This window comes from Dipodomys spectabilis, unplaced genomic scaffold (genome assembly GCF_019054845.1).
Source record: "Dipodomys spectabilis isolate Male_0828 unplaced genomic scaffold, ASM1905484v1 ptg000477l, whole genome shotgun sequence".
In the NCBI taxonomy this organism is placed as follows: Eukaryota; Metazoa; Chordata; class Mammalia; order Rodentia; family Heteromyidae; genus Dipodomys; species Dipodomys spectabilis.
Genome location: NW_024871154.1, coordinates 110,198 through 180,338, shown reverse-complemented (window position 1 = coordinate 180,338; position 70,141 = coordinate 110,198). Strand labels below are relative to the sequence as shown.

Below are 70,141 nucleotides of genomic sequence, written 5' to 3'. Positions count from 1 at the left end.
ACAAGTTTGGGGAGTTCTCCTCAACTCTCTGACTACCCACAACCTTCAGCTGTTCCTTCTGCTTCTCATCTCTCCCAACCATACAACCACTGACGGCCAAGATCCCACACAAAGATCCCTACAGAATTTTGCTCTGAATGAGCAATGGCAAAGAACAACTAGGACACATGCTGAGTATAGAATGATGCAGTCCTCGGGCTGTGGTTCAGCACTTCAATTTCTTGGAGATGAGCCATGATATCCAGGGACCCCTGGTAGAGATCAATCATTTCCCTGCATGAAGGCACCACACTGAGAAAAGAAATTAACCCCATTGAACTCAGAGATGCGAACAGATCTGTGTTATAGTTCTGTGACTGTGACAAAACACCTGAGAGAATCAACTTAAAGAAGAAAGATTTATTTTACTCCGTAGTTCCAGAAGTCTCAGCCCAAGGTTCATGGACTCTATCTTGTTTGGCCTGTGGTGAGGGAGAGCATCATGGTAGGGAGCTTGTGGCAGAACAGAGATGTTCACCTCATGGTGGCCAGGAAGGTGAGAGACAGAGACAGAGAGGAAGTGAGAGAGGGGAGATTGAGATGGGGGAGGGGGAGAGAGAGGTACTGAGAGAGAGGGAGGTGAAAGGCAGAGAGAGGAGGAGAGGACTTGAGAGAGGAGAAGAAGAGAAACTTGTAACAAGATGGCCCGGCGCTGGTGGCTCACGCCTGTAATCCTAGCTACTCAGGAGGCTGAGATCTGAGGATCGCGGTTCAAAGCCAGCCCGGGCAAGAGAGACCGTGAGACTCCTATCTCCAATAAACTACCACAAAACGGGAAGTGGCGCTGTAGCTCAAGTGGTAGAGTGCTCACCTTGAGCTGAAGAGCTGAGGGACAGCGCCCAGGCCCAGAGTTCAAGCCCCACGACCGACCAAAAAAAAGATGCACTCCCCAAGATGTAGCCCCCTCCTTTCAACAGATTATAGACTCATGAATGGATGAGTGCATTGGTGAGGTCAGAGATCTCATGACCCAGTCACCTCCACAAGTCCCACCTCTGAACACTACTGCATTAGAAAGGCAGTCCTCCTCATTTGAGCCTTTGGGGAATATTACAGACCCATAACATAAGATAAGCTGACTTCCTCCAGTTCTTCTTCGAAGTCAATGGCTATCAAAGAGTACTGACGGTGTGCCTGGCATTGTGCTAAGTTTAACCCACCTTGCCTTAGTTAATACTCACAAGTATCAAGAGGACACAAACACTACTTGATTATTAGCTTTTGTGTGAGCCTTGGGATGGAATATGTCATACCTGAGGTCACAAAGCTCAGAGGCAACAAGACCAGAACTTAAATCCAAGTCTGGCTTCTCCTACAGCCTGTGCTCTAAACTGTACCCCTAAAAGCTATACCTGCAGCCTAGATATCATAGCCACCTGGAATAGGCATCTCATCTAAACAAAACCAGCTCCCACCTCTGCAAATCAGCTGTGAGACAGATCTGCCATGCCATAGCCTCCTTTTAACCAGGTCACCCTATACCACCCACACCATACCCAGGATGAAATCCAGGGCTAGTACTGAAATCACCAATTCCATAACATATCCTGCAAGATGGAGCTTCTCAGCTTTCTAACTCCATGAGCTCCAAATGCACTCCACTTGTCCATCAGCCTTCCCAGACAAAGGCCCTGCCAACAAGTGAACAAAAGCTTCATTCACGATGACCCTCCTTTGCCCCCACCCTGCATTGCTTCCCTCCTTAGCTGCCCTCCTGAGAATCCCAAGCAGTTTGAGAGGCAGTCTGAGGGCTTGTCCCATTATCCATCAGCCTTCTCACCCTCCAGGCCATTCTGGAAGGGAGAGCTTGCATGCCCAGCAGCTACTGAAGTCTCGTAGCTAGGTAGCACAACTTGTCCAGCCCTCTTGAGCAGTCTCCAGCCGCCAACTAACCTAGGTATTCCCAAGGGCTGGACCTCCTTCACTCTGGTGTCAACCATGGCCTCCTGAAAGTTGGCATATTGCCCTCAGCAGAAAACAATAACATATTATGGTCTGCAAGACCTCAGACATAACATGGCTCTATTGTTCTGAGTCTGAAAAATGATCTCACACTAATCCTGAGAACTGAGGTTAGCCCCGGTCCCTTGGTGAAACAGGTTCTCCTTTGCTCAGGAACACACAGTGGCTCACACATAGTCTTATGCTCAACTCATTATGCCTCTGTATCTCCCTTCATTCACATCCACCTTACCATTTTTTTCCAGGCAAAATAATGACCCCCAAAGATGTCCCGTTCGAATCCTTGGAACCTCTGAATGCATTTATTAGGCTACATAGCAAAGGGAAATTGGGGCAGTGGGTAGAATTTGGGTTCTAATCAGACAGCTTTAACATAGGGAAATTATCCTGGATTATCTGGGGATCCAAGCATCCTTGAATGTGGAGACGGGAAACAGAAGAACTTAGGTTCTTTATACAGTTGCTGGGAAAAGAGGCTGGACTAAGGCATGCTGGTGACCTATAGAAGCTGGAAGGGACCAGGAAGCAGGAGCTGCCCACAGGAGCACAGATCAGCCAGGAACTTGATCTTAGCTGGTGAGATGGTTACTTGTGAAAGAGCAAAATAAGTGCAATACATGTCTTATCACATGTGACATAATAAAATTGCTCAGTTTTTCTGAGTCTGTGTAATTGGGTCGCATAGCAACAATGAACCATCCCTAGATACACCATCCAGACACTTCCAAAGAACTCTGGTCTGTACTGTACATACTCAGGCCGCTCTTCCCCAACTTCAAGGTCTCTTTCCCTGCCTCTGCTTCTCAGGCCTCCCTGCCCCTCCTCTTCCTGAATTCTGCTCCTTGTCTACCCTCTGCCAAAATCCAGTTTGTATCAACACAGCTCAGAACTCATTTTGTTCCACCAGGCCTTTAACTAGGTCCAGGGAGCCCCAGAAAGCAGGCTACCTTCTCCATTTGTGGTATAGCTACTTCCCCAGATGCATGATCTGATTCCTCCAGAGTCATATCCACTTGTCTAGACTGAAAGCCTTCAGTCTACCTGTCTCTCCTGATCTCCCCTCCAGACCCACACTCTATGTTCCTTGCCCCTAGTTCTGAGCAGCAACTGATGGACAGACTCACTGCTTACAATGGCTAAGGGCAGGAGAAACTCCAGCTATAAGTAGACCTTTCCTCTATTACCTTTGGATGGGAATAGAGTCAGCCAGCTCAGGTACCCTCTACCTGGAAGTCTTGCCTTTTGTGATGAGCCCAACCAGCTTGGTGGAGGGTGCCCCGCCTTGCCAGTCTATTTCTAGAGTTCTGAAGGAATTAGATTTTTGGCAGCTCAGTCGTCTCATCCCCTCCCCAACTGACTTTTCCCATGGCTGCCTCTACTTTCTATTCTCCCTCCATTGCCTACTGCTATAGTTTTCACCCTGATGAGAGCATGAAAGGTCTGTGTGTGGGGAAGGGTCCAGCTGGAGCTTGGGTCTGTCCAGGAATATGACACCATAACTGGTATCTACCTCTCTGAGGACACTGCCCTGGTAGACAGGTGTAGACATTCTGAGGACACTGCCCTGGTAAACAGGTGTAGATATTCTCATACTGGAGGGGAAGCAGTAAAAACCAGTCCTCCCTTTCTCAAGAAAAGAATAGGCTCCATCCCTCCCAAGGCTATGTGGCCTTCTCCATGGCAGGGAACAGGGGGCACCTTATATGTTCGCCTCCTTGAGGAGAAGCAGGACATGCCTAACAGGGTTACATCACTATGACCTCAGCAGGAGCACACACTCCAGACAGTCAATGACCTCCAAATAGCTTTGATCTGCCCAGGCATTCTGCCCTCCATGAAAAGGGTTCAACCTTCATGGGAAGAAAGTTCCCATGAGGCCTCTCTCCACTGCCCCCAAGGGGAAACAAGACTGGCTGAGTTACTAATCTACTACCATTGGGAGACAGCCCATGATGGAATGGAAGACACAGAGTAGGTGATTCCTCTAGTCTCCTGATGACACCAATCTAATGCAGATTTCAAACACCCAACATTGGATCAGATCACTGGATTGGGCTCTACCTGGTGAATCAGTTGGGCAGTCCCTATAAAGGCCTGAAGCGCTTGTTTCCATCAGGGACCTCAGTCTTGAGACAGGCAGCAGGCTGGCCGCCCTTGATCCTCAGTCTCAAGTCCAGTGTGACATTGTTTCCTATGTGCAATAGTCCCAGGATGGCCAAGGTAGGGTTTGCATCACAAAGCCTCCTTAGCGCTAAGGGAAGAAATACTTTCTAGCAGGCTTCCCATAGTCTCTATCTCCTGGTTTCATTCATCCGGGCCCCCAGATGCAGGGACTTCAGAAGTGACTTGGTAAGCATCTCCTATTAGGCACATGACTGGCCCTGAGAGACAAAGGCCAGCCAGCCACTTAACCACAGACCTCTGACAGCTGGACATAGCTGCTGAACTCTTGCTGGAAATAGTTACTGTACTTTTTTGGGGTGCTAGATCCCCTGCTCCTAGTTCTTGCTAGACAGCAGCCTGAGTGCTTCATTATGAGCTAAATCCTACCCTCCTCCCACGTCCACCTCTCCACCATTGCTCTGCTCTGTGGAGCTATGCAGAAAAAGATCATTTTCTCTACCTTTTGACAAATAATATTTGAGGACATTTCATGGCCCTGTCCTAGCCCTGACTCCTTGGGAGAACCGTGTAGTTGTGTTTCCCAGCTACCTGCACTGTGGCTACTTCTTCATCCACCCATCCTTCTCTAAGCCCCTGAATGCTGACTGTAACCCTCTCAGCCAATCTGAACTGGGTCTAGGATTACTAGCCTCTCCATCCAGAGTCTCTCTTCCCCCTCTCATATTTATATGACTCCTTGAATCTTTACAAAATAGCAGTCACTATAGTACTACCATCGGGAGGTAGTTCATAGCCACCAGCCACGTGGACTGCTACTTAGTTGTGTTTTTTTTTTCCTAGTATAATTACTTTGTTAGGAAGCTTTGTTAACTACTGAATTAGATTTCTCCTAATGTTCATCAGAAAACTACTGTGAGCATGGCCTCAAGGGGTGCGCCATCCTCCTCCAAAAGCACTTCCTCATCACTTCCCCACTCTCCTCTCTCCTCCTGAGCCTTTTACCCTCATCTCCTTCCTGAGGCAGCTCTGGTCTCCCCCTTTAAAGAGCTCTGGGGAGCAAGATAGAACCTCCTTCTGCTTCCTAGCTCTTATTCATTCTGTATTCTAGGAGGCTGGGACTTTCTCACCTGGGAGCTCAGCTCTCTACTTCACCCAAGCAATGATACCCCCCCTGCCACCCCGCTCCCTGCCCCTGTGGCACTTAGGAGAGGAATGGGATGTAAAGGTCAAGGGCCAGGTTGCTTTACTGTCAAGCCCCAGTCTCAGATGCCTGGCTGTGAATAGACAGGCAGCTACACCTGACCCACGGTCAGGGAGGTGGCCAATGAGTTGCTGTAATTACATGAATGAGTGTCTGGAAACCACAAATGAGCACTTAGAAAGTGGAATTATAGTCCTGACAGGGTGAGAGGGTGAGTGAGCATAGCAACGGGCAGCTTTTGGCCAGGCAGACAAAACAGCTGTGGGAGGTTTGGCCCAGGTATGCGTGAGGGGAGTGGGGAGGGAGGTGACTGGAAACTCCAGCTCCACACTAACCTAGAGTTGGGGGAACACCCTCACTGACCTCTGGCAAGATCCAGGAGAAATTTCTGGAAGCTTTCTACCTCAAAACCTCTACCCCTCCCCATATCCTGGACACCTGCTTGGCCTTGACCTTCTTTGGAATTCTGCTCCATCCACCGGGCTAAGTCTAGCCTCACCTCCACCTCCAACTGCTGCCTTACTCTTGGTTTTGGTCCCCAACTCCTCTGAATACCCTGAGAACTGTCTTTGCTCAAGAACTTGGTGTTATATTCAGGTATCAGACATGAGGCCTGGAAGGAGACAGGAAGATCAGTCCCCCCCACCCCCCCCCCCATCCGCCCTCACCTTCAGCTCTGCACAATTGGAAGTCAAATCATGGACTGCCACTGAGCATGCCCCCTGGTTTCTCTGGCCCATATTTCCTTATTTATATGAAATAGGGGTGCCAGTAAGATGTCAAGAGGTTTTAATCATGAACCTGGCTCAGGGCTGGACACAGAGGAGCCCGCATAGGCCATAGCTATTACCATTGTTCCTGCCTTCCAAGTTTATTTATTTCCTATTTCCTCGAAGAGCTCAGCATCACTTCTTTCCTGTGTGTTCTTACTGTCTTTTCATACTCTGATCTCAGCTGATGATAGGTGCCTGGTACTCATCTGTTCTGTGCTATTTCCCCAGGACATCCTTTCAAGTGCCCTGGACTCAAGCATTTTCACATAAGAAGAAAGACTTCAGGTTTGTCTTCATCAATGATTATCTTAGACCCAAACATCTAGAAATAAGTTGCTCTCTGGAATAATAACATGGCTGGGTAAGTTTAAACAGGAAGGTATAAATTGCACATACTCTTTTTCTATATCAAGTTACATGGACTTGATTTTTCCTATTGCTTGCTAGGTGGTCTCGGGTCAGCTAGGAAACCACTCTGGAAACAAATGGTAAACTGAGGCGCTGGCTCGGTAAATCTCTCAGATCACCTGTGTAAAGGCTCTGGTATTTAGCTTCTTGGATTCCTGCTTCGCAGTCCTACCAGCAGTCTCTCTCATCTTCCTAAAATGTTCTGTGCATTTTAGATTCTTGCTTTGGCTTCACCATCACTGACACTGGAATTACCTTTGTCCACCTTTTTGCCCTTTGAGAAGGCCACTCGTTAAACCCAGTTCATCCCAAGAGGCTACCCCTCTTGCTCATTGTTTTGGAAAATCCATCTTGGAGACTGCAAGGAAGACTGGAGCTTCAAATGCCTTAGGAAAAGAGCCATGTCTGGAACCCGAACACCTTACCTTTGCCACTTGGGGTATATATTTCTCAGGGCCACCATCATGGCTTGCAAGTGTTATTGTAATTCAGTGCCAGGGTCTTCCTCAGCTCACAAAGCTTCTGGGAACCACAACCATATTTTTTTTCTCTAGTCTCCTTTCCTGAACCAACCCATCAATATAATTCCAAGTGGAACTTCCATAAAGTTTCAGAAATGGGCTGAAATATACCAGTTGGAGGATCAAGATAAAGAAGGTAGGAAACAAGTACCTTCTCCATGAGAAAATCAAGTAAGGACCAGAGCCCACGTGAACCACCAAATTACCCAGAGTTTCCTGGGGACTTCTCACTGTATCTAATAATAGGAATACTAGTAATTATGTAATGACTGCTAACATTTATCAGGCTCTAACTATTGGCTTTTATGTCTGGATCACAACAATGCTAGGAAGAAGTCATTATTATTGTTGTTGTTATTTTATTACTATTGTTACCATCCACACTTTTGTGCGCGTGTGCGCACACACACACACACACACACACACCAGTACTGGGGCTTGAACTCAGAGCCAAGTGGTTTGTTTTTTGTTTTTTTTCTCAAGACTGGTGTTTTGTCACTTGAGCCACAGCTCCACTTCTGGCTTCTTGATAGTTACTTAGAGATAAGAGTCTCATGGACTTGAATCACACTCCTCAGATCTCTTCCTCCTAAGTAGCTAGGATTACAAGTATGAGCCCATGCCTAGCTTTGCCTGTAATTTTGCCAAGGAGGAAATAGGCATAGGCAGGTCAATAAACTGGCAGAGAGGGGCAGTTCTGCAGAATCAGGGTCATAGCCTAAGTCCCCTACAAACCACGTCCTCCCACACACACCTTACCTCTACCAGGTCACCCTTGTGACCCTCAGTCCTCATTGACATCCTGGTCCAGAGTTCAGCAGCTCATATTATTTTCCTGCATACTTTCCCTCCTCCACCCCATGTGACAATGTTCTAAACATTGCACAGCTGACCACACTTGGATGCATGCCCCACTGTTTAGGTAAGGACACTGAGATACAAGGACCCGTGCTGAGGCAGCCCTCCTGGGAGCAGTTTTTCATGAATCTAGAGCAATTGAGGAGGCCCGGTACAATGCAGTACATTTTCACACACTGGCTCAAAGGCTGAACTTCCTCAGAGAAAATGTCCTTCCTACTGCTAAACTATTCCTTCCTTTTAGGAAATGATAAAGGTAGTAGGTGTGTTTGGGATTTTTAAAAGCAAATAAAAGGAATAAAAGGCTAGTTGCCTGGGCATTAGATTTGAAAAGAAATGGGCTCTTAGCCTGTCCCCAGTGGTCTAGAGGCCCTGGAATGTGCACCTTGCACTACCTGCACACCTGGTCAGTCTCGGGTAGGGTGCTCAGGCATAGCCATGCTGCCTGGAACTGGTGAAGGGTCTCTAAGGATGATGTCCCAGCTGTGTCTCACTGAATGGAGAAGCTTCCATTGCCCAAGACTACGGTTTAAGGGGCTTCAGACTCAGTAAGAGCAAGTCCTGAGGCTGGAGTGGGCTTGCTGAGGTTATTATAAAGAGAGCACCTCAGTGTTTCTAGCTGCAGAGGTATGCCATCCCCTTCAACCCTCTTTTTCAAACCTGCCTCAGCCTGCATAGGGCCCCTCTCCCACAAACTCCCCTTGCTTCCTTAGTGGAGGGGGAAGGGGAATGGAAGATTAATCTTCCCACCACTAATTTATCTCTAGGGAAGTTCTATGTTATGATTCACCCTCCCCTGTATTTGTTTAGGAGGTTTTCTATGACAACCAAAAGGCCCCACTCCCCTAAGTTGGCTGGCTCCCAAGACCTGAAAGGCCTATTTAAACCAGGAGATGTCAGGACCGTGTGAAAGCAGTTAGTTCCCAGAGGACGCATAGACGCACCTCTCAGGACTGGAAACAAGATTCCAGAATGTCAGCTTCATGGCCTGTCCTTCAGGTCTGGGTTGTCAGTGGCTCTTTTTTCTAATATACTTTTATTGTTATTGTAAAGGTGATATGCAGAGAGGTTACATCAGTCAAGTGATGAGGACATTTCTTTTTGAACAGTGTTACCCCTTCCCTTGTTCTCTCCCAGGTTTTTCCTCCCATCCCCACCCACAACATAGTGCTGCTTTTGTTGACCTTTTGTCTCCCCTTTTGTGCCCCCTCTTTGCCCTCTCCCAAAACAGATAAACTTACAAATAAAACAAAATGTACACAAAACAAAAATAGCAATAAAGGAAATAAAAACATCTTGTTTCCATTTCTTAGAGTTTATTTTGATAAATATTATCTTATATGATCATATGCACATAGCTATTGAGCCCTTATGATCCTCTCCTAAGAATATCCTCCTTTGGTCTCACATTATAAATATCTAGAGATGTATATCGTTTATCATGTCCTGGTGTATTTTTTGTCTTTTACTATTCAGTGTGTTTACTTGTAGATTTATAGGCACATTCTAGTTACCACAAATGAGGGGAACATGCGGGCCTAAGTTTCTTTGGGGCTGCCTTACTTCACTTAATATAATTTTGTCTCCATCCACTGGCAGAGTAATGGGTGAGTTTAGAATGGAGAGGAAAAGAACCAGCTTCATCAGAAATGCTGGCCTGAAGAAGTCATCTCTTCCGGAGATGGCATTGTGAGAAGACCATACTGAATGAGAACTAGGTCACTGTGAGCCAGGCCATGGGACCTGAGGATCTTGACCCAGGGTCAAATGTACTAGCACTTCATCTAAGCCAGGCAGTGAGTGAGCACAAATAGAGTGTAAGTCCTGTGTAACTAAAGTAGAGCGTGAGGTCAGACATGAGGCAGAAATTTCCTATGGCTAGGATGTGAGACATACGGATTCCAGTCTCCCCAATAAAGAGAAGATGTACCTTTTGCCAGGAGTACTTGGAGAGGTAAGAGCTGGCTTCTGTGGGCTGGAATGGCCCCACGCTGAGTCCTGAAGAAAGGACAGTGCTCAAAAGTCCACTCTGAGGCTGGGTTACCTTCTTCCTTTTGTTCTCTGCCTTATTTTGAGGTCTTGGGTTTCATGTTAAGTGTTTTTGCTTTGCCAAGTTCCAGGTAATCTACTTACTCAGTTCCCTCTAAATTACCACATGCACACATGCACACACTGGAGCCACTCAATCTGTGGTGCAGGCTGGCGAAGGACCCGCCCCCCCCCCCATCTCTTCCCAGGTTGGCTCCCATTGAAGGTGACTCAGCCTGATCTGACTCCCATTGAAGGGGACTTGCCATCATTTGGAGTCATGGCCAACTGCAGTATTGAGGCTTTTCTTTGCTGCTTCTATTCCATCTGCACATTCTCTGATGACAGGAAAACATTCAACTGCCCAAATGGCAGTGACCCAAATGCCAGTACATGGAAGCTGGACAGGGTCTCAAATCTGAAAAATGTGTTAAGACAAATTTCCTTCACTACCCTTGAGTTTGGCTTTGTTCATGAAAACTCCCGCTAGAAACTTGCTACCAAGATGGGTCAGAAATAGTCCAGTTATTAGAATATTCATTGTTCTTGGGTTGGAAGGGAATGGAGAGAATCAAGTTCTCTGCTGCTCAAGGTGAAGTGCAAGAACCAGCAGGAAAATGACATGATCTTGTATTTAAAGAACCCCATGGACTCCATTCTAAGTTACTCAAACTGATTCGAAACTTTGGCAAAGTAGCAGGATACAAAATTAATCCTCAAAAATCAATGGCTTTCCTGTATGCCAATAATGAGAAGAGTGCAGCTGAAATCAGGAAAGTAACTCCTTTTGTAATAGCCCCACAAAAAATAAAATACCTAGGAGTTGACTAAAAAAGTGAAGGACCTCTATGATGAAAACTTTAAGATCCTGAAAAAGGAAATGAAAGCAGAACTGGATCAGGAGGATTAACATTGTGAAAATGGCAATACTTCCAAAGGCTATCTACAAATTCAGTGCAATACCTATCAATATTCCAACCTCATTCTTCAAGGAAATAGAAGAAGCAACCCAAAAATACATATGGAACAATAAAAGACCCTAAATAGCAAAAAACAATCCTTAGCAGAAAGAACAGTGCTGGAGGAATATCAATACCAAATTTCAAACTCTACTACAAAACCATAGTAATAAAAACAGCTTGGTACTGGCACAAGAACAGACCTGAGGAACAATGGAATAGAAGTGAAGACCCAGAAATGAACCCACAGACCTATAGCCATCTAATCTTCAATAAGGGAGCTAAAAACATAGAATGGAAGAAAGACAGCCTCTTCAGTAAATGGTGCTGGCAAAATTGGTTAAACACCTGTAGAAAACTAAAGCTAGATCCTTGTATATCACCCTGCACCAGAATCAACTCCAAATGAATCAAACACCTGGAAGTCAAAGCAGATACCCTGAAAACATTACAGGAAGGAACAGGAAAAACTATAGGGCTCCTTGGCACAGGCCGAAATTTTCTTAATAAACACCCAGAAACACAACAAATCAAAGAAAGGTTGGACAATGGGATTGCATGAAACTTCAGAGCTTCTGCATGGCAAAGGACATAGCTAGCAAGATCAATAGAAAGCCTATGGATTGGGAGAAGATCTTCACTAGCCATACAATGGACAAGGGTCTCATATCTAAAATATGCTTAGAACTCAAAAAATTAAATTCCCAAACAACAAATCCTCAAAGAAGATTCATAAGTGGGCTAAAGACTTAGAGACTTCTCCGAAGATGAAATAAGAATGATCAATAGACATATGAAGAAATGCTCAACTTCTTTAGCTATAAAAGAAATGCAAATCAAAACAACATTGAAATTCCACCTCACCCCAGTTAGAATGGCTATAATCAAGAAATCCAGTAACATCAGATGCTGGAGGGGATGTGGCCAAAAGGGAACCCTACTGCATTTTTGGTGGGAGTGTAAACTTGTTCAACCACCTTGGAAAGTAGTATGGAGGTTCCTCAAAAGATTACATATAGGGCTCCCCTATGACCCAGCAATCCTACTTTTAGGCATTTACCCAAGTGATCATAAACAAGGCCATACTAAAGCTACTAGCACAACTATGTTTATCACAGCATTATTTACTATAGCTAAGATATGGAACCAACCCAGATGCCCCTCAGTAGATGAATGGATCAATGGAATTCTAGGCCTCCATCAGAAAGAATGACACTGTCCCATTTGTTAGGAAATGGAAAGACTTGGAAAAAATTATATTAGTAAGCCAGGCTCAAAGAACATAGGTCCCTTGGGGCTGGGAAGGTGGCTCAGTGGTAAAGTGCTTGCCTTGCATGCATGAGGCCCTGGGTTCAATTCCTCAGCACCACATACGCAGAAAAAAGCTAGAAGTGGTGCTGTGGCTCAAGTGGTAGAGCGCTAGCCTTGAGCTGAAGAGCTGAGGGACAGCGCCCAGGCCCAGAGTTCAAGCCACATGACCAAAAAAAGGAACATAGGTCCCATGGTTTCCCTTATCTGCAATAACTAGTATATGTCTAGGACAAGCAGAAGAGGTCAAAAGCTATGTACATATGACCATATAATCTGATGCTAAGCAAAATGAACCCCAAGATAGGGACACAAGAGCTTTTATCTTTGTTGCTGTTCTTTTTAACGTACTTATAATGTACTATATGATTTTTTTTTGTTTCTTTGTATGCTCTTCCCCCATGATACAATCCCTGTTGTCACTGTAATTGATTCCGGCATCCTGCATCTTGTATATACATTTTTCTAATCTGGGGAAGGGAAGGGAAATAACAAAATGCTGAAATAAGGATACAGGATGACCCAGGATGGGATGTACAAGACAGTATGTTGAAAATGAATTTTACAACTTTGCAGGCCGGAGACTGGGGGGGTAGGAGAGTGGAGGGAGGAATTGGCGAGATGGGGAAGAATGGGATGGTAGGGAAAAAATAAAGGAGGGGGTAACAATGCTCAATAGGAAATGGACTCATTACCTTGCTCATGTAAGTGTAACCCCTCTGTACAGTATCTTTACAATAAAAAATATATATTAATTTTTTTAAAAAAGAACCAGCAGGATCAGCATCATCTGATAATATGTTAGAAATACAAAGACTTAGCTGGGTGTGGTAGTGCATGCTTGTAACCCCAGCTACTCAGGAGATGGAAGAAGGAAGATTGCAAATTCTAGGCTAACCTAGGTAAAGTTAGTGTGAGTCCCTATGTCAAATGCAAAACACAAGGTAGTAGAACGCTTGATAACATATATGAGATCCTGGATTCTATCCCTGGTTCTGAATAAAAGACAAAGAGAAGGGAAGGGAGAAAGAATTTCATCCCTGCCCCAAGGTGAACCTAAACTTCCCCTCTGGCTCAGACATCTACAGAGAACTTGTTCCTTCCTCTGCTCTTTCCACCCTTCAGGGAGTAGAGGCTTGGGTGAGAAAAGTCTTTCTTGAACAGCTTGGAGCAGAACCAAATGGCCACACATGATGCACCTTCAGGCGCTCCCCACAGCTCTGTCCTGACTCCTCTCTCTTGCTGCCTACCTCCCCACTAATCCTGAATTGCCCTAACCTGCTTGTACCCTAGCCTCCTCCCCACGGAACATTCCTAGGCGTTATCTAGTGCTTGCTTCCCTGTAAATTATCAGCATTCTCTCTATCCTGGAAGTTACTGACTTCTTACACTTCCTGACCAACTTGGCAATATGCTCCTGTTGAGGACCAACATGGTCCTACTAAGAGTATTAGAAAGAGTACAGGATCTGGGATCTGAGCCTAGCTCTGTCCTTGTCTTCAACAAAAGCTCTGACTATCACAATTGCTTTACTGGTGAACTAAACAGAGAAGTTAGCTACTGGTATGTGACAGAGGCCACTGCACATCGAGACATCAGAATAGCACAAGTCCTCTTCCATAATTAACCTGCGGTTGGTCTCCTGGAAGCTTCCAGGTAGGAGGGACGAGCAAGTGTTAGCAGTGCCAAGAACAGCCTCTTGTCCAAACTTGCAAACCAGAGAGCTGGAGCCCTTCTCCCACTCTCCTCCCTGCTGCCCACTAAAAGGCAGGCAGTACAGGGTCCCTTTGGAATCTTCTTGTCAGGATGTCATCAGACAGGCAGGTGCTCTGTTCCTGTTGTCTGTAAAATGACAGTAGCAAGTTCCTTGTACCAGTTCTGTTCTTGGACAATAGTATGAGAGTGATTTGTGGGCTGTTAAATGAAAAGTAGAGTCCCAGCCAAGAGGACAAAGTCCTCCACCTGTGACCATGGCAGACATGAGTAATTGATCATGCTGCTTTTTCTCTTTGGAGCAGGACACACTATTCAAGATACTTTATTTAAGACCACAGACTTGGTTCTCAAAACTAGCTACTCACTAGAATCCCTTCACTGCCTTTCAAAAAGATCCCAGTGAATGTGTGGGATACTCCAGGCAGCCTGACTCACATGGTTTGGGGGAGGAGCTCAGACGTCAGCATTTTAAAAATGATGAGATTATTTTTCAGCCGCTATAAAGAACCACTGCTCTTGGCAACCATTACCAAATCCCCTTATAGACTTATAAGATGTAGCCCAGTAGCCATCTTGCCTGCAACTTACTGTTACTATTTCCTAGCCCCAGATCTCTCACTTGGTTTCCAAATTATCCATCAAGTCCTCACTGGTCTGCCATTGGTCTAACCTTCACAGTGGGCTCTGGGGCTTGTGTGGTTCTCCTGTCTTCCACAAGTGACTCTAGGGAACAGCCCAGATTAACGCTCCCCATCCAGAAAACCCCTGTGAGCCCTGAGGAGCGAGGGAGGGAGGAGGTGATAGGAGAGGTCTTTACTTTCTCCCAAAGTCTGGGTGATAAACCACAAGTTACACCCCTAATTAGAGAATCTAGTCATCTCTTCAAGCCTCTTGGTTGGAAAGTTCTTCCTGCTTAACCAGTTGTTGCAAAGGGAAGCAGGAAGCAGAGTTAGCAGGTATGTGTGGAGAGGGCTTTACTGCAGAAATGGAGATGCCTGTGTCCCATGCTAGCAACACACATATGCACACAGATACACATGCACATGCTAGCAACACACACACAGATACACATGCACATGTGCTTGTTTTGTCAAAAGAAAGCAAACTTGTTGTTGAATCTTGATCAACTCACCTCTTCCACCTCCACCAGGCAGACATTGGTGTGGACTTCTGAGCTGAGGGAAGCTGGGAGTCTCTGGCTGATGGCTGCCTTCTGGGTGATAAAGATGTCTAACTTGGTTCTGTGACTTTGCCCCTCCCCCCAGCTACTAACCACTGCTCTGAACTTTCTAGCTGCCATCTCAGCCCATCCAAATCTTCCACCAGTTCTTCCATACCCTCTTCTTGCCTCCAGCCCCAGGCATGTCTGCTCTTCTATGTAACTGAAGCCCTCTGCCTCACCCCCAACAGCACTGTTAATATGGCAACCTTGAGAGTGGGCTGGTGTCCAGAGATTTTGGCTTTACACACCCTTGCCATAAATGTGCTGCTCCTCTCCTACCTCTACCTGCTTTGTAACCTGAACCAGAACTGGCTTAGAGAATCTGTCCTCTCTTTGCCTTCCTCCTACCCACTGGGTGGGAAAAGCCATCACAACAGTAGCTCTTTGCATCCATAGGCATGTGTCTGGGGAGGTGCTAACTGCACAGCTGCTGGAATCCAGAGCCCATCCCCATCCCATGGCAGCCCCCAGTCACTCGATTTCAGTCCTGCCTCAGCTTCTAACAACTCATTGTCCATCTTCCTCTTCCAGCCCAGGGTATGGGATTCTCACAAGTTCCACCCACTCCTGCTGACCCCCAGGAGGCCAGGCAAAGCAGAAAGAATAGGACAAATCCAGATACCTAAGACCCCAGCCTAGAGAGTGTTCAGTGTCCCTGTCAGGAACAGTCATTTCTGTCACTGGACTTTGTTCATCCTTCTGTTGAAAGCCACAGAGCAGATTGCATGCACATCCTCCCATAGCTCTCCCTCCTCTCTCTTATCCTCTTTCCCCTCCTCCCAGCCTCTACTCCATACCTCAAGCCCTGAAACCCTAACAAAGCTCCCTCCCTACTGCCATGTGTACTTTGGTGGGCTTTTTTTCTACTTTACCAAAGGGGAAAAAAAAGCTACAAACAGGCTGCAGAAGCAACACACAATGGCACACTTGTGTGTGACTGTTCCTATGTACATGCATATTGTTGGCATGTGTAGGTGTGGGGGATGTAAATGCATGTGCGCACACGTTTCTGTCAGCAATCAAATTGTAGTGTATGTGCACAATTTGAATACTCAGAGACCAACAATTGAGCTTGTGCTGTTTATTGAAGATGCAACAGGGAGGGCTTAGGAACACAGGAGAAGCAAACAATGTCCCCTCTTCTCTGTCTCTGGGTACAAGAGAGCAGAGAGAGACACTCTGAGCCATGCTTGTCCTACTCAGAATGAGAATGAGCCTGGGTGGAATGGGATGGCCACTCTTGGTTGGTTGTCCCTCAGTCCCCATCCTACACTCAGAGCCAGCTCTGGCCAGCTCTAGGCAGGAGCTGAGACAAAGCCCATCATGGGAGAGGTCTGAGTCCCAGACTCAGGGATCCAGGCAGAGGCTGGCAGGGCTAAGCAAATCCTGGGTATGTGCTGCCTATCCAGGCTCAGAAGACACCAGCTGCAGGAAGAAGTGAGATGGCCAAGGGCAAAGCCAAAGGCCGGGAGGCAGGAACAGCAGGGTGGGGCTGGGGCTGACAACAGGATAGAGGAAGACGCTGTGGGAGCCAGAGTTGGATCCACACAGGAGGAAGGCCATGAGCAGCCCTCTCTACCGACCACTCTTCTTGGAGGAGGCGCTCAGGCTGGTGCCCTTCCCCAGGGTATCCTTGTAATCACTGGACCGGCTCCTGCTCTCCCCGCCACGGACACTGCACACACCAGAGATGCAGCTGGTGCTGTTGGCCACATAGCCGCCGCTGACAGTGCTGGGCCGGAAGCCATAGCCGCTGCTGCCGCTGGTGCTGCTAATGATGGCTGCAGAGGAAGAGGTGGGGTTCACACTCAGGAAGAACTGAGTGGTTCTCCTTTCCCCAGGACGGACAGAACTCTTTAGGGACTCTGGTCACAATCACACTTCCCCTCTTGGTGAGACTAGCCCCAAGACACCTACCCCACGTCTTGTCCTTGACTTGCTCAGCTTATACCCCATGTGGCTGGGTCTTGCCTTACTTAAGCTCAGAGGCTTATCTCCTTGGTCCAGGTACCCATGTGCCTACCTGTCCTTCTGCCACCCTCCCATTGCCTGCACCTATTAACTCCTTGGCTAAGCCCCTAGCCTCTAGCATCTCTATCTTGCTAGCACACCAGATATGTCAGTTTCCCAAATATCTGATTTAACTCTTTTAGCCCTTCTGAGAAGTCTAGATCCAGTATTACCAGTTTGCGGTTCTCCCCTCCTCCCATTCTTGAATTCCCTCAACTTTCTTTAATTTTCCCCAGACAGGTCTGACTGCAACTTGTAGACCCAGCTTCTCTGGCCCTACACAGACCCATCATGCTCCTCTATCCCTCATGGTGATAACCACCTCCCCCTGCCGCCATCCCCTGATCATTCCAGGTAGGGAGAGAGGAGACCTGACTTTCAGTAGGCTCCGACATCTGGCTGTGTGACCTCAGGCAAAGTTTTCCTCTCCCTGACTTTTAGTTCCCTCCTCTACACTTTACACACATACAGGTATGTCTAAGCTCTTCCCAGCCTCCCAAGGTTACAGCTTTAGGTCAAAGGCTACAGATACTCACAGATGCTGACAGGGGATGGATATTCTCCCGACATTCTGTTAGGGAGAGAAGGTGAGAGAGAAGTCATTCCATCTACATTGTCCCCACCAGGCTTCAGAACCCAACAGGTCCCCATTCTACTCCAGGGTTTCTTTGGCACAAATAGAGCCTGAGAAGCTTTGGGGACCATCTCTGAATCTTTGGGGGTATGTGGGTAACAATCTTTGTCAAGTAATAGTTTGCAAAAACTGCATGTGTGCAGATAGCATGTCCATCTCCAGGCCCATACCCTTCCTATCTCCCTAGCACAAGAGGCTGGAATTGTGTTGCCAGCCTCAGTATGCAATTGGCCAGATAGAGAAGATGGAATGGGAGTGTGTAAAAGAAGAATGTAGAACAGTTCTGTGGGCAGAGAGGACAGTAGGATGGTCCTAGATACATCCAGGAAAGTTATAAGATTAAATGAGCTAATCTACACAGAATATTTCTTCACCCAGTACCTAGGATGAAGTAAATACTCTCAGCATGAGTGGACACTCCAGGCTACTGATTATGAACTGTTATTAGTATTCCTATCCTCACCATTCTATCACTACCCAGGAACTCATCTTTTCTGGATGAAGATGTGTTAGGCCCTCTCTCCTTCGGTTCTTCCAAGCTGATGGGGAAGTGCACACCCAGCTCACCTGCACTCCTCACTCTCCAGCAGCTTGCGATAGGTGGCGATCTCCATGTCCAGGGCCAGCTTCAGGCTCATGAGCTCCTGGTATTCACGCATCAACCGAGCCAGCTCATCCTTGGCCTGGTGCAGGGCACCCTCCAGGTCATCCAGCTTGGCCCGGGCATCCTTGAGTGCATTGTCTCCTCGCTGCTCAGCATCGGCAATGGCGGTCTCCAGGTTAGAAGCCTATAGAAGAAATTCAAGAAGTTAGAAAACTTTAGAAGTCATCGTAGAAACCATCTACAACCAAATTTCTTCCATTCTTGAAGCTCCTAGGCCACAGTTGCCCAGTCTCTACCCATACTTTGACTCTAGTTAGGGATGGAAGGGGCTAGCAAATCCTTCTCACACTCTACCTCCACACCCTGGGCTCAGATGTCTGTGTGATGGGAAATTCTAAATCCTGCCCTGAGATCATAGCCAAGTTGAGCCCCACTTCTGAACCTCACTTCAGTGCAAAGATATTTACAGAGCCACACTGTGCTAGAGAGAATAGGATAGGTGTCCCAGAGACATTCTGCTGCAGCTGTTGGTGGCATTGACTTCACTAGTCTTCTCTTCTGGCAGAGACCTGGAAGCCCAAGGCTCTCGGCCAAGTCCTGTGCCCTCCACCCTGCTCCCTTACCTGCTTCTTTGCATTCTCAATCTCTGAGCGGAGTCTCTGGATGAACCGATTGAGCTCTGTGATTTCATTCTTGGTGTTTTTGAGGTCATCTCCATGCCGGCCAGCTGCCAGCTGCAGCTCCTGGAACTGGGAACCCAAAAGCAAGGATAGAGCCATGGATGAGTCTAAGGATGTGTGGTTGAGGAAGTAAAGTCTCCTGAGAGCTATTTTTATGGGATCAGGGAATGGTGAATTCTGAGATGGACACTACCTCTTCTCTGGGCTCCATCAGGCTGTGGTTACCATGTCAGCCCAGCCTTAGCTAGCTCACCTTGGTCTGGTACAGGGCCTCAGCCTCAGCCTTGCTCTTCAGAGCGATGTCTTCATACTGAGCCCGGACCTCATCGATGATACTGTCCAGGTCCAAGTTGCGGTTGTTGTCCATGGATAGGATGACAGACATGTCACTGATGTGAGACTGGATCTGAGCCATCTCCTACAGGAAAGATGGAGGGATCTCTCAGTTTGACCATTGTCAGAAGCTGATGACCTTGGCCAAGCAAGGTCAGAAAGTTTTATTGATGTCATGTTGTGCTTGGAACCCAAGGCTGCCATATCCTTTGGCAAGTGTCCTGAGCTCCACTATCATGGAATGAGGCCTGTTTCCTTCTTCCCACTCACAAGATTGAGGCTAAGAAGCTTCTAGGGCTGAGATGAACCCTGGAGTCCTTTCTGGGACTGAGACCTCTTTCTCTCTCCAACCCACTGGGAATATTTTATCCCTTCCTATCTAAAGAATAGAGAGGGGACAGACTTACAGCTTCAAAGAGACACTTGAAGAACTTGATGTCCTGGTCCATGGAGTCCACCTTGGCCTGTAACTCGACCTTATTGGCATAAGCCGCATCCACATCCTGAAAGATATCCGAACCATCCCCAGGTCACCGCTGGTGCAGCCAAGAAGGCAATACCCATCCTAGCCTGACTTCCCCTTGGAGAAGTAGGCACCCTCTTCCCCTTGGGTGGCTCTTGGGGAAAGAAAGGACCAAACACCAAGCCCTGTCCCTCCTGAGAACCTGTTCCATTGAGAGCAATGGGGTAGGGAGCACCTGCCATTAGAAGCACACCTGTAACATCTGAGCCAGATCCCACAGCTGCAGAGGAGCCCCTATGTAACAGATCCTTTCCCCATTAGCCTTCCTTTCCTTTCACTCTTCTTCTCTTTGTCATGCCTTCTTTCTTTCTGTTTCTCTTTCTTTCTTTAAGTGCCAGTCCTAGGGCTGGAACTCTGAGGTCAGGGTGCTTGCTGTCTCTGAGCATTTTCACTCAAGGCTAGCATTCTACCCGTTGAATCACAGCCTCAATTCCACATTTTTACTGGTTCATTGGAGATAAAAGTCTCATACACTTTCCTGCCTAGATTGGCTTCAAACCATAATCCTCAGATCTCATCCTCCTGATAGCCAGGATTACAGGCGTGAGCCACAATGTGAAGCTCTGATTCCTTCCCCTAGAGAGCCTGTCACCATGATCTTCCTGCCTTCTCCTCACCAGGGAGTACCAGCGTGGTGGCCCATGGGAGAGCACACTGGCAGGTGTGGCCAGCACTGTCTTCTCCTCACCTTCTTGAGCAGCACAAACTCGTTCTCTGCAGCTGTCCGTCTGTTGATCTCCTCCTCGTACCTGTGGGAACACCAGGGCTTGTGGGATCCTGTCTCTCACTGAGATCCCTTCTTTGCTCTAGAAGGACCCTAAGGGAGAATCTATGCACCAGTCAGATGGCACAGAGGCTAGAAGACTGGACAGTGGAGCCAGCTAGGCCAGGAAGACTTCTTGGGGAGAGGACATGGTAGCCAACTCTGGAAAGAGATCACTGAAGATCTAGTTTGGAAGAGGAGGAAGAACATATGGAGTGTTCTACAGAAAAACTGCTGGGAAGTAGGCCAGCTACTCCCACCCCTACATGGGAGCAAAGCATTACAAACGATAGCGATCTCACATGCATTTCCCTCAGAGACTCCTCAGAGCAGCCTGGGAGGCAGATAAATGTATTCCTCTTTTCAAGTGAGGGCACAGGTCCTTGGAGAAAGTGAGACATTAACCTAAGGTTCCCACAGCTAATCTTCTGACCACTCTCCAGCACCCTGGACATTGGTCTTAAGTGTCAGACTAGAGGTGAAAGCAAGGAATATATTCCAGACTTCTACTTCTCATGCACAAGGATATTATCTTCCATAAGTTTAAGCCCGGGTGACAGCTGGGGACCAGCAGAGAGCCAGGGGAAATTGTCCATGGAAGGAGGAGACCCTCCTCTCTCACCTCTTCTTGTAGTCCTCCACCACGTCCCGTACGTTCCTCAGCTCCGAGTCCAGCCTCACCCGGTCCCCAGACAGGGTCTCCAGCTGCTTCCGCATGTTGCTGATGTAGCCTTCCAGGATGGGCTCCAGATTGTTCTTGCAGTTGTTCAGGTCCAACTGCTGCAGCAGCTCCCACTTGGTCTCCAACACCTGGTTCTGCTGCTCCAAGAAGCGCACCTGGAACCCAAAGCCCAGCTACGGTTGAGTCTCCAAGAGCATTGTACAAGGCACTCACTCTATGTCTTCTCCCTTGCTCCTCCCTGCATTTGTAAAAGGTGAGTGCATCATTAACCCCCAATGGAAAAGAAAGTAAGGCATGGAGAAATTGGGGGTTTGTCCAAGTTAATGGTGCCTAGAACTGAGCCCAGGCATGTGTTCCTGTACCCTATGTATCCAATTACTCATGGTCAACTTGGAGCAGTGAGTGACCATATCCAAAACACCAGGGCAGAGCCAGGCTGCCAGTCTGAAGAGGAAAGTCTGCTCTTCATCTAGGACATGTCAAAACTCAGTGAAGCTTAGAACATGTGCTTGAGGGTACTCCAGATTCCTACCTCAAGCCCTAACTCCTTCTTTGCTCAGAGTTGCTCCCTCTTTTCTTTGTCCTGCTCCTTATACCCATTTTTCCTAGCATGGGCACAGCATGTGGAGAAGGATGGACAGAGGGAGGTAGACCCTGGCTGGCCAGGAAACTCGCCAGAAGGTTCCATTTGCAGACACTTTTTTTTCTGCTCACTTCTTGTGAGCACAGCTGTATAACAAGGTTGTGTTCATAGGTCACGGGAATGTTGTCTGGATTTTGCCATTGAGATAGGATTATTCACCAAACAGCTTGTCTCTAGCAGGTGATCTACCATTTGGTTTGGATTAACTAATCCTGAGTTCCTCACACACCCTCCTCTGAGAGACCATAATGCACCGGGCACCACTGGAGCCAGCCGGATTGCAGATAAAACCTCACCAATCCTTTCTGGCTCCCTGAGGTAAGGATTGGCATTTTCCTGAAACTGAGATTACTTAGGAGCTATCTAGGTTCTGAGGCTTTTTCCTTCTACCTAAGGAAGTCCACCTTAGTGGTCCATCTTCCTACCTACCCTCCAGATTTATCAGCAGGGTTTCACCAGGCCAGCCAAGAGTCAACCAAGCTGCTCCCACTCCCAGATTCCTAGTCCTCAGAGCACCTTGATTGTCCAGACATGACAAGAAGCCACAGAACCATCCCTGGCCTCCAAGGCTGAGCAGAACAGAGATCAGGACTGTCCCAGGCACACAGGCTATAGCTGCAAGAGCAGGTGCACCTCTGTTGGCCCAGGCTTTGTCCAGGGCTGGCCCCACCTTGATGCCTGAATGGCATGGAGGCAAACAGAGCCCTCTAGTTTCTTTCCTGAAACCAGAGGCAGTTGGCTGAGGGTCTAAACTCACCCTCCTTGTGCTCCATACCTTGGAGCCATTGCTCTCTACATCTTTACTGAGTCAAAAGTTGGGGTAATCATCTCTTATCTACCAGATGTCAGGAGCCTATGTGAACAGGAAGGATCTTCCAGACCTACACTTGCTCTGCTTCTCAGCATCACTCTCCAAGATCCCAGAGATTAAAAAGAGATCACAACAATAACCATCATTTTTGCAGTACTGAGTATGGGCCAGTCATTATGACAAAATCTTTACATATATTTTCTTTTCTAAACTAGCCCAACCCCAAGAGAAGTAGGCTCTTTTCTCCATTTTAAGGATGAAGAGATAGAGACTCAGACAGGCCAAGTGACGTTCCTAAAGCGACAGAGCTGGTTAGTGGTGGGTCAGGATCAAGAATTAAGCCTGACTCCAAAGCATCTTGGAGTTTTCTTCCCACACAACACAACTCTACTTCTCAAGTGAGTCCTTAGCCACAGAATCACATGCCCATGGCAGAGCATCTGTCAAAGCACCTGAAATGACACGGAGGCTCTGGATCCACAGGTCAGGTAGTTGGTGGACCATGTCAGCATGTCACAGGAGGAGGGCAGGCCTCCTGGATACTTTGGGGCAGAGTCTCCTGCCAGCCTTTACTGAATACTGCCTGTCTGCATAGATTTAGCAATGGCACAACCTAGGCCTCAAGCGTAAGGATCAGGTTTCTCCCCTTCGGATCTCCCATAAGCTTCTGTGGGGCTGACTCTGCCTCTATTTTCTATCTGGAAAGACAGCACAAAACACCAAGATGACAGAAGGCATCTGCCATGTCCACCATAAACACCTACTTAATACCTAACCCCAATCCCTCTGTCATGTAACAAAACCTCATATTCCGAGAACAGAAGAGGAGAGCTATCTGCAAGATCCCTAGGTGCCTTTAGACCCACCTTGTCGATGAAGGAAGCAAACTTGTTGTTCAGAGCCTTGATCTGCTCCCGCTCTTGGGCCCGCACTTTCTGGATCTCAGGGTCCAGCTCCACATTGAGGGGGGCCAGGAGGCTCTCATTGACAGTGACCTGATGGATACCTCCAGGTGGGCACACAGCTGGGCATGTAGGCCCTAGGGCCACGCTGCCAAAGATGCTGCCAGCAAAGCCACTGGCCCGGCCCCGGCCAAATCCAAAACCTCCATTCTTTCCGCTGCTGCCAGCTACATTGAGGGAGATGCTCCGGGTGCCCCCAAGGCTGTAGAGGCTCCGGCTGCCAAAGCCCCCACTTAGCCCTTTGCCTCCTGCCCGGTAGGAGGACGAACTTCCCCCAGAGAGCACTGCAGAGCAGCCGCTGAAGCCCCTGTTGGTGGCAGCTCCCGACTTGCAGGTGAACTGGCGGCTCATGCTGCTGGTAGAGATGGAGCTCAGATGCAGGAGTGAGGAAGGCAAAGTCCCACAAGGGTTCTGTTGGCTGTGGTGAGAATCGACAGGTGCCTTTATATTCGTTTGGCACTGGGCTTGCGGATGGGCAGTTGAGAGCTTAATTCGTGGGTTTGGCTTGCCTGGGAGCAAGAAGTCATTTTCTCTGTGCTGAGCTAGAGATCGGGCCCTCCCCACCTCTGAAACAACATGAAACCATCAAATTGCTGGGCTTGCAAGCTTTGCTCATGTAATTTGGGTCTTATCTAATTAACCCGCTGTTATAAGGGTAATTTGCCTCAGGCCTCAGCCTCTCCAGGGGGATGTCACTGGCACCTCACCATGGCTATCCTGATGAATCTCTGGGTTGTTGGCTTCCTCTTGGGCTCAGGGAGCAGAGATGGCATGGGCTTCCTTGGACAGGACAGGCAACTGAGCAGAGGATCCGGGGATATCCACCATAGATGGGGCCTCCTTTCTAGAGAAGGACTGTCTGTTCGGGAAGCCACACACCCCAGGCCTCAAACACATATAACCCATAGAAATCAGTGGTTCATTCTCCTGGGTGGGAGGCGGGGGGAATCCTCTCCACCGATCAAGGCCTGGACAAGTTCAAAACCTCCTGCTACCACTAGCCACAGGATGAAGAGATTCTGTATCTGGCCTGGGACATGAGCTGCAGGTCACCACCCATAGCGTCTTTCTGCGTGCCTTCTGGAGAGCCCTATGTGTGACACTGTACCTCTCTGACACCCACTGTAACACAAGTGGGGGACAGTGGGAGGGAACCGGATCTACACTGGAGAGGATATGTATGCATACAGGAAGATAGAGCTGGGCAGGAAGAAGTAGAGGAGCTGGCTGTCCGGGGACTACAAGGACAGACCTCTCAGTGTGATTTGTTTCACCACTCTGGTCTCTCTTATGAGATATATCTTCTCTGAAACTCGGAGCTGCTTAAAAGACCCAAATCACCCTTTCTATGTTCAATTTTAAAAGCCACTGTCACCATGAGCCCCCATTCCCACGACCCAGGCCTGAGCAGCTGAGAACAGAAGCTGACTAGAACTCACCCCATAAGGCCAAGCCTCCCTGAACACATGCCATCCTGTTACACACAGTCCTACAGTGGCTGCCACAGAGCTTTTGCTGTCTTGCCTTTCCCGACTTACTGGTCCCTCCTAGAATCATCCTATTTAGCCCACACTCCTACCCAAAGACTCCTGCGTGGACCCTACGGTAAGGTAGGTACAGCTCTTGGCTGAGTAAGGGCACAAAGTAGCAGAGAGTCTAGAGACAGGCTGCTTGATTCACGATTGGCCTAGAATCCATGCTCATCTCTCCCCTACCTTCCTTCCCCGGCATTTCTCCCTCTGACCTGCCACTCTCTTTCCCAGCTTTGCTCCCCAACCCTCTGTATTTCCTCTTCTCCATCATCCCTCCATCTTCCTCTCTTTGCCTCTTGTTCTATTGTCCCCATCCTCAGGGACTTCCTGGATCAGAACAGCCTAGAACTGAGCTTTTCTCACTTCCCTCAGCCCTTAAAATATTGTTGGCTCTACAGGACGCTGACTCTGGGAGCAACTTCCACGATGTCTCTATGAAGGTCATGTCGTGTGTCACCTTCGTTTTCCTGTGTAAGGATGGTAAATGCTACTCCATAGTAGAGTCTTACTACTTCCTTTGTCCCTTCAGTCAAACCTCCCTGTGTGCCCACTGTGTGCCTTACACTGTGCCCAGTCTGGAGATAAAGGACTCTGTGGTGTGTTGCTAAAGACCTGCAAGCACTCTCAGTACACAGTCCTGGCACAGTGTCCTCCATTGATGGCTTTGTTGACTGTATGCTTCTCTGACATTCACAGCAGGACTCCAGCCCAGCCAGCCATATCCTGTGGCTGCTACTGCCCCTGTCATATCCCCAACACCCTTCTTCCTGAGTGGCTGAAACATCTTACCCCCTGGCCTCAACTTCAGCTACTTCTAACATCTGCCACATTGTTCTCACCTAACCCAGACCCCTTTTCTCCCCACCTCTCTCATCCCTATCCGTCTCTCATTTGAAACTCTGCCCCTGTCCTGCCCCCTCTTTGCTGCACCCTAGTTCCTCTGTCCATTGATACCTGTGTATCAGACTTTCTCCTGGGGTCTGGTGACACCTCCCTCTGAATCTTCCTTTGGGGCCTGGGATCAGCCTCTACACATCCCTTCCTGAGTTAAGAAAGCCTTGAACAGCTGCTGTTGGAGAAGCTGCCAACAAAGCAGAGATGGTGCCTTGAGCCTTCTGTTCCCAAATTCCCAAATTCCACTCCATATTCAACAGGGCAGCTTTGCTTAGCCTTTCTGAGCCTCAGCTCCCCATCAATAAAGGGGTCAATAAACACTAATATGGTAGTGGTGAAATGACACAGATACTCCCTAATTTGCACTTACTGTCCAGTAAACTGATGTCAATGACTAAAATGAGGGAACAGATGGATCCAGGGCTCAGCCATGCTGGCTCCCTGGTTCTTCTCCTTTGGGACATCTGGATCAGCACATTCCCACACAATGGCATCAGATGCTGAGGACAGGCAAGGGGTGTGTTCCCTCAGGCCCCAGACTCTCCACTCAGACCATCCCTGACACTGGAAAATATACTATCCACTGTCCAGCAAGTATTGCCAAATATATAACTCAGTGGGAAGCACGTTCCAAACGTCTGTTGGTATTGGGCCATTTATCAAATACATATTAAGTACTGATGGACGTGATCTGAAGTTTTCTACCCTCAAAGAACTAAGTCTGAGTCCCTACAAGTGACCCTGGGAGACGCAGCTCATCGGGTTATTAACAAGTCATTAACACCCTAGCATAAATTAGTTAATCAGATTCAGGCCATGAGGAATGAGACACAAGGTATTGTTGATGCAGATGATGATAGAGGAAGAAGCCCAGAGTTCTGGACTACCCACAGGAAGGGTGGGCCCAGACAGGACCTGGGCTTCTTGCACTTTGCTGGAGGGGAAAGGGAGGGAGCAAAAGACCAAGTTCACCAAAGGTACAAAGACTTCGTCCTTACTCCTGTTTGCAATCAGGACAGACTTGAGAGCAGGAGATAGGGTCCCTGCTGTAGGAGCCTCTTGACCTGGTTCTAGGAGGCCACCTGGAAGCTGCTATGTCCCAGCTTCCTGTCACTGACACCTTTCCCAGGCTTTCTGTGTAAGAACTGAGTTCTGCCAGGCTTGACCAGCCACGGATGTGTCTGAGCCAATTTTACTCATCTATGAAATCACTGGGGAGGATATGTAGGGTTAAACAATCAAACCTCAGGAACACCTAGCTTGAACATCTGAGGATAAATTAAATGGGTTGTTAACTAATTATAGCCATTGAGCTCTTGGCTTAATAACCAAAATGTTTTATGTGCTTTGGTGGTGTCGTCTCTACCTGTGGTTTAGGATTTGAGATGATGGTCAGTTTGACACATTTATGATCCCACGAATCTGGTTAGTACTTTTGTCCTCGCCTCTCTATGTTCTTTGGCCTAGTAAGCCTCCCAAGAGATGTTCTTAGAAGGTTAAGAGGACTTGGCACAGCATGAGAAGGCAATTGCTGAATGAACATAAGGGAAATAAATAAAAAAGAAGCGGGCTGGGAAGGTGGCTCAGTGGTAGAGCGCTTGCCTTGCATACATGAGGCCCTGGGTTCAATTCCTCAGCACCACATAAGCAAAAAAAAGGAAAAAGCCAGAAGTGGCACTGTGGCTCAAGTGGTAGAGCACTAGCCTTGAGCTGAAGAGCTGAGGGACAGCGCCCAGGCCCAGAGTTCAGGCCCCACGACCGGACCCCCCCGCCCCAAAAAAGCAAAATTTGGGGCTCTTAACTCCACAGGGGCCGCTTGTAGGAGGAGGCTTGCATTCAGTCTTTTCAGGGGAGAAGGCATGGCAACAAGAAGTTGGCATAGGAGCCCAAGTGGGCAGGAGGCAGGTCCTTTGTGAGGAAAATACCTAGCAGGCTGGAGCAATCATGAGAAGAGTAACCGTGAGTGGACTAGACCCAGGTTGTACATGTAACATGGAGCCACTGAAGACTCTTGAGCCTAGGGAAAGCCTAACCAATGCATGTTTGAAGAGGCAGAATGGAGCTGCTGTATGGGTCACTTCAGCGAGGGGGCGGTATGTGTGTATGGAATGGAGAGACATATAAAGAAAGAGTAGAAAATAATTGAGCAAAGTAATTGTCCCCAAAATTAGAGAGAATGAGCTAGACCATTTGAATGACCTCAGCCTAGGCTCTGCCAGACATCCTCAGCAGCTTGGCCTGGGACATGAGCTTTTAATCTCCAGAAGCTCTCTGTTCACACCCTATCTCTACCTGAAGCTTCAGGTAGATGGTTGGTGACAGGCCTTATGGACTACAGTCCCTAGAGGACTTGGCCTCCATCTGGGGCAGCCCAGGTGCTCAGCAGGCTTGCCACTGGAAGGTTGGAGGTAAGCTCACACTGAAGAGCTGGGGTGTAAAGGATAAGTAAGAGGGGGGGTCTCACATGGCATTCAGCTCCATGCCCACTACTGCAGAGAGGTGTCTTCCAGGGCCATCATGATTTCACACAGTTCCATGGCCAGGAGCACTTCCTGAGAGATTGGCTGACCATCTCCTTCCTCCAGTCCCACCCCATGCTTTCCATTAGAGTGTATGTTGCCTTGGGACTGAGGACCAAGGTCCTGGTCCTACTTTTGCCACTCACCAGCCATGTAACCTTGATTGTGGGGGGGGGGGGTCTCCTACCATGCAAAGCCTCTGTGTCCACATCTCCAAGAAGAGGGACAACAATACCCACCCCACTGACTCCCTAAGGTGAATGGAAGGCAGCTTGTAAATAACAATAACAATGATGATGATGATGACAATGATGATGATGATAAGGTAATACTCAGGCAGTGTTCTAAACACTCCACATACATTCATTCATTTGATCCTCACAACAGCCCTAGGAGGCTGGCACTATGATTACCTCCCAAATTGGCAAATGAGATACTGAGGCTTAAGGAAGTTAAGCAGCTTACTCAAGGTCACACAGCTGATGAGATGCTGAGCCAGGTCTGGGACCAGGAGGCATGGCTGCAGCTTGGCTCTTGTCCTCATACTGCCATGACTCTCTGGTCCAACTCTCACCTCCCCCAACTTCTGGTTTCTGTTCTCTTCTGCCACAGAGGTGCCACCTCAACACGTTCTATCTCACGTGGCGTCTCTGCCCCCTGAGCACTTTACAGCCATACTTTCCATCTTAATGGTCCCATTTCCTTTCCTTCCAACATATTTCTGTTCATTGTCATGAGGAGGGGGCAATGCAGCGACCGTAATTGGTGGTCTAGTGAGGGAATCATTCATTCATTCATTCATCATTCATTATCCCTGATATCGTGGAAGCAGGACAAGTTCTAATTAGTGAAGCTTGAGTCCCAAAGGCAAGAGGATTGACCTTGTGTGGACATCTCAAGGTCAGTAGGGACCCACGTTGATGAGACTTGCTCTAGCAGTGCACACCCATGGGTCAGTGAGAGCCTCTTGAATTTGAAACATTGGGAGAACATTTATAACATCAGAAAACAAGAAGATCATGGCCATTGGGAGAGGCCCAGGGAAATGGTACAATAAAAGGTGGATGTGGTCCCAGAGACGTGCAGGTGCATAGGTGACAATCATCAACGTCGTCATCATGGTGGTCATTGTCGTCTTCTTTTGCATTCAGTGGTCACAATTCTTAACCAACCATTCATTCCTTGATGGGTATTTGGGCTTTTCTGTCTTAGATGTTTGAGCATGGTACCAATATGAACACAAGTGTGTGAGTGTGTTGCTCAACTATCTGAGTTCAATGTTGATGAGTGCATCTCTAAGGGAGCAGTGTGAGGGTCACATGGCAATACTGAGGAGCTGCTGAATTCTCCCCCAGAGTTGTTTTTACATCCTCACCAACAGTGCACAGAGGTTTCCAACTTCTCTACACCCTTGCCAAGATTTATCATATTTTTTTGAATGACAGTTAGCCCCCTGGGTGAAAATTAGCTCCTCATTATGGGTTTAATTTCCAGTTCCTTAATGTCTCACCACCTTGAATATAGTTCATGTGCTCAATGGCCATTTGTATATCTTCTTTAAATAAAATTTCATTGTAATCCCTTGATTTTTTTAACTAGGTAATTCTTTTTTTTCCTCAAGTCTGGCACTCTACCACTTGAGCTACAGCTCCATTTCTGGCTTTTTGCTGATTAATCAGTGATGGGAGTCTCATGGATTTTCCTGCCTAGGCTGGTTTCAAATCACAATCCTCAGATCTCAGATTCCTGGGTAGCTAGGATTGTAGGCATGAGCCACCAGCATTCAATTTAGGTAATTTATTTCTTGTTGAGTTGCAAGAGTTCTTTTTATACGCTGAATACCTTATTAGATAAATAACCTGTAAAACTTTCCTTTTTCTTTGCCAATTTTTATGAGCCTCAATTAGTTGTTCAACGAGGTTTTATTTTAAATGTGCATTTATACATGTAAACCTTAACTCCAGACTCTCCTCTCTCTGTCTCTCTCTTTTCCCACTTAGTTTTGTTTTGTTTTGTTTTGTTTGAGACAAGATCTCACTACATAGCCCAGGCTGGACTCAAACTCACTATCTTTCCTGCTTCAGCCTCCCTAGTGCTGGGTTTATAGTTCTTTACTACCGTACCTTCTTATTCCACTTCCTTGATAGCACCTTTGAATAAACAAAAGATTTTAAGTTTCATGAAGTCCATTTTAGGTACTTTCTCTTCTGTAGCTTATCCTTTTGGTATCTAAGAATCTACTGTGAGATCCCAAATGAAGATTTATCCTTATATTTTCTTTATGGTTTTAATTAACTCTTATATTTAGGTTGTTTTTTTTTTCAAGTGCACAGTGAAAAAGTTTATTTATGACATTTCAAAACCCAGAAGAGAAGACAATGCACAAAAACATCACAAAACTGTTCTTGATTGATTTGACTTTCTTTCTTTTTTTTTTGGTCAGTCATGGATCTTGAACTCTGGGCCTGAGCTCTGTCTCTCAGCTCTTCAGATCAAGGCTAGTGCTCTATCACTTGAGCCACAGTGCCACTTCTGTTTTTTTGGTGGTTTATTGGAGAGAAGAGTCTCATGGACTTTCCTGACAGGGCTGGCTTTGAACCACAATCCTCAGGTCTCAGCCTCCTGAGTAGCTAGGATTACAGGCGTGAGCCACCTGTGCCCAGCCTTTATTTTTTTATATAATGTAAAGTAAGGCCTGCATTCAAACCTACTGTGATAACATGATTCAAATTCTCCCTCTAAGAATCTAGGTGCCTATCTTTCTTATTACTTGAGTAATCTCTCTTCCTCCAGGAAGCTATCCTTGCTTAGCCTCCCATTATGGCCACTCCTTGATTTGCACAACTTTGAGTGTCTCCTGGGATTGGCACTAGCGACATGGTAAGATTGTGTACATGCAGCAATGGCTTCCATCATCACTAGCAGATATTTGGAGAGACAGACTGACAAAAATGCACCTATAACATCACTCAAGAGCAGTTTATTGAATATACCGCAGAAATTCAGAGTCCTTCGTTCAAGCAAGGGAAAGACTAGCAGGTGCCATTCTGAAGAAGATTTCCACTGCAAGCCATGACCTTTGGCTGGATGGAAGACACAAAGTCAAGTCCCCTCAATGGACTCAGGTCACGACAATGGTAATTGAGAGTCAGAAGCTACCATAGGGCACAGCCTGTGTCCTGCAAAAATAGGATCTGTGGCCAAGTGACCAAGGACCAATCACAGCCTGCAGTCTTGACAAAGGACAAGTTGATCTTCCCTCTGGTAAAGAGACAGTGTCATGTCATGGGAAGAGCTTGGCCCTGTATTCATCCAGGCCTGAGCTGGCACTGGGTGGGAGGGGAGTGGTGAGTGACTAGGACACATTGCTCTCCGAGGATCAGGCTCCCTGTCCTCTGATCAACACCTTCCCTGCAGGGCAAGGTGAGAATTAGAGGAGACATGTGTAGGGTGCCTGGCATTTATCAGGTATTTACTAAGTGGGAGCAGTTATTGCCAAGAATAACAAAGGGGGTTGGTGGATAACACAAGGTGGCAAAAAATCTCCATCCCTTTCCACTTGGTTCCATGAATAGGATGCAGCTGGTGATCTGAGAATGTACACATTTTCTCCCAAATGACAAAGATCTAATTTCTCATACCCTGGTGGTATGGCTTCAGGTTCACCCCACCATGCTAGCAGGGGTAAAATAAAATCTTTTGAATAATTGAGAACTTGACCTAAGCACAGAATGAAACTATCTCCTCTCCCCTCTCCTCTTAGTCCCCTTCTCCTTCCTCTCTTTCTCTCTCTTCCCACCTCTCTCTCTCTCTGTAGAGCCTAATCATAGCTGCCATCAGGCCAAGAAGGTACTGATGGCTGTGTGTCCATGGCCACCTGCCAAGCTGAAGGCAGCAAGGAAAACCAGAAGTCATGAATTGCACACGGGACCTACGGGTACAGGGAGGGTGATCGCATCCATCAGAACTGGAAAGCAAGATAAGCCATGATGTAGATAGTGTGCTACAGACAGTCCTAAAACTCGGGGATGAGGAGTGGGGTGTGGCAGGCATCTTTGAGCAATGGCAAAGACATCTTTTCTTCCAGGTGTTTGGTGAAGGGGTGACAGGCTTATCGAGTGGTCTTCCTGGCTGGCATGCTGGCTGGAGCACTTTTCTCTTGGGACTCCTGGCGGTCTCCCCCTCGTCCGCCTCGAGACTTGATCTGACCACTTCGTGGGCTGCTGGGGCTACCAGCCACACTGCCAGCCCCAAGGTCAGCACTCACAGAGCTGGGGTTGTAACCATAACTGCCATAGCTATTGCTGCTGATGACTGCTGGGGAGGTAAAGTCAAGAGCACGGAGAGAGAAGAAGGTATCAATCAACCAAAGATGACAACTATAATATCCTTTTTAATCCCACCACATTGCTTAGCGGTCAAGACCTAGCCAAGATAATGGAGACCCTGCCACAGGGCAGCATCTGTGTGGTGGAAGTACTACATAAGGCAGAGACCATGTTTGTTCTCCTGAACCTCTGAGGAAAGTCCCTCTTCCAAGCCTTTCTTTAGATGACAGAATCCCCAAGGGAGAAGCAGCAAGGAGAAGGCTGGGTGGAACTTCAATCACTGTTGCCAAGGAACAAGAGAGGAGAAAGTTCCTCAGAAGCCAGAGAGCCTCCACAGGGCTGTAACAAAACCTTCTGCATGCAGGTGAGACCATGAATGGAGGTGTCCCAGGGCCCCTGCCTTTCCCAGCCAACTCAAGGATACTCACAGATGCTCACGGAAGATGGATTCTCACCAGACATCCTGCAAGACAAAATTAAAGAGAAAAAAAAACCTCAGGAGTGTGTCCAGATTCAGCTGAGCTTTAGTGGGCTCTTGCTTTCATGAGTATGTGAATTTATTTCATTCATGAAGGGGTGAGGGAGTGCTGGTAGTGAGACTTGAACTCAGGGCCTCATGGTCTTGCTTGGCTTTTTTGCTCAAGGCTGGAACGCTACCACTTGAGCCACTCCTTCACTTTCAGCTTTTTGCTGGTTCACTGGAGAGTTTCTTGGGTTTGTCTGCCTCGGCTGGCTTTGAATCACAATCCTCAGATCTCTCAGCCTCCTGAGTAGCTAGAATTACAGGCATGAGCCATTGGCACCCAGGTTATGTCATTCTTATAGGTGGAGATTAGAGCTTCCATTCCACTGGTGAGAAAATAGAGACCCTCTATGATTTACCAAGACCATACAGCTACCCTGTGTCAGTCTGTCTGCTCTTCTTAGGGAGCCACATGGCCACCTGTGTTCATGGCTTTTGTCTGACATCCCCTGGCAGGAAGCAGCAGCTAAACTAACCTGTCAAATCATCATCTCTCCTATTCATGGTGTCACCAGAACTTTTGTTGACACAGTATTGTTGTTCATCCTCCAGATCCAAAACAGCCCCTTAGCCACACAGGACACACACAGCCCCCTCCTCCCGTGGCACCCGCCAAGGTGCTTTCCTGCCCTCACCTGCACTCCTCGCTCTCCAGCAGCTTGCGGTAGGTGGCGATCTCCATATCCAAGGACAGCTTCAGGCTCATGAGCTCCTGGTACTCACGTATCATCCGGGCTAGCTCTCCCTTGGCCTGGTGCAGGGCACCTTCCAGCTCATCCAGCTTGTCCCGAGCATCTTTGAGGGCACTGTCCCCTCGCTGCTCAGCATCCGCGATGACCATTTCCAAGTTGGAACACTGGGGGAGGTAGGCGGAAAGCGTGAAAATAGAACAGAACATCATGTCTAGATCATACAGGTCAAGTAACATAACTCTCTCAGTATGCAGAGGAGGCCCAACGTGACTGCAAGGAACAACTACAGAGCCAGAAGCTCTGATAGCAGGGAAGGTGAAGCAAAATGGGAAAGAGGCATTATGGTTGGCATAGCAGCTCTTAAGTCCAAGAGGAAAGACTTGTTTTCTTCTGAACTTCCAGTCCCAGCTTCTCCAGCACAGGGGTGATACTGAGCCTTGCATTCTGCGCTGCTCACCTGCTTCTTCACGTTGGTGATATCACAGCGGATCCTCTGGATGAGCCGGTTCAGCTCCGACATCTCACTTCTGGTGTGTTTGAGGTCATCTCCATGCCGACCAGCTGCCAGCTGTAGCTCCTGGATCTAGAGGTCAGAGGCAGGAAGGTGTGGTGATGTGACCAGGAGGGGAAGAGTGCTGAACAAATACTCCCACCACCAGAATGAGCCTGAGTAGCTAGGATAGAAAAGGTAGAGCCAGCCCCTGAGTGTCTTTCCAGCTTTGACTAAGAACTAACCCATCCTCTAATCAGAACCTGCATGTGGTCCTCTGTTCCCACCTCCTCCTGGCCTGTAATCTTTCCTGGGATGGATAGGGAAAGATGCAGTTCAAATGAACTAAGCATTCCTCAATGTGAGGGAGCTCTAACCCCCTCCCTCACCTATTTAATACCTATTCAGAGAAGTGGGTCCTAGAATCCAGATGAGAGCAGGACAGGCAAAGCCATTGGTCACCATTTTCTTGTGACACTTCCTTGATCACAGGGGAAAAGAGAGGAAAGTCCACAATCTCATGTACCCTTGAAAGGGATCACAGACAAGACTGATAGGATTGGTGACTTCTCCCAGTACCCAGACTCTGGGAAAGAAGAAATGGAAAGTACATTGACAGGGGGAAAGGGGACAGCGGGAAGCAGGAAGATAGACCACAGCCATCCTTGCTGTTAGTGGTGCTATAGTTTGGATTTGAAACTGTGCTTCAAAGGTCCAAGTGTTAATGGCTTGGCCCTCAGCTTGGTCCTTTTGGGAGATGGTGGAATCTTTAGTGGATGGGGCCTGATAGGAGGAAGTTAGATAGCTGGAGGGCAGGCACTTGAAGATGATACTGGAACCCTGGACTTTCTCCTCTCTCTATTTGCTTCCTGGATGGCATAAAGGGAGCAGCCTCCTCCCACCATGTCATACTGTACTACCACAGTGCTGAGACACCATAGACTGAAATCTCTGAAGCCATCAGCCAGAGCCAACCTTTCCATCTTATAAGTTGATTTTCTTGGCTATTTTTGTCACAGTTATGAAAAGCTGACTAATACAGGTAGCATATAACAAATGTTATGACAAATATAACAAATAACTCCCCAGAAGCCGGGTGCTGGTGGCTCATGCCTGTAATCCTAGCTACTCAGGAGGCTGAGATCTGAAGATCAAAGCCAGCCTAGGCACCAAAGTCCATGAGACTTTTATCTCCAATTAGCCACCAGAAAACCAGAAGTGGCACTGTGGCTCAAGTGGTAGAGCACTAGCCTTGAGCTGAAGAGCTGAGGGACAGCACCCAGGCCCAGAGTTCAAGCCCCATAACCGACCAAAAAAAAAAAAAACCAGAAAAACAAAGAACGAAATAAAAAACACCTCCCCAGGCTCCAGGGAGTACAAAGGTAAAGAGTTTTGTACCCAACAGCCCCAGAGAGCCCTACCCTGAAGCATAACTCCACTAGTCAGTACACTTCTCCAGTCTGACCTGCTCTTGGAGTCTTCCCAGCGCCATTGGTAAATATCTCCGGACTTCCCCTTCTCTCACTCCCCAGCCAACCCCAGCTGCTCTGCTCTGTGGTTATGACTGTCCTCCTGTGCTGTGGCAGCATGCTCCCATTCCTGTCTGTGATGAGATTGCCTCATGCTCTCCTCCCCTCTGTTGAGTATGTCCCACCCACACCAGTGTTTTGATCACATTCTCTGAGAATTCCTTTGAGGGAAACAACGTGGAACTCATGGTCATGACCACCCTCTCCTGCAGCACATGTGTGGAGATATCTCCTGCGTTCTCTAGTGCAAGGAACCTTTCCCAGGAAGGAGGGAAAATCAGCAAGCGCCCACCTTGGTCTGGTACAGCGCCTCTGCCTCAGCCTTGCTCTTCAGGGCAATGTCCTCATAGTGAGCACGGACCTCGGTGATGATGCTGTCCAGGTCCAGGTCCCGGTTGTTGTCCATGGACAGGATGACAGATGTCTCACTGGCATGAGTCTGGATCTGGGCGATCTCCTGAGTTGGGAGATGAAGACAGAGTCAGGCCCTCAGTTTCCCTTCTTCTGCCCTACCAGTCTCCTGAGCCCCTGGTCTCTGATAATAGGTATCACTGGGATCCACAGAGCTCAAGTGAAAGAAATAGCCACTGGAGATATGCCTGCCCAAAGTGCCCATAGCAGCAGTAAACACTTCAATAACAGCAGGGAGCGGGAGGAAAGAACAACAGGAGGAAAGACTTGTCACCTACAATTTCAAAGAACCCATAAGGCTGTGTCTCAGGAGGACCTCATGGGGCCATCTTTTTCCTGCCTGTGGGTAAAGCCATTATTGTGTCCCAGTTGAAATTGTCTCCTGACCAGGGGACAGGATCTTGTTCTTCAATAGTCAGTCAGTTCTGGGACTTACATCTTCCTATCTAAACATCTTTCCCTGTAGTAGCCCTAAATCCCTCCACTTGGCAGCACCAGGTAATGCTGCAGCTGGAAAGAGGTGGGGGTGAGGGACAGGTGGGTTCTCACCGCATCATACAGACACTTGAGGAATTTAATGTCTTTTTCCAGAGAGTCCACTTTGGCCTGAAGCTCCACCTTCACTGTGTAGGCTGCATCTGCATCCTGCCAAGAGACCCCACAGCTGTCAATCAACACTCCCCTTATCCCATCAGCATCCCTGCTCCTGCCCCAAAGCCATCTGAATTTCTGTGTTTTGCCCACAAAGGAAAGAAAACACATAGAGTTGTTCGTCATCAAGCAACTCCTCCCAGACTCACTGAGACTTTGGAAAGAGGAAAGGGGAGAAAGGGCCTGCTTTTCCTCTGTCCCATCTTACCACCCCCCTCCCTCAGAGAACACAAATTCCAGAGAAGTATTGAGTTTCCTCAGGTCACACAGAAAAGACTGAAATGAGCCAGTACAGAGGCAAAGAGTCTATCTCTGTCCAATTCCTGAGCCAGTGTCCCTTCTCTTTAGGTCTCTGGAGACTGGCACAAGTGGGCCCAGATGAAGCCCTGAGCCCTGAGTTGCTTTGGATGAGGGCATAAGAGAGACCAGAGACCATAGACTCTTCTCTGCTTACCTTCTTGAGTACCACAAACTCATTTTCAGCTGCAGTGCGCCGGTTAATCTCCACCTCATATCTGTGCCAGGAAAGAAGACAGAAGAGACCTCAGCCCCACAGGCAAGTGACCTTCTCTTCACACTAACCAGGCAAGCACTTGGGCTGCCAAAGACCAGTAGAGTCTCCTAGGGTGAGCACAAACACTAGGCAGTCCCTGGGTTCCTCGCTATAACACATTTACTGTACTCCAGGAAAATACCCAGGAGCCTGTGGAGCTCCCTGAACTACAGGTGAGTCGATGAATGTGGGAATCCCTACTTATCAACCAGGTAGGATGCTTCCATCATACAGGGTGGACACCTCTCCCTTCACTAGAGAAGAGGTCATGAGGTCCAGACCCAATAGCTTGCTCCTTGCCCTCTTAAACAAAATGGCACATGAACCATGACTCTACTCACTTCTTCTTGTAGTCCTCCACCACGTCCCTCATGCTCCTCAGCTCTGAGTCCAACCTCACCCGGTCCCCAGACAGGGTCTCCAGCTGCTTCCGCAGGCTGCTGATGTGACCCTCATAAATGGGCTCCAGACTCTTCCTGCAGTTGTTCAGGTCCAGCTGCTGCAGCAGCTCCCACTTAGTTTCCAGCACCTGATTCTGCTGCTCCAGGAAGCGCACCTGGAACCCAAATCAAAGGCCACCTAGAACCACATGGATGTTCTTATGCCCCATGGACATATATTGCCTTTAGGCTAATTGGATTTTTATAAAGACTTTAAAGGCAAGTTCTGACTCACTACCCTCACCACCTGGCAAAAACAAGATCTTTTGCAAGTGTTCATCCCCTAGCTTTCTTTTATTACCTACCACATGTCCTAAGATATACTATGTGTCTTCCTGTGTTGTAATCCCCTCCCTCTGAATAGTGCTTGATTTTTTTCAGCTGTCCTGTTCTTTAGGGAGTTAAGGTTCTGCCTAGCTGTCTCCAGAGGTCCCTTACTTCTTTCTCAAGGTATGGCTACCCTCTATCCAATTGCCCACACTTCTTTGAAAAGTCCCCAAAGAAAACAATACGTAGTGGGCTCTGGTGATTCATGACTATAATCCTAACTACTCAGAAGTCTGAGATCTGAGGATCACCAAGGTTCAAAGCCATCCCAGGCAGGAAAGTCTATGACATTCTTATTTCCAATGAACAGCAAAGAGTCAGAAGTGGAGGCATGAATCAAGTAGTAGAGTTCCAGCCTTGAGTAAAAAAAAAAGTAAGGTACAATATGAAGCCTGAGTTCAAGCCCCAGGATGAGAGAGAGAAAGAGAGCAGGAATAGAAAAGGAGAGGAGAGGAGGGAAGAGGAGGAGAGGGGAGGAGAGAGGAGGAGATGAGAGGAGAGAGAGAGAACAGGAAGAAAGGAGGGAGGGAGAGGAAGGAGGGAGGATGGGAGGGAGAGAGGGAAAATAGAAAAAAGTGCATTCATTTATTCTTTTGCTCTACCTACCTTTCAAATTGTTCTCCTCTTATAATAAGGTTTCCCCCACGCACCCACAACACTTGGCTGCCTCCTCTCTGCCACAAAGAAATTGCTCGAATCTTAGTAGATTGCTGTCTTCTCCTGGGGCACATACCTTATCAATGAAGGAAGCAAACTTGTCATTCAGAGCCTTGATCTGCTCCCGCTCCTGGGCCCGTACTTTCTGGATCTTGGGGTCCAGCTCCACATTGAGGGGAGCCAGGAGACTCTTGTTGACAGTCACCTGATGGATGCCTCCAGGTGGGCACACAGATGAACATGCAGGCCCCAGAGCCACACTGCCAAACATGCTACCAGCAAAGCCGCTTGCTCGGCCCCCTCCATACCCAGAACCATGCCCAAAGCTGGACCCTCCAGCCCGAATACCACTGCCTGCCGTGTTGAAGGAAATATGTCGATTTCCCACAAGACTATAGAGGCTCCGACTGCCAAAGCTAGCCCCTTGGCCAGGGGCATGGTAAGAGGCCATGCTGCCCAAAACCTTCCTGGGAACCACTGCAGAAAGCACACTGAAGCTGCCCTTGTCTCCGCCAGGCCTGAAGTTCAGCTGCCGACTCATAGTAGGGAAGATGGAACTGACTGCTGGGGAAACTCAGTTGCCAAGGGCTAGAGAGCATATGTCAGCGCCCCAGTGCTGCCTGCTTTTATCCCTAAGGATCCCAGGACACCGGAAAAGGGCGTCTCTCCACTATCTCCTTTCCCTGCTACAAGGCTGGGGCAATTTACGGAACTGAGATCTTCAAGCCTTTGAGCAACAAAGCCCTTCTGATAGCAGGTGGAAGATGCTGTCCTTGCACACTGCAGTGGTCTAATTTGGAATTTAACTATGCTCCCTAATTAGGGAGTAGAGACTTATCCCCTCCAGAGATCTCCTAGCTTTATTTTTCCAAGGCTGCCTCCTTCTTACTTATCCACCAGAAAGGACCAGGGGGGAAATGTCAGCTTTTATCCAGATAGAGCTCATCTGAACAGCCTAGGTTTCCTCACCCCCCAAAGAAACACAGCTCCCTGTCATCTGTTCTTGGTGAGGTATTCCTCAGGGAAGAGGAGATGTGGAAAGCAGAGGATTCTTCTTAAAGATCTGGAGTGACCCTGGAGACTACAGCTCTTCTGGGATGCAGCCCAGGAGGAGGGTGGAATCGAGGAGTAGTGTCTGCATGTGCCAGTTCAGGAAGTTGTCTGGGGCTTTCAGTATTGATGTGTTCAGCCTAATGTGTGATGACCTTCAGCTTGCCCTTTCAAGCAGCTTCCACTTTCTCCAGTAGAGTTTGCTTTTCTTGATAAACTGGAATGGCCCCTCTTGGGAGATCAGGGGGGAAAAAAACTGGATGTTAACTCATCTCATGCTCTTTAGAATATCCTGTGGCTGAAGTTCCTTGGACACTCCTGAACAGTCCTACTTCTTGGTGACTTCTAAGAGCCACTCAATTTGGGGACAAGAAATATCAAGCCCTGTTGAGCTCAAGTAGTCCTGGTAGAATGGAATGTTTAGAACATATCCCCAAACTAAATATCTGACAGCTGTCCCAATGCAGGACACTGTGGCCACCCATAACTACGTGAGGAGCTTGGCTTGCTACAGACAGATGGTACTGGGCAGTAACTCCAGCTAAGGGGAAAGAAGCTGGGAGAACATGGTAGGCAATGGGAGGTGATAGAATAGAGGCAGAGCCTGTCCCAGAGGAGTCCATTAAAGGACATTTTCCTGGCAGCCTTAAAGTCCCAGTGGCCTCCTTGTTTAAGGTCCTTGTCTTCTGCTTTCTTAGCAGGTCCTGGCCCCAAGGCATGAGCGGACATAATGGAAGTGGTGGCTTGTGGTTTTCTAAGCTAGATCACAATGATGGCAGCATGTTAACAGTTAACTGGGGTACCACTACACACCCTGACACATACACATGGACTCAGGCTGTGCCTCCTTTCTGGTGTGGAATGTCAACACATTTTGTAAGAGCCTTGACCCGGACTTAGCCAACACCCCCCCAGGATCCTGTAATCTAGTAAGTGGAATCTGAGCCAACACTTAGATCAGCCCAAGCATTGTGAAGAATGAAAGGAAGTGTGCTGGGAAGTGGCCACTTTGGGTGGGGTTCTAGGAACCTCCAGAGAGTTTATATTCCCCACAGAAAGGCTGATCCAGGTTTTCCCTATATAAAATAGGCTGGTATCAAATTCACAACCCTCCTCCTGTGTGTTAGGATTATAGGCTTGTGCCAACGTATCTGGCAACATTACTAACTTTACTTAAAGTCAAGAAACTGTCCAGTGCTGGTGGATTATGCCTGCAATCAGCTTCCTGAGATCTGGAAGCTGATATCTGAGGACCAAGGTTCAAAGTCAGCCTAGGCAGGAAATTTTATAAGACACTTATCTTCAGTTAACCAGGGGAAAACAAAACAAAAGTGGAGGTATGGCTCAAGTGGTAGAGTGCCAACCTTGAGAGAAAAAGCTAAGGCTGAGTGTCCTGGTCCTGAATTTGAGCCCCAGTACCAGCAAACACAAAATAAACAAACAAAATAAAGTTAGGAAACTGATGTTTAGGGGCATTAAGGAATTTGTCCAAGATCACTCACTTTCATGATAAAGATAAAAATCATAGGACAGGAAGCAGAGAGTTCCCAGAGGCATGGCGTGCAGAGAGTTCCACGTGGCAGGCATCACAGGTATGGGCTCAATCCCTTGTGTTTGTGCCTTGGAACCTGGAGACAACACTCAACCTCTTGAGTGTTGAGTGTTTCAAAGAGGAAGTTGACCAAAATTAAGGTGAGCAGAAGAAAATAAAAGACCCACTTTCATCAGAAGCTAGCTTATTTTTACTACCCCAGTAGCTAACCCTCCATCACAGACTGCAAAGGGATCATAAGTCTGACTCTGATGATCTGAAGGCTATATTTCATATCTCCTCTGCCATGGCTAAGTATGAGCTCACCTGGTAGAAGACCTTAGCCTCTTACTGAGAACCCTACAGCTGAGGTCCTTCCCTGCAGGCTGGAGAAGATTTTGGATAACAACCAGAAGGCTTGTGGGTGCTTCAATGTAAAATGAGCCCATCCGTGCTCAGAGAGCATGGGAGAACCCATGTACGACTATGGGTCCCAGAAGCCTTTGTGTTGTTCATTGTTCAAACATCTACAAATCATTCATGCACCTGGCTTGGAGCTGTGGATGCTTAGCCTGGGCATGATCATGGCCGTGGTAATGGCGGTGGTCACGGTTATGACAGAGAAGGAAGAGGTGGAAGGGAAGGGGAATTTCCTGCAGGTGCTGGTATGATGGTGGCCACTCACAGGTGCCCCTCCAAGCTGATCCCTAAAGGATATAATTGCAGGGAAGTTGTCTTTGATCCATGAAGTTGAATCTCTGACAATCCCGCCCTTCCTCATGTTGACTACCCTTTAATTACTCATCACAGTTTATACCCTTCTCTTCGGGTTCATTGAACTAATGAGTGCCCAAAGTTTGAAAAAATTGACTCCTTCAATGGGTATGAAATTGAGCACCTACTGTGTGTACAATTTGATACTAGCTATTGAGAGCGATATCTAAGATACTCTTTCCCCCCAGGACATCAGCCAAACTGGACAAAATACAAACACATGAAATATGTTCTGCTTTCATTGTTATTGTCTTAATTCTGTGGATCTTTAGTGGATGATGGGTATAAATGAATGAATCCAACAAACTTATTGAATCCTAGGGTTTTTTTAATATGCTTATTTGAAAATCATAAGGCCGGACACAGTGACTCACGCCTGCAATCTTAGCTACTCCAATCTGAGGACCACAGTTTGAAGCCAGCCCCATACAAGTCTGAGAGACTCTTATTTCCAATTAATCATCAAAAAAAAAAGTGGAGCTATAGTTCAGAGGGTAGAGAACAGACCTGGATCACAAAAGCCAAGTAAGAGCACAGAGCTCTGAGTTCAAACTCCAGTAATTATAATAAATAAAGTTCTAAAATAAACCCAAAACATAAGTATTGACCAACCTTTATTTATAAATGGAATGGAATAGAAGTCAGACTCTCTGGAATAGGATGGGAACTAAAAGGTTGGCCAGAATCAACATATGCCCAGGGCCTCTGTGAGGCAGGGAAGGAGGTCTTGCTGATGGCAGGCAGGGGCAGTCAGAGCCTCTCCTGCAGGTTGTACCCCAGAGAAAACTGGATCCACTGTGCTGTCCTGAAAGTAAGAATCCCATTCTACAAAGCACACCCCACTCGAAGTAAATAGAAAGTAGTCCCAGATGAGACATCATTGCAATCCCAAATGGACATAACCAGTTGTGTCCACTTGGTTTGAAAGTTGAAAAAAAAACCATCATTTTTCTCTCTCCCTTTGACCTGTAACGGCAATTGCCCTTCGGTACGGGACAACGGACCAAGAAAGAGATTCTGTACATCAAGGTCAGTAATGGAGAGAAGAAGATGTTTGAAGGATTCTTGAGCTAACTTAAGGCCAGTGGGGCCTGGCCATAAGTCTGAAGCATCTTAGCAATGGATATAAGCTAGTGCTCAGTTTTCTGCTTTCTTTTTACAAAATGAGCTCATGGTAGAAAGTCAATACTCTGTGCCTCTCCTAGTTGGTGGGAAAGCAGCTTGCTTTCCCTTCCTAGCTCCAAGTCAGCTAACCTATACAATGGTGCATTTGCTTTTCTCCCATTGTCACCGTGTCTCCATACATTCCCTCTCCCCCAAAACTCTGAACCTTCTTGACGTTACTTCCTGGCTCCCAGAGAACTCAGCCCTGGAACCAGTGGGATGTGCTTAAAAGAGGTGAGCTTGGGGCAGGGTGTCATTGCTTCCATCTGGGGGCCTTGACACAGGCAGAAGAGAGAGTTGTAGCGAATGTAGGGAAAGGGGAACAAAAAGGTGGCACATTACTAAGAAGGGGTAGGAACAACTGTGAGCACAGAAGATCAGAGCAAGCACCCCATACATGGCTGCCGGGAGTCCCTCAGTATCATTTTGAGGGGTAAAAAAAAAATCTGTCTGTTTGCCCAGTTGAGGGGTTATCCAGGATGTCACTTTCACAGCTACATCGTGGGGAAAATCTCAAACAGTTGAGCACCCGAACATCACCCCACCACATTTTAGAGACTACTGGCTTCCTCAATTGTTCTTAGGAAACACCAAAATCATTCCACCACGTCTATCAAATGTCAACACTTGCTCACAACTATAATCCTAGCTACTCAGGAGGCTGAGATCTCAGAATCGAGGTTCCAATGAATTATGGGGGGGGGAAAGCAGGAAGTGGAGCTGTGGCTCAACTGGTAGAGTGCTAGCCTTGAGCAAAAGAAGCTCAGGAACAGGCTCCGTCTAGGCTCTGAGTTCAAGCCCAGAGCCTGCATGCACACAAGCACACACAAATTAAATTAATAAAAATAAACATTTGAGCAATTCCCTGAACTCTCTTGGTTCTGCCCAGTGATCCTTTCTGCTCACACATGTGTTAACAAGAATACCAGGCTCAACTAAACATAGGGACAGCTAGACAATAGCCTCTATCTGCTACCCTGCTGGGCCCTAGAGCTGGGCATAGCAGACATGTCCCTCCAGGATAGCATTAGCTGAAGGACAAGACTCTTTTGATACTTTAGCTGATGACCAATGGCTCCTGGCTCCCTGAGCTGGTACCAGCTTCTACAGCTGCCCTAGTGCTAGTCTGTCTGAGCTCCTGGGGTGTGTAGTGGGGGCAAGGGGAGTAATGTTCCCCAGCTCGCAGTTCATCATGGCTCTGTCCACCGCTTCCTTCAGCTTAGGCTTGCTTCCTTTTCTCTAGCCTGAGTATCCTTTGCCTTCAGCAAACCTGCAATGGTTCTGCCTAAGCCCCTCACTCTCATTTCTCTCTTCCTCCCATTCCTACTCCCAGGGCCTGTACAGACATACAGCCCACTGCCCTATACTATAGATCAAATACACTTTAGCTCTCTGTCTCTCTTCTTTAAAAACTCTCTGAACTCTCTACCACTCCACCCACTGCCTGCCTGGGCATCACAGGCCCTTTCCTCTTAGCTCTAATGCGCTCAGGTATGTCCAGGCAAGCTCTGTCTTGCTCTGAAAGGGGTGAAGTTCTTTCCTCTGCTCATTTTACCACACCAGCAAGCCCTCATTTGGGCTGTCTTCATTTCTCTCTTTATCTCAGACCCCTCCCACCTCCGGTCACTTTGAGAAGAAATCGGAAAGGTATTTTCTGACCCCCTCTAACTGCCTGTTTTTTTTTTCTCAAGTAGAGCAGAGAGGCTAAGGGGTGGGGGAGACATTAATCTTTTGATCATGACTGTGAAGTTGGATGCTTGATCCGCCTCTTCCTCTGTGCATTTGCAGAGAAATGCACCAGCCATTCTGCAGGCTGTAATTAAGCCACATCATCACTAATGACATGCTCCCTATCTCCTAGCATCCCAGTCCAAACAGGAAGGAGAAGCCCAGCCCCAGCCCATCCCTAGGGAGATGCCAGAGCAGTAGGCCAGACCTCGGTGGCACCTGCCTCGCATATGGTGGGAACCGGCCAGCGCCCCCCCCCCCCGCCTTCTTCCAGTACCCAGGTCATAAATTGAGCCCTCTGGGCCCTGGGGATGGAGGGGGCAGGAAGCAGAACATAGGCTCCAAGACAAGGGAGAAATTGGAGGGTAATCATAAAAACCGGAGCCAAGAATGGTAGAGTGGGGGACAAATGGTAGAAGGGGTGACATTGATCAAGATGCTTCCTACTCATAAAATGCTATGTTGAATTGAAACCCCTGTGTACAACTACTTCAAGATAATATAAAAATAAAAAGTCATCTAGCAGTTTTTTTTTTACTAAGTAGTTGTACAAAGAGTTAAAGTTCCATAAATCAGATTGTGAATATGATGTTTTTTAGTCAGTGTCCTCTTCCTTCTTTTCTTTTCCCCCATTTTCCTTCTCCTGTATCTTCTCTCAAGTGACATGGTTCATTTTTATGTCATGTACATTGATTATAATGACTACCTTCTAGTAATGATATTTTTTTGTCAGTTGTGGGGCCTGGGCACTGTCCCTGAGCTCTTCAGCTCAAGGCCAGAACTCTACCACTTGAGCTACAGCTCCACTTTTTGTTTTCTGGTGGTTTATTGGAGATAAGAATCTCGTGGACTTTCTTACCTGGGCTGGCTTTGAACTGTGATCCTCAGATATCAGCCTCCAGAGTATCTAAGATTACAGGCGTGAGCCACCAGCACACGGCTGCAATCATTTTTTTTAAGAACTAAGAATTCTATATTGAGGGAAAAGAAGCCTGAAACAATGGAGATCCATGTGGAGAATAGGCTGGGACTGAGGCTATGAACATGGAGACACTAGTCTGCACCATAAAGTCTGAGGCAGTGGGTGATCTGAGCCCTGGGATTCATGGATGACGACATCTCCATGCAGTCCATCCTGGGATATTTCAGACTGCTCACCTGCTGGCTGCCGAGAACCACCAAGAGCTAAGGAGCAGAGCCCTAAGCTCCACCTTCATAAACAAAGCTGGGCCAGATAATGCTTAAGGGGTACAGCTCAGGACCAGAGTGTGAGCCCCTCCCACTAAAGCCTTCAGGAAGTTCTCTCCACCTTCCCTATAAAGAAGGAGGCAGGGGACCCTGCTGCCAGGGCTCCAAGTCCTCATCTCCCTAGAAGCCCCCCAAGGAAGCAAGTGAGAACTCAGGGCTGGTGTGACACCAGCTATGGAGTCAGAGAGAGGACTAGAAACTGGGCCAGGAGCTCCCTGAATGTTAGAAGATCTGGCTTTCCCAGCTAAAAGAAAAGGAACAGAAGGGTAGGGTAGAGCAAGGGTGTCCTAACAAGGATCCAACGACAGGCTCAGAAGAACCCAAAGGGGTGTCAGGAGAACACAGTGCGTGTGAAACAGAGCAGGAAGCTGGCCGGAAGGTGTGCTCCAGATACATCGTAGTCATCCTTTTTCCAGGGCTCGCTATGCTCTCTCTCCACATGCACACCAACACTTCCATGTTTCTCACTTTACAAATGAACAAATAATCAGGGACACCAAGTGGCCTATGTCAAGGATTCAGATCTCTTCCAGTCCTGCATCCACCACGCTACTGTTCAGGCCTTGAGCTGTGAGCAGTCTTAATCTAGAACTGAATGCTTCATCTGGAGCTCCAGCAAGAAGGAGTCTGGAGTCCCCAAGAGCTAAAGGCCTATCTCAGGCCTCTGGGGATGGGTGAGCAGGAAGCAAGAAGGAGGATTTGAGCCATAGCCTCCTAAGGAGAACTGCTTCCAATGGTGTAGGTGCTTTGCAGAGGGCAGGGGGGGACCCTGAGTCCTCTGGAAATACTTGTCTGAATGTGTACAATAAATACTAATGATGTACAATAAGCCTCCTTCACACCCTTGTCACCCTGCAGACGGCAGGAGTGCTGGAGCCCTGGAAGGGAAATGGGAGGCAGCTGGCAAAGAACATCTCAAACCCTAGATCAGCCTCCCTGTGTGTGGAGAGCTACAAAGTCTTTAAGAAGTTCCATATCACCAACAATTCATGTCCTGCTACCTCCTGCTCCAGGAAACCTTTTTTTTTTTTCAGATTGCCTGTGTTCAGCTCTGATACCTCCCTTCTTCCGTAGCTGTACTTTGTCAGTGCTTCTCGGCAGGACTCTTGTGCTGCAGGAGGCAGAGCCATTCTCCTTGCAGCTTTGCAAATCCTGGTGGGGCTTGGGAGGAGGGCATCGACTAGTGACATCTGGAACAATATTGGGATTCTGGGGTACTTTGAAGAAGAGCTTTGTGAAGGCCCTGAGCTCTCTCACTAGAGGTGAGGAGGTTCTGATGGCAGCAACTACACTCCCAGCCTCCTCCTGCCTCTCATGAGAGAGAGTGAAGAGAAAGGGCCCAGGCAGCAAGGAGGCCAGGGCCAGCCTGGGCACGCCAGGGAGTGATACAGCAGCTCCTCTAGCTGACCCCTCCACCCTAGCAGGTAGCTTGTCCAGGATCAGCCCCCAAACACCAGACCTCAGAGGAAGTCTTTTTCCCCAGGGCTCCAGGGAGAGGTGGAGGAGGAGAGGTGCAGTACCCAGAGCTGCTGGCAGAGGGCAGTGCATACACAAAATACAGGCAGAAGGACTTAGGGATGGAAGCAGCAAGTAGCTGAACCGACAGGCTGTGATGAACACATCCAGCAGCCCTGGCCCCCCTAACGGGCTCTGCCAGGCCTCTGGGCAAATCTTGTTGCTGCCATATTCAACAGCCTAAACCAGCATACAGCCTCCAAAATACACAAGGCCCTATAAACACAAGTCAACCATACAGTCTGCACTGCAGGACAATATTTTGGCCAACAGTGGGCAGTATATACCATAATGGTTCCATATAATGGGGCTGGGAATGTCCTGTCGCCTTGTGATGGACTCACCACATGAAGACACACAACATACAGTTGTATACTACAGAATCTCATGATGATGATGATGACTATAATAAGAACCACGACTGGGCACTGTCCCTGAGCTTTTGTACTCAAGGCTAACACCCTACCACTTGAACCACAGCTCCACTTCCAGGTCTTGGGTGGTTAATTGGAAATAAGAGTCTCATGGACTTTCTTGCTCAGGCTGGCTTTGAACCATGATGTTTAGATCCCACCCTCCTGAGTAGCTAGGATTACAAGATTACACTAATGCCTGGCTTGTGCTCTCTTTTTTGTTAGCCTCAGACCCTCACACTTGCTAAGCAGGTACTCTACCGCCTGAACCATTCTTCCAGCACCTTTTTATGTTGGTTAATTTTAAGATAGGGTCTCCCTTTATACTTAGGCCAGGTTGGACTGTGATCCTCCTATTTGTGCTTCCCACCATAGCTAGAATATCAGGTGCGCACCACTGTACCCAGTCATTGGTTGAGATGGAATCTCCAAAACCTTTATGCACAGCCTGGTTTAGAACCAACAGCAAAGATCCAGGTGAGGTCACAGACCAGGTAGGATCCAGATCAAGAAAAGTTACAGCAATGCACAGATTCCACACTGAGAACAAAAATGCTGCTGGCATGTAGAAATGTGTCCTTGCCCAGACTAGTATTGAAATCTGATTCTCCGTGGGGTGGTGTTGGGAGGCCTTTGGGAGGTAAATAGGTTTGGGGGAGTAGATTAATGTCTTTCTAAAGAGATGAGACTTGTTCTGAGAGTGGGTTGTTATAAAGTGAGTCTGGCCTCCCTCACACATGTATTTGTTCCCATACATGTTCACACATCCTATATGACAAAGCACAGGCCCTTACCAGACACCAAACAGATTCTGGCACTATGTTCTCATGTCTCCGGAACTGTGAGTCAAAATACACTCTCATGTTTTATAAATTCCCCAGCCTCAAGTATTCTGTTATTATACACACACACACACACACACACACACACACACACGCACACACACACACACAAACACAGAAACTAAAACAAATGAAGCCAACCATTTATTGCAAGAAAAGCAGAAAAATAGACACAATCCCATTAAAGAACCACCCCCCCCCCTTAACAGTAAGAGCCCGAGAAAGAACCAGGGCAGAGGAAAACATCTGGGCATGTGCTCTATCTCTAAGTTTGGGCCAATTACCCCATGAAAAGCAGCCAGGAGGAAGATCACTAAGAAAGCCCATGACATGCATCAGAGCATCACCCCACTGAGGACAACATGGAAGGGAGGTAAGATTGGGATTGTGGTGATGAAGAAACCACTTTCCATCTTGGAAAGAGGTGCCAGGGAGGAGAGCAGAGAGGTGGTTGGATCCTCAGCCTCCCACTCGCAGAGCCACGGCTGCCCTGTCATCTGGAGGCCTTTTTGGTTGTACAGCTGCTGCCCGAGGTTTTAGTAACCGAATCCTTGAGCTCGCTGCCACAGCTGCCTTTGGTCTTGACCTCCAGCCCCATAGGTCTGTAGCTGTAACTGTTAGAGGCACCAAATCCCACGCTGAAGCCAGCCCCTGCTGGCCCGGCATTGGTGCTGCTGATGACAGCTGGGAGGGAGGGGGGACAAAAGTATACATGTGGCTTCAGATGTAATTCTGATAAGTCTTCATATAAGTCTGATGATATCAGTATGGCTTCATGTTTCATGTTCTTGGCCCTGTATTTCTACCTTTCCCTAGTAGTGTATGTCCAATCTGACAATATCAGACTTTAGGCTCATAGCAGACAGGAACTCTTTTAGAGTTCCCCCTTGGTTCAGGACAAATGAAAATAGGCACTTCATAAAGGAAGCATCTATGTTGCTGATGCAATAGAGGCTGATGGGAATATCCCTGCTTTTCATTACACAGCTCCTCCCCAGTGCTCTCTCCAAGGTATAAGCCCAGAGATGGTTGTTACAGCTACTTCTTTTTCATCAGTGGTCTTTCAGTCTCCCCTAAAATCCCCCCTCCTGCAAGCTAAGCCTGTCATCTTGTTCTGGCTTCATTCTTATAACAGATCATTGGGTTATACATCATTAAGTCCTTCTGTACTTTATATTGTTGTATTTTCATTCAATGCTCCATGACAATTACTAAAGCTAGATCCCTCTTTCTGGCTTTAAGTTTTTCCCAAACCCTTCAACTAGAGTGACTTCCACTAAGGAGACTGAGGTGAGGACTAAGATATCCAAGTACTCACAGATGCTCACAGAATTCGGGTACTCGCCAGACATCCTGCAGATGGGGAAGAAAACAGGCATTACCTTCACAAACAAGCACCGTCTATCCAGGCTGAATCCAGGACTAAGTCTTTCCTCTTAGAATGTGTCCCCAGCCCCATCCAGACTCCTTCCTTTCCAGATTCCAGCAGAACCTCTCAAGAAATGGAGAACAGAGGTGAAAACTTGGGCTGCTATAAAGACTCATTCTCCATCAGATGCTTTGGATTATTTATTTGTTGTGTGGAATGGTTAATAGCTCAATCCCATGCTAAATATTCCAATAGTCTTCTTGTGTGTGTGTGTGTGTGTGTGTGTGTGTGTGTGTGTGGTGTGTGTGCACGCGCACGCTCGCCAGTACTGAGGCTTGAACTCAGGGCCAATGTGCTCTCCCTTAGCTCTTTCATTCAAAGTTAGTGCTCTACCACTTGAGTCAAACCTATTGGCTTTTTGCTGGTTAGTTGGAGGTAAGAGTCTCATGGACTTTTCTGCCTGGGCTGTCTTTGAACCACAATCCTCAGATCTCAGCCTCCTGGGTAGTTAGTATTACAGGTGTGATCTACCAGCACCCAGCACTAATGGCCTTAGACAAATAAGAAGAATGAGCCTACATCCCTTACCAAGCCTTACGCTTTCCCAGAGTGAATTTGAACTTGGAGTGATTCTTGGTGGTCTTCTTGCCTCTCCTCCACCCATGTAAAGTCTGGGAATGTTTGTGTTCTTAAACCCTGACAATGCTAATAATCCTTCTCCCGCAGCCTCTTAGTGATTGTTACAATTTGGTCCTTCTTGTCTATGACTTTATTAGAGCTTCTATTTAAAGCAGAAAACAAAACTAAACTGCCCCTCACCTGCTCTCTTCACCCTCCAGCAGCTTCCTGTAGGTGGCAATCTCCATGTCCAGCGCCAGCTTGACGTTCAAGAGCTCCTGGTGCTCACACAGCATCCGGGCCAGATCCTCCTTGCTCTGCTGCAGTCCGCCCTCCAGCTCGTCCAGCTTGGCCCGGGCATCTTTGAGTGCACAGTCACCCCGCTGCTCTGCGTCAGCGATGGCTGTTTCCAAGTTGGAGCACTGAGGGATAAAGAGATTCAGCACTTTGGGTCTGGGATCCCTCTCTGACAAGTTTCCTGACTGTGTGATCCTGATGGACAGAAAGTACTCAGAGGCTTGCTGACTTCCAAACTACACGTGCTCCAGAAAGAGGATCTGCATACCATGGGCAAGGCCACACACCAAAGCAGGGCCCTGAGCCATCTAAGATAGGAGGTCTCCCCTGTTCTCTTCTAAAATCAACAAGAAACGATCATGTGAAATCTGTGGCTCCTTTACCTCCCGCATGGGGGTCTAAACCAATCACACTGTCTGGCAAAGAAGGCATCCATAAGCTACCTAATCCTGCCCGATGGTGTTCTCTGCTTCAGGTCACAATGGTTGCATTGCAGATCTTCTACAGATAGACAACTGTCCTCCCTGAATGCATAACACACACACACACACACACACACACACACACACACACTTCCATCCACTGCCTCTGCCAGCTCCTTCACCTGGACACCTTCTCCCCGGTGTAATCCCACCTCATACACAGAAGCTTCTCCCAGGTCCTCACTCGCCTCCAGCCCCCCTGGCCTCCAACAGCATGCGCTGTGCTATATGGAATGCTCTACCCTCATCCCAATGCTTTCTGATCTTCTCCACCAGATGAGTTACTGGCATTTGCCTGAGGATAGGATTGCTCTACACTTCTGCATATTCTGTCTTGTCCCACTCGGCGCTCAATCAATGCCATACAGGATTCACTGCAGGAAACCCACCTGCTTCTTCACGTTGCCTATCTCCAAGTGGATCCTCTGGATCAGCCGGTTAAGCTCTGAGATCTCAGCGTTGGTGAGTTTGAGGTCATCCCCATGCTGGCCTGCTGTAAGCTGCAGCTCCTGGATCTGAGGTTGGATAACGAAAGAGAAGCACAGTGAAGAATTTACCCAGTTGCTTGGCATCAGTGGCTCAAGCCTATAACCCTAGCTACTAAGGAGATTGAGATATGAGGATCAAGATTTGAAGCCAGCCTAGCAAGAAAGTCAGTGAGGCTGGTAGTGGACCTGTGGTTCATGTAGTACGGTGCCAGCCTTGAGCAAAAAAGCTAATGGGTAGGGTCCAGACCCTGGTTGCACGCGCGTGCGCACACACACACACACACACACACACACACTTCACCTGTTTTGAGAGTGGTTATTATGGGGTGGGTGACCACATGTGTTTAAATTATTGAAGCAATATACATACCAGCAAAGGAGGGAGGTAGAGGGAAAGGGGGGAGGAGAAGACTGTTCTAGTTCAGTAGGATCCTTTGATCCTTTGCTTTTCCAGTGTGAGAACTCTGTTGCAACTGGAACTGTCTATCCAACTTTTGTCAAAGTTGGAAACAAGAAAGAAAGCAGACCTATTTGGATTCCCCATGACTGTGTCAGAGCTTTATCAAGGTTAAGGCTGACAGAGACTCAGCTGCCAGCAAAGACCATTTTAGGTAAGAGTTAAATGTCATTTATATTCCTAAAAAGTCCAAACCTGCCACGATCTCCCTGGATCACAGGATTACATTTTATGGTGCCCGACTCCAAAACACAGGAGATCTCCCACTGAGCTCAAATTCACATGCATACACACATGAGCGCACGGGCGTGCACACACACACACACACACACACACACACACACACACACACACGGCACACACATGCATGCATGAAGAGAGTGTCCCAGCAGTGGTGATTGGGCTTAGGCTCACCTTGTCATGGTACAGGTTCTCTGTCTCAGCCTTGCTCTTCACAGCCATGTCCTCGTACTGGGCTCGAACATCATTAATAATGCTGTCCAGATCCAGCTGTCGGTTATTGTCCATTGACAGAATGACAGAGGTGTCACTGATGTGGGACTGCATCTGAGCAATCTCCTGCAGAAGAGTTGGAGGAAGAGAGCCAGTTAGGAAATTCCCATGACAGGACCACTTCTCCTGATCCTCTCTGGACACAATCCTCACTGCTCCTGTCTGCCTTTCCTCAATGTTCCAACTGCCTCAGCACCAGAGGCTGCCAGGTGTAAGAATGACTACCTTGAGTTTCATCCCCAAGCAGTGGATTCCTCTTTTATTTTGCACTCAGGACCCTTCTACTCATCTTCATGTTTTTTTCTCAAAAACAGAAATACCACCTTCATCTACAGCATCACATCTTAACTCTTCTTGTGGCACTTAGAGGTCTCAAAGAAGTCATCTACCACCATTTTGATGTGTTTGCCAGCTCTGAGGCTTGAATTCAGGACCTGGGCCCTGTCTCTGAGCTTTTGTGCTCAAGGCTAGTGCTGTACTACTTGAGCCACAGCGTCATTTCTGGCTTTTTTTAAATAGTTAATTAGAGATGAGAGTCTCATGGACTTCCTGGGCCGGATTTGAACTGTTCCCAGATCTCAGCCTCCTGAGTAGCTAGGATGACAGGCATGAGCCACTGGTCCCAGGTACCCACCACTTTTTCTTTCCCTGTGCTCTTCTTCCTTCCATAGCCTTCAAGCTTTCACACATTACAGCCTTCTAAATGCTCACTTGTTTTTTCCTTCTCCATCAGGCTGGAATACTATGCCTTTCCTAGCACCAGCTGAAATCTTTCTCCTTTCTCCAGGGGCCTTCCCCAATGACCCAGACTGGGCTTGCTATGTTTCCCTCTGCATACCGAATCTCCTGCCAGACCATGAATTCCTGGAGGTCAGGAATCATTCCCCTCCATTGATGATCTCCTCAAAGCCTAACTCACAGGCCCTCAGTAGAGCTTCAGTGAATAACAGCTATACCCATAGAAAGGCTTTTTTACCCTCAACCCTTGATCCACACAACCATCCAGGCCTCAGGCCAGAAGCCACCTGCAAGAGGAACAGCCACACAAGAGAGGCTGGAGTGGTCCTTACCCCTTCATAGAGACACTTGAAGAATTTGATATCATCTGTCAGAGATTCTACTTTGGCCTGAAGCTCAACCTTGTTCATGTAGGCAGCATCTACATCCTGGAACACACAGGTGATAGTCAGGGTGCTGTCTGCCCTGCCCTACCCTCCCTGCCACAGGGAGCCAAGGATTTCTAGCTCTCTCTAACCCCTCACCCCTGGATGTTGGTCCGACTCAAGAGGAAACCAACTCATGGGGGTGCAAAGGCCATGTTGGAAGTGCAGTCCAATGGCTAGGTGCTAGACTGGCAGATTTGGGGAAGCAGTGTGCATCCCAGTGAAGGGAGGGAGGACCCAGTAAGTGACCAAGAGGCTGCCTTTCCTCATCCTACAAAGTCATTGTGGCTGGTGGTCAGGATCCATGGGTTTCTCCCAGCCCTGCCTGCATTCTTCGTACCTTCTTCAGCACCACGAACTCATTCTCAGCAGCAGTGCGTCGGTTAATCTCCACCTCGTACCTGTGGATAGGGAGAAGAACAGCAGTGGCATTGGGACCATTCAGTCCCACAGATACTCACTGAGCAGTGTCGGCCTCCACACCAGCAGCTGCCAGGGGAAGGTCACCACCATCTGCGGTCAGGGTGCAGCCTTCCTCTAGGGGATGTGGGAAAGGGCGGCTTCAAAGGAGTCCATTCTGGGGCTCTCTGCACATTCACCCACTGACAGACCCTCACAGACTCATTTTCTCTCCAAACCCTCTTGGATCTCCACTTAGGCTCTGATTTCCATCTTGATTCCACTTGCACTAGTCACACTGTACTCATTTCCACTCTGAGATTATTCTTTAAAACTGTGCCCATAATCTGTGTTCCCTCTGAGATCAAGGACCTTCACCCTTTCCCATGAGGTTTCCCTGCAGGGCTCAGAAGAGAATAGGTTGCATGTGGATCAAGACAAAGAACTCAGCACTAGCTCTTGCTCCTGCAACTGTAGAAGTCGCCTATACCTAAGACAAGTTTCAAAACATCAAGGTCACAGAATCTGTATTTATTATCATCTCACCTATATCTATCACTCTCACATCTATATTTATTATTCTCTCAGTGACTCAACTCACAGGGATATCTGATCTGTTCTTTCAGATACACTCCTAATGTGTGTGTGTGTGTGTGTGTGTGTGTGTGTGTGTGTGTACGCACGTGCATGCGCGCACATGTGCTGCAGCTTGGATTCAAAGCCTGAGAGCTATCCCTTAGCTATTTTGCTCAAGGCTGGCACTCTATCACTTGAGCCACAGCTCCATTTCTGACTTTTTAATGGTTAATTGGAAATAGAGGTGTCAAGGACTTTCCTGCCTGGGTTGACTTCGAAATGTGATCCTCAAATCTCAGCCTTCTAAGTAGTAGGATTATGTAAGTAAGCCACTTACATAAGTAAGTAAGGCTGGTTTCATTATCCTTTTGAAAGATGGAGTTTGTAGGCACAGACTCACTTTGACACAAAGTAAGTTTCTAAAATTCATTTTTTGTTACTTTTCACATTTGTTCTAAAATTAGTGAGTGTTTCACAGACTGGGGCTTCCACAGAAAGCTCCTCTTAAAAGGAACTCCAAAACCTTTGGGTTGTCCATCTGGTTTTAAGCTCATTATTTGCCCTCATTCTTTATTTCCAATGCTAGAACTTGGACCCACATCCTTACGCAGTTCAGAGCACCATTCTGGGTAAAATGATGTGGGTTTGTGGTTCTAAGCCTCATTCTACCTACATGTCTCTCCCTCGCCTGTGGCACAGGAAATAGCAATCAGTCATCTCAGCAGAGGGCACAGGCAACAATGCTGGCTCCAAGGTAAACCACATCTCCAGCAGCTTTCTCTGCCTCCCACTCACCTCTTCTTGTAGTCTTCCACCACGTCCCTCATGCTCCTCAGCTCCGAGTCCAGCCTCACCCGGTCCCCGGACAGCACTTCCAGCTGCTTCCGCAGGCTGCTGATGTAGCCCTCATGAATGGATTCCAGATTCTTCCTGCAGTTGTTCAGGTCCAGCTGCTGCAGCAGCTCCCACTTGGTCTCCAGCACCTGGTTCTGCTGCTCCAGGAAGCGTACCTGACACCCAAAGCCCAGCTACTGTTGAGTCTCCATGGAAATTGTCACTCAAGAGTGAGACAGAGCTACGCACAGGTGACTTACATGTGAAATCTTATTTGGGAGGCTGAGATCTAAGTGTCACCGTGTAAAGCAAAACAGACAAATTCAAGAGACTCATCTCTAATTAATCAGCAAAAAGCCAGAAGGTGGAGGTATGACTCCAATGGTAGAGTGTCAGTCATCAATACAAAAGCCAAATGAGAGAGCATGAAGACCTGAGTTCATGCCCAAGTATGCAATGGAGCAAGCCACACACATATTTATGTTTACTACAGCACTACTGACAAGAGCCACATTACAGAATCATCCAATAACTGATGGTAAGGATAAGTGTGATATACATACACTATGGAATTTTATTCAGCCATAAGGAAGAATGAAACAATATCATTGGAAGGAAAATGGATGGAGATAATTATGTTAAAGTAAATTAAGCCATTCACTTTCATATGCACAATCTGGAAATTTTTTTAAGTAGAAGGGAAGGACTCACAGTAGGAGGTCCCTGTCCTCCAGAATAGTGGCTGTGTCTCCCACTCAGCCTCTCCTACCAAGCCTCCTCCTTCACCCTCAGCACACACACACACAACCCACATTGACTGTTGTCAACTTGGGCTCATTTCTTAGCCTTCCATGGCCTTAGCTGCCTCATCTGCAAGGCAGAGTAAGGCGAGAATTGGAGGTTGTGCCTTGAGAAGTTCATCACTGGGACCAGATAACTGAGCAGCATCTCCAACAGTATCAGCTACTGTACTTATTATGTGTCCTTCTCACCTGCCATAGTGGAGACAAAGAAGCCCATTCTTTGTTTCTTCCCACTCACCTGAGCCAGAGATACCTTCCTCATTACCCTCATTTCTGAGTATACTCTCCCCAACATACATTCGCCTTGACATGTCTTTCCTCTGAATGACCCCTCCAAGAGAACCATGGAAGGGGTGATGTTGATCTAGATGCCTTGAATTGAAAAATAAACAGCCCTTTAACCCTGACCCTTCAATGTTCTGGTTTTGTTCTCCCACTTCCTGTGGAAAGTTGTCTGTCTTACATACCCTTCCTCTTCCTACCTTTCAGTCGCTTCAACATTTGCAAAGTCCTGGAATATTCCATGGTTTATGTCTTCCAGTGACCCTATCCTAAAGGTGTGTCTCCATCGACTTATGTGATAGCCAGAGCCCTCGAAGGACCAGTTCCACAGGTCTTCTACCTCTGGTTTACCAGCTCCCCTTCCAAGGTCTTCTCCCCACAAGGAATAGAGAGGCTCCCCTTCCTTGGGAATGTGTGCACTAGTCTAAGCATGAATCCGTTGGTCCTGATTACTGCGCATTAGGCCAAGATTCATTACTGTGCCCGTTTTGCAGATGAGTAAGGAAAGGCTCAGAAAAGTATTCACTCGCACCTATTCCCACTCGCCCATCAGTGGCAGAGTGGGCACAATGGGCACTGGGAGCAGGGGCAGAGGCAGGGATAGGAAGTTGCGCCAGGACCCACCTTGTCAATGAATGAAGCAAACTTGTTGTTCAACGCCTTGATCTGCTCGCGCTCCTGAGTGCGCACCTTCTGGATCTCGGGGTCCAGCTCCACATTAAGGGGAGCCAGGAGGCTCTTGTTGACAAAGACCTGAGGGATGCCCCCCGGGGGACACACAGACGGACATGTCGGCCCCAATCCAGCGCTGCCAAAGACGGTGCCCACGAAGCCCCCGGGACGGCCACCACTCGTGCCCCCCTGGCCTGGCGCAAAGCCACCCGCCCGAGCAGCGCTGAGTGCCAGGCGCCGGCCGCCCCCCATGTTGAAGAGGCTCCGGCTGCCAAATGTGGCTGCGCCCTTGACCCCGGCCCTGAAGGAGGAGCGACTGCTGCTGAACCGGCCCGAGATGACTGCCGAGCAGCCACTGAAGCCCAGGCGCTCCCCGCTGGAGTAGACGGACAGCTGGCGACTCATGGCTGGCGAGGTCCGAGGGGCGTCTGGGCTGTCTGGGCTGCCTGGGCTGCTGGGCCGTGCGCAGAGCGCGGAGCGGGCAGGGCGGGCACTCAAGGGCGCTCAGATACACTCCTGGACCAGCTGGCCCCTTAAATAGTTCAGTGCAGACTAGCAAGCTGGAGTCAGCCTAATTTGTACCTTGGGAATACCTTTTATGTCACTTTGGACATCTTGGGTTCTTCATTTAGGAAATTACCATCTACCCTCCAAGATTTTTGTCTCTTAGACTTGAACTCTCCATGAATTGCCAATAAAATGGCCCAGAACCTTGCATTTCCTTTGCTTACCTCCTGTATTATAATAATTTGGCTACCCTATCTCCACGTGCTTCCCTCCAATTACTGGATTCATCACTGCTGAAATCTTCCAGTGGGTCTGGCCTGAGGGGGAGGAACAGAGCAGATGTCCAGGCTGTTTCTGCTGGGTGACTGCTATGTGGATGAAGGTAGATTGACCCTCTCCACGCCCCGCTGCCCTAGGGTGGCTGTGCAGCAGACTGGTGCTTAGGAAGATCTCCTTGCTGGGCTCTGAATTATTCCCCTGGGGTCACTTTTAGGGTAGTCATATGGTCTCTGGGGGCAATTGAGTGACAGCTTCCAGTGAGCCAATCACTAGGTGTAATGACAGCTAAGTTGTTTATTCACATTGTACAATGTGGTGGAGACATCCATCAGTCCAGAGATGGTGCCAGACGCTGATGCCTAGATAGAGAAAATTGGGGTGTCCCTGGTGAGGAAGGGAGGGCTCTCTGTGCTGTTCAAGGAAGGGTCTGGGGGCCGCAGACCCTTCAGGAACCTACAGGTTATCTTCATCATACAGAATATTTTCATGATTTCGCAAGATTTTCCTGTGCCCCGTTGTTCACACACACACACACACACACACACACACACACACACACACACACACACAGAGTTTTGTTGTTTCTTTGTTTTTAGACATGATTTTTACTTACTCAAGACCAGCTAGGAGAATTCATTGATAACACACATTTATTAAGTGCATATATGTGCAACAGCAAGTTTCAGACATGACATAGTGCATTTCTTCCTACTGAAGCCAGGAGCCATATAGTCCTCATATTGGTTAGGCTAAGAAAGAGTGTATTAATTCTAGCCACTGAGAAGGAGTAGGAGACAGATAAAATGGCATATTCTTATCTTCCCCAGAGGGCTCCCCTGGCTGTATGAATCAGAAGTAGGTCCACACCGCCATCACATTTATTATAGATGGGAGGGAGACAGTTGTGACACATGGAGGCTCCAGAGGCATCATCGATGTGTGGGGATGTGGGCAGATCAAAGGTGGCTGAGGTCTGGGAGGGCAGGTTCTCATGGCACTCACCTCTAGCAGTGGCTTCCTGTGTCACCTCAGGCTCTGGTGACCATGTAGCAACCTTAAGTTTGGTCGACTATGCTAGAAATATTGCCTTTGGAAATAAGAGGGCTTTACTACAAAAGATGGATGAAACTACTTGGGTTGAAACTGGCAAATGTGCTGAAAACTGGGTCTCTTTTACCCCCAGGAAGCTGCTATTTGAAAAGTAATAGGTATCATGGGAGGGAAAAAAAATGCGAGAATGGATTTTGTGCTGAGTTAAAACAAAAAGAGTGTTAGGCAAATGCCTTATTGCAGGGTTTTCTAGATCCATTAATATACTTAGTGCTGGAGGATTTTACAGCAGTGAAAAATCTTTACATGAAAAATTTTACTCTGTAAGACAGAATAATGGTAGATGTGTGTCATTTATACATTTGTTCCTACCCACAGAATGCCTAGCACTACGTATGTCAACTATGGCCAGGCATTAATGGCATATGCCTGTAATGCGAATGCTAGCTACTCCAGAGGCTGAGATCTAGGGATTTCAATTCAAGGCCAGCCTGAGCAGAAAAGTTCATGAGACCATTATTTCCAATGAAGCAGCAAAAAGCCAGAAATGGGTATATGGCTCAAATAGTAGAGTATCAGCCTTAATGAAAAAGCCAAAGGAGATCATGAAGCCCTGAGTTCAAGCCCCAATACCAGTACACACACACACACACATATACACACACACACACACCTCACAAAACCTGTTCACTATCACCCTAAGCTCAATGATGTCCATTCACTAGTAATAATAAATGTCTCAGTCTGCTGGATGTTGACAATGAGAACACTGTGCGTGGAGGGAGGGACCCACGGGACATTTCTATACTTGCCACTCCAACTTTACTGTGAACCTTGAAGTTTTCTTGAAAAAAAAGTCGATTTAACCAGGTGCCAGTGGCTCACACCTGTAATCATATCTGCTGAAGAGGCTGAGATCTGAGGATAGTGGGTCAAAACCAGCTCCAGCAGGAAAGCCCATGAGACTTGTATTTCCAACTCATCACGACAAAAAGCCATAAGTGAAGCTGTGACTCAAGTGGTAGAGCACTCGCTTTGAGTACAAACGCCCAGGGACAGTGCCTAAAAGTCAATCTAGTGAATACGTGAATAAGTGATGAATGTATAGTCCTAAACTATGTCAACAACAATGAAAGATATGTGGTACTTTCCGAGGAGTAATAGAAAAAGTCTTTTCCACAACAGTGACTGAGAGATTGATTGATGAGGTTTGGTCTACTATTTATTATTTGTGATTTTTTTAATATGAGCTTAATTTTTTAATAAAGGAACTTAATTTTATTTTGGGGTTTTTTTGGGGGGGGGGTCCGGTCGTGAGGTCTGAACTCTGGGCCTGAGCGCTGTCCCTCAGCTCTTCAGTTCACTTGAGCCACAGCACCACTTCCGGCTTTTTGCTTTTTGCTTATGTGGTGCTGAGGAATCGAACCCAGGGCCTCAGGCATGCAAGGCAAGAGTTCTACCACTGAGCCACCTTCCCAGCCCCAAGGAACTTACTTTAAATAAAACCAGAAAGCAAAGAAAAAGAAAGCTGATTCTAATACCAAATTTTCTAATACAGGATTCTTTTTTATTAACAGTAATTTTGGGTTTTTTCTGGTTCTGGTGCTTGAACGCAGGGACTGGATGCTGTCCTGAGCTTTTTTTCTCAAGCTTAGTGCTTGAGTCACAGATCTACTTGTGGATTGGGGGGCAATTAACTAGGGAAAAGAGTCTTATGAGCTTTCCTGCCCAGGTGGGCTTTAAACCATGATTATCAGATCTCAGCCTCCTGAGTAGCTAGGATTACAGATGTGAGCCACCCGCACCTAGTTTATTAATGGTATCTTAAAAGCACTCTCTTAACTACAGCTCTATCTCGTTAGCCAAAAATCTTAGAAGAACAAAAGTTTTAAGAAACATCCTTTACGAAACCCTGAGCAAAATTCACCATTTCTTGGACATAAATTCCTCAAATGGAAGCAGATTTACAATATCTCATAAAAACACCAATGAGACCTAAAATATCACATGCAGCCCAATTGCTATGGCCAGGGTTACACTGTCAGAATCCAAAGGAGTCTGAATGGACTCTAGAAAATGCACGTAGCATCTTCCCAGCACTGGCCAAAGGTGGAAGAACTCTCAGCCTTGGACTAGCATTAGCGTGCACACTGAGGAAGCTTGTGCCAAAGTCTGCTGAGAGTGTATCAAATATCCATATATCTCTTCCTGTCACAGCCTTCATTGGAAACATGTGACTTGTGTTGGCCATTGACATGTGAGTGGTGTTGGAGCAATTAGCCTCCAAAGCGCACTGCCATCTTCCTTCCCCCTGCCTCGGTGATGCTGGAGGCCACATGTTGCATGTAACAGGACCACACAACAGAAGTCCTCCCAGGATGTCCATTAGGGAAGGCCATGAGACTAGCTTCCTTAACCTGCCCTGGATTTGGAAATCAAAATTACTTTCTGTTGTGTGCAGGTACTCAGATTTCATAGTTTGCCCACTGAGCCTGTCGGGCTGAATTGTCAGAATCCAAGCATAAGAGTTGGATGGCAGAAATACCTCCTATCTGCCAATGCTCTTAATGAAGTTTACATCCATCATCAGAAATGCACTTTCTGATCTCTATCAAATCTTCTCTGTTCCTCTTTTCTCCTAAGCTTCTTGAAAGAACAATCTACATCTCATAAGACTAAAAACAACTATGTATGGGTATGTACTAAGTGCTTGGCATTAAATCATTCTCAAACATTATTTCATTAAATTCCATTCTCATGGCAACTTTATGAGATAACAGCTGTTATGAACCACTTCTACTGACAAGGAAACCAAGGCCTATAAAACAGAAGCATCCTACCTAAGTCATACAGTCAGGGACAGACAGTCCTCCTGGTTCCAGGTCTCGTGACCAAGTGGTTAATTCTTCCTCACACTCCTCAGGATAAAATCTCAGCTCTTCACTGACAAGAACAGGCCTCTCTGATCCTTTTCTGCTGCTACCTCTTCAGATAGGGGCTTTTGTTTCCCTCCAGCGCTGCTGAGCCCCTCCAGTTTCATTCTTCACATTCCAGCAGCAATAACCAATTTATATTCTTGTGTCAATACTGGGGCTTGATCTCTCTGGGTCTTTGGCTCTCGTTTGGGTTTTCCAAAAAGCTCCAGGCATTCTACCACTTGAGCCATATACCTACTTCTGGCTTTTTAACACTAGTTAATTGGCGATAAGAGTCTCATAGACTTTCCTGCCCTGAAGGCTAGCTTCAACCCCAAATCCTCAGTTCTAAGCCTCCTGAGTAGCTCAGATTACAAACATGAGCCACCAGTACCAGGATAACAATAACTAATTTTTGCCATGCAAGAACTCTGGCTCCAAAGCCCATGTTTTCCTTTTGTACCCCTATGAGCTCCCTCCTGGTCTCTGAAACCTCTGCACTTGTTACCTCAGCTGAGTCTGCCCAGCCCTCCATGAGGCTTCTTTACTCTCCCCTGGACTACCCCTGGATCTTCCTTGGTTTTTTATCTTACTCATATTGCATTATCTTTTTCTTTTTTTTTTGGTTGGTCATGGGGCTTGAACTCTGGGCGTGGGCACCGTCCCTCAGCTCTTCAGCTCTACCACTTGAGTCACAGCACAGTTTTCTGGTGGTTTTATTAGAGATAAGAGTCTCATGGACTTTCCTGCCTTGGCTGGCTTGGAACTATGATCCTCAGATCTCAGCCTCTTGAGTAGCTAGGATTACAGGTGTGAGCCATTGGTGCCCAGCTTGCATTATCTTTGTTTATGACCATATCTCCCTGAGGAATAGAGATCATTTTCTCCATCCCTATATACTCAGTGTTATAGATCAGGTCATTACTTACTTGGGTCAGGTTATTAGTTAAGGTGAAACCTATGTTTTCTTTCTTTCTTTCTTTCTTCCTTTCCTCCTTTCTTTCTTCCTTCATTTTGTGTTGGTACTGGGGCTTGAACTCAGGGCCTTGCACTCTCTCTTGGGTTTTTCACTCAAGGATAGTACTCTACCATTGAGCCACATTTTCACTTCTGGCTTTTTGCTGGTTAATTGGAGATAAGAGCCTCCTGAACTTTTCTGCCTGGGCTGGATTCGGACTGTGATGCTCAGATCTCAGCCTCCTGAGTAGCTAGGATCACAGGCATGAGCCACCAGTACTTTAACATTTTGGGGCCTTTTTTTGAGGCAACAGGGAAAGTATTAACTCCTAGCCATCCTAGAATTGGCTTTCTGATGCCTCCTGACAAATCTTAAATCTTGCCACTAGATAAGTGCTGACTCCTTCTTCCTACTGATAACCTGAGTGTTCTTAAAGATTTCATATCCACTGGACCATGGTTGTGAGAAATACATGACTTAGAAGGAGCATTTGCTAGGGAGTCAGGGAAGATGAACTCTAGGTGTTAGGATCCTCCATCCAATGCAGGGTCAAGATATATTGGAACTCTGAGGCAGTGGGATCTTAGATGTCCCAATGTCCCATTTAATGACCACTGTACATGCAGAAGAGACATGGCCTGAGATGAGGAGTTCCTTAGGAGAGAGAGAGGCAACCTGACCCTATATGAGTTTTATAAGTTTATTGGTGGGACACAGAAACAGGAAGGTGAGGCCAAAACAAAGCCTACAGCTCAGAGATGGAGAGTGCAATCCCCATGATTGGTTGGACCAGCCTAGAGAGGTACTCCCAGCCCTGTGATGGACGGTGATCCTGCCAGACGTATTCTGCAATCAGGTGCTTGGTCTGAGTTGGTGCTGGCCTAAGAGGACACAATTCTTACAGGGTTATTCATCAATACATCTGAAGCCTTGTATACCCAAGGAGCACCCGGCCAGGGTGTGAAGGGTAGCAAGAGGATTGGGATCATCTTAGAGCAAACCTTCCCCTGCAAGAGGACATGCAGTCAGAGAAAGGCCCGGCTCCTCACCAGGAAGGGGAGGTTGGGTTAAGAGGTCTCTGTATTTGTGATAGAAGAGTGGCAAGATGACTCCACTCCTAGAATCCTGCATTCTGTTTAAGAAAGACTAAGATGAGAGACCAAAGAGGAGGAAGCAATATTGGAGCTAATGAAAGGAAGGACAGGATGGCAAATGGGACAAATGAACTTCCTAGAGAAGAAACCCAGGCAGAGTAGATGCTGGAGAATGAGGCTGTCACTCTATCTTGTGGCTTTCTTGGTAGGTGAGCCCAGGACCAAGTTCTTCCCTGGAGCATCCTTGAATTCGCTTGCACTTCCAAGCCTAGTCTTGGGCTCCCCACAGGAGCTGCAGTTCCCAGTGCCAGTGACACAGCCCCCAGAGAGCATGCTATAGCCCCCACCAACAGAGCTGGACCGGTAGCCATAGGTGCCAGTACCATTGAACCCAAAGCCGGTTCCTGCCCCTGCTGTCCCAGCTGTGGAGCTGCTGATGACCGCTGTGAAGAAGGGAAAGGGGAGGAATCAGTGTGTCTCTCAAGCTAAAGGAGGCCCCAAGTTCCCTCCAACCTTGACCCCAACTAGCTCAAATATCTCCCTCCTAAGCAAACTCTTCCACTGACCGTGAACTTGGGTTTAATGATGTATATTCAATTCTCAAGCCATTCAAACTCCAGGACAAACAGTCCAGATGCCACATGGTTCCCTGCTCATTCTATTTTCCCCCTCTACTTCTGGAGCTTGACCTCTGGGACCCGGCACTGTGCCTTAACTTTTTCACTCAAGGCTTGCACTCTACCACTTGAGCCACAGATCCACTTCCAGCCTTTTACTGGTTAATTGAAGACAAAGTCTCACAGATATTCCTTCCCCAGGCTGGCATCAAATGATGATCCTAAGATCTCAGCCTCCTAAGTAGCTAGGATTACAGGCATAAGCTACCAGTGCCTGGCCCCTTGCTTGTCCTTGAAGTGAACAAGAGTAGCAGGGACTTCTTTTCAAAGGACAGAGATAGCCAATAAGCCAAGTTCTAGCACTTAACCTTAGAATACATTGCTAAGATGCTTCTTTTAAGTGAACTTCCTAATGGCTTAAATTAAGGAATCAGGACTGGACCCTAGCTTAGGAGGGGACAGGGGCAGATTACAACTGATTTGCACAGTGTCTTCTTTTCCATAAGTCTCCACTGTGGGAGGAGGCAGCTGGTTCTCTGGAATCACTGTTTCCTCCAGGAGGAAAGCTGAGGTAGGCAGGGCAGGAAATGTGCTGTGCTACCCTGTAGCTGGGAGCTGGCTCTGCTAGGAAAGAAGCAATTCCAAATGGCAGTTGGAGGTGGGACAGGGAACAGAGCTCAGACTGTGCCACGGTGGTCCTGATAATTGACATTAACTCACTTCGTGTTTGTTGATTGCCTAAACATATGCCCTCACAGATGTGAAATACTCACAAATGCTCACAGAGTTGGTATATTCTCCAGACATCCTGCACACAGAGAGAAAACAGAGAAGATCCCCATTACATGAATCCCAGACATCATCTGCCATATCTACATAGGCCTTGAGGACCTGGGCGCCAGAAACATTAACTCTCCCCCCTGCCTCCGGCATCTCTTTCCCTCACCCATTTTCCACTTCAGAGTTGTGAGGACTGGGGTTATACTGTAGGGGAGGAACATATAAAGCAACAAAAAACAACATGGTATCTTATAAATACGTTAGAAACAATAGCAAGAAAGAAAAAAACCACTTGCGTCCCAATCTTGGGGTTCATTTCACTTAACTTCATCTTATCTGGTCATATGTACATAGCTTTTGACCTTTTCTGCTTGTCCCAGACATATACTAGTTATTGCAAATAAGGGAAACTATGATTCTTTGGGCCTGGCTTATTTCACTTAATATAATTTTTCCAAGTCTTTCCATTTCCTAACAAATGGGGCGATGTCATTCTTCTAATGGAGGCATAAAATTCCATTGTTTATATATGTACCACATTTTGTTTTCACTGTATTTGATGTCAGTATAATTTGGGAGGGGGAGGGAAAAAACAAAATGTTTAAATAAGGATACAGGTGGACCTATTGTAACAATGAGATGTACAAGACACTATGTTGAAAAAATGAACTTTACAATTTAGGGGGGATCAGGGGAGAGTGTAGTTGTGGAGGTGGGAGGGAAGGGATGGTAGGGGAAAAACAAAGGAGGAGGAGACAACAATGCTTGATAAGAAATGTACTCATTACCTTGTTCATATAACAGTAACCCCTCTGTACAGTATTTTCACAATAAAAAAAAGTATTAATTTTTTTTTAAAAAGAGATGTAGGACTGGGGACCCTGGGGTCCCTACACCAACACCATTCCTATGGATTTCTCATGAGCCCATTGCTTTACTGCTGAGAGGCTACTGCTTGAATTAATAGATGAATGGAAATATTAGGATCAGAGTTGCTACTAAGGAGCTAGCTATGCAGCTTTCTGAAATTCTCCACTCTGTGCTGTGGGTTTTGTGTATTAGTCCTTGTGTGCTAGCCTTCCAACTATTGCCATAAGCATCTTACATTGTCCAAGATTTATATTTTGGAGACTGCGGGTATGGCTCAAGTAATAAAGTCCCTGCCTAGCAAGCATGAAGCTCTGAGTTCAAAGCCTAGTATGACAATAATAACAATAATAATAAATTATAAAAATAAAACTAAATTATATATAATTATAGTTATATATCATATATCCTATATAACATATAAAATTTTACATATGATATACTATATATGGGGTATTTTGAACTGATCCAACCTTTTATAAGGTAAGTATATTTTTCTTAAAAGGAAGTTGTGAAGAAGAGTAAAAGAAAGGGTGGCATTGTCTAAAAAGAATTGTATTCTTTACCTGACTTATGAAAATGGCAACCCCTCTATACAACACCTTAATAATAACAATAAAATTATATTTTAAACTTGTATATCATCATGGATAAGTAGGAAAACTAACATACTTAACCAAGTAAGGGGAAGAGGTAGCGCTACAAAAAAAATGAAAATGAAATCATTTAATCTGGGGAAGAACTGCTATTACAGTCTTCTGAGAGACTTCTGGGCTTGGGATCCCACTGTCTCTTTGTTAATGGGAGGCATTTGCAAGTGCCTGCGGCTTGCTGAGACTCCCTCTGAACTCTAAAGGACGTTGCTTTCACATTACCTGACTGGATGCTGTTCCAGGCTATGTATGTGGGCAAACTGAAAAGCATCCTCAGCCCTCCCAGCTGTCTGCACCATGCATGCTGGGAAACTGAGGCAGAGGGGAAGATGACAATGGCTCTCTCAGCCCCTCCACCCACTCGCCTGCACTCCTCGCCCTCCAGCAGCTTGCGGTAGGTGGCGATCTCGATGTCCAGGGCCAGCTTCACACTCATGAGCTCCTGGTGCTCACGCAGCATTCGGGCCAGTTCCTCCTTGCTCTGCTGGAGGCGGTTTTCCAGCTCATCCAGCTTGGTCCGGGCATCTTTGAGGGCACAGTCACCCCGCTGCTCTGCATCCGTGATGGCTGTCTCCAGGTTGGAGCACTGTGGAGCAGGGAGGGTTCATCATCCCCTGGGCTCTACAGTGCCTGGACCTCGCTTCCTCCAAGTACACTAGATGACTGGACCCTCCTCCCTCCTGCCTTACTTTCTAAAGCAGAAACCCAGCCACATGTGGGACAAGGGAAACTCCTGGGAAGCATATCATTCTGAATCCTGTGGCTTTTTTAAAAGACCCTATAATCAAATCCTACTTCAAGTGAGAGTAAAAGGCAGGTGAAAGGGGTTCTGAGATGAGGAGCAAAGAGAGGGAGCTGGCACAGAGGGTTTCTGAGCAGCCTACCCCGCCCTTAGGAGAGATTCGGGAACCCCAGTCCCTCACCTGTTTCTTCACGCTCTCAATCTCCGAGCGCAGCCTCTGGATGAGCCGACTCAGCTCTGAGATCTCATTCCTAGTGTGTTTGAGGTCATCCCCATGCCGGCCAGCTGCCAGCTGCAGCTCCTGGAACTGGGGTGGAGGGAGGGGAGAGAGAAGGGGGGGCGGAGCCAAAGCAGAGATGTGACTTAGAGCTAGGTGAACCCCGCCTGGCACAGAGACCATGCCTGGAGAGCTTGGCAGAGGTCAGAAGCAGTCCCCATACTCACTAAGCTAACAGAAGCCTCCATTTCAAACCACTTGTCACTGAAGTTATTTGCGTTAAGCTTAACCATCTCCTGAGTTTGATTTGTCCAAAAGAACTATTAGACGTCCTGTATTCTCCACACTGAATCTTTATTAATACCCATCTGCAGAGGCAGCCCTCCTTTCCCTGTAGTTCTTCAAGGTCAAGGTCAAACTCCTACCTAATCCTTTCTCATTGCCCCTGCCCATCATCTATTTGGCTCCCAGCTTCACCAAATATGTCCTATTCATATCTCTTGAGTGTGCAAAAGCTTCCTCCTCTACCTGGACGCCTCTTCCCTCTCCCTTTTCTCTAGCTAGTTCCCACTCTGTCATGGCATAGCCACTTCCTCAGGCCTTTTCTGATCTCATGCTTGGGGGCAATTCAGTTTCTGTTACCCTGGATACACCAGTCCATAATGCAATGAGACCACACTGTATCATGATGTCACCCTTCTGTACTTTCCTCATCACACTCAGAATGAATGGGTATCTGATCTTTTTTATTTCAGAATTCCCAGGATCTGGCATAGTGCCTTGTTGGTGCTCAATATGTCTGATGAATGAACAAATAAATGAAGGAATGAGCAAATGAACAGAAAAGGGAGTCAATTAGCTGTCCATTTGTATGTTCTCCTTCTTAGCTTAAGTGGATCCTAGGCTATAGGCCTGGGCTGGGCTGGGGGTTGAG

The 70,141-nt window shown here is 47.5% G+C and overlaps 4 protein-coding genes across 5 annotated transcripts in view; all 4 read right to left on the bottom strand.

Moving 5' to 3' along the window:
• Window positions 1-16,694: 16,694 nt before the first annotated feature.
• Krt71 (keratin 71) lies at window positions 16,695-24,162 on the bottom strand. Its single transcript, XM_042668767.1, has 9 exons — window positions 23,669-24,162; window positions 21,289-21,503; window positions 20,592-20,652; window positions 19,788-19,883; window positions 19,301-19,465; window positions 18,991-19,116; window positions 18,331-18,551; window positions 17,666-17,700; window positions 16,695-16,900 (listed from the first exon to the last, which is right to left on the bottom strand). The coding sequence occupies exons 1-9, from the start codon at window positions 24,113-24,115 to the stop codon at window positions 16,695-16,697; spliced, it is 1,572 nt and encodes a 523-aa protein (XP_042524701.1). The 5' UTR covers window positions 24,116-24,162.
• Window positions 24,163-32,820: 8,658 nt separating this feature from the next.
• Window positions 32,821-39,851, bottom strand: Krt74 (keratin 74). The gene is made up of 9 exons (XM_042668766.1): window positions 39,387-39,851; window positions 38,228-38,442; window positions 37,788-37,848; window positions 37,232-37,327; window positions 36,564-36,728; window positions 34,710-34,835; window positions 34,196-34,416; window positions 33,466-33,500; window positions 32,821-33,026 (listed from the first exon to the last, which is right to left on the bottom strand). The coding sequence occupies exons 1-9, from the start codon at window positions 39,849-39,851 to the stop codon at window positions 32,821-32,823; spliced, it is 1,590 nt and encodes a 529-aa protein (XP_042524700.1).
• Window positions 39,852-50,068: 10,217 nt separating this feature from the next.
• Window positions 50,069-58,933, bottom strand: LOC122098374 (keratin, type II cytoskeletal 72). 2 transcript variants are annotated; one of them, XM_042668768.1, is made up of 9 exons: window positions 58,481-58,933; window positions 56,733-56,947; window positions 55,303-55,363; window positions 54,870-54,965; window positions 53,701-53,865; window positions 52,731-52,856; window positions 51,764-51,984; window positions 50,894-50,928; window positions 50,069-50,259 (listed from the first exon to the last, which is right to left on the bottom strand). In XM_042668768.1, exons 1-9 carry the CDS (start codon window positions 58,931-58,933, stop codon window positions 50,069-50,071), a joined length of 1,563 nt encoding a protein of 520 aa, XP_042524702.1. The 2 variants fall into 2 exon arrangements, with proteins under 2 accessions (XP_042524702.1, XP_042524703.1); XM_042668769.1 differs by lacking the exon at window positions 52,731-52,856.
• Window positions 58,934-65,517: 6,584 nt separating this feature from the next.
• Window positions 65,518-70,141, bottom strand: part of LOC122098371 (keratin, type II cytoskeletal 73) — a 12,267-nt gene continuing 7,643 nt past the window's right edge. The window contains exons 6-9 of the mRNA XM_042668765.1: window positions 69,172-69,297; window positions 68,614-68,834; window positions 66,722-66,756; window positions 65,518-65,774 (exon numbers count right to left, since the gene is read on the bottom strand). Of these exons, the coding sequence (XP_042524699.1) occupies window positions 65,518-65,774; window positions 66,722-66,756; window positions 68,614-68,834; window positions 69,172-69,297 (639 nt within the window). The remainder of the gene's footprint in view (window positions 65,775-66,721; window positions 66,757-68,613; window positions 68,835-69,171; window positions 69,298-70,141) is intronic.

Bases quoted from the DNA above. Each gene is read 5' to 3' on its own strand.
- Krt71 (XM_042668767.1), bottom strand. From the start codon at position 24,115: ATGAGCCGCCAGTTCACCTGCAAGTCGGGAGCTGCCACCAACAGGGGC. The intron at 19,884-20,591 runs GTGAGGAGAAGA...GATATCTTTCAG, and splicing joins AGTTTGTGCTGCTCAAGAAG to GATGTGGATGCGGCTTATGC. The intron at 19,466-19,787 runs GTAAGTCTGTCC...TCTTTCCTGTAG, and splicing joins TCAAGTGTCTCTTTGAAGCT to GAGATGGCTCAGATCCAGTC.
- Krt74 (XM_042668766.1), bottom strand. From the start codon at position 39,851: ATGAGTCGGCAGCTGAACTTCAGGCCTGGCGGAGACAAGGGCAGCTTC. The intron at 38,443-39,386 runs GTATGTGCCCCA...TTTGGGTTCCAG, and splicing joins TTGCTTCCTTCATTGATAAG to GTGCGCTTCCTGGAGCAGCA. The intron at 37,849-38,227 runs GTGAGTAGAGTC...TTCCTGGCACAG, and splicing joins GTGGAGGACTACAAGAAGAA to ATATGAGGTGGAGATTAACC.
- LOC122098374 (XM_042668768.1), bottom strand. From the start codon at position 58,933: ATGAGTCGCCAGCTGTCCGTCTACTCCAGCGGGGAGCGCCTGGGCTTC. The intron at 56,948-58,480 runs GTGGGTCCTGGC...TTTGGGTGTCAG, and splicing joins TTGCTTCATTCATTGACAAG to GTACGCTTCCTGGAGCAGCA. The intron at 50,929-51,763 runs GTGAGGGGCAGT...CCCCATCTGCAG, and splicing joins CTGGAGGGTGAAGAGAGCAG to GATGTCTGGCGAGTACCCGA.